The sequence below is a fragment of the Mercenaria mercenaria genome, chromosome 16 (genome assembly GCF_021730395.1).
Source record: "Mercenaria mercenaria strain notata chromosome 16, MADL_Memer_1, whole genome shotgun sequence".
NCBI classification, from domain to species: Eukaryota; Metazoa; Mollusca; class Bivalvia; order Venerida; family Veneridae; genus Mercenaria; species Mercenaria mercenaria.
In genome coordinates, this window is record NC_069376.1 from 4105319 (window position 1) to 4177407 (window position 72089).

At 34.8% G+C, this 72089-nt stretch overlaps 2 long non-coding RNA genes across 3 annotated transcripts; both read left to right on the forward strand.

Annotated features, from left to right (window-relative positions):
• Positions 1-249: 249 nt before the first annotated feature.
• Positions 250-22711, forward strand: LOC128549429 (uncharacterized). Its single transcript, XR_008367607.1, has 11 exons — positions 250-325; positions 2047-2163; positions 2594-2717; positions 4021-4166; positions 4517-4654; positions 12306-12439; positions 14676-14810; positions 15508-15622; positions 18826-18918; positions 20593-20708; positions 22603-22711. It is a non-coding gene; the product is annotated as an uncharacterized LOC128549429 (long non-coding RNA).
• A 33623-nt stretch (positions 22712-56334) lies between these two features.
• Positions 56335-58561, forward strand: LOC128549434 (uncharacterized). 2 transcript variants are annotated; one of them, XR_008367620.1, is made up of 4 exons: positions 56335-56378; positions 57085-57282; positions 57600-57687; positions 58283-58561. It is a non-coding gene; the product is annotated as an uncharacterized LOC128549434 (long non-coding RNA). The 2 variants fall into 2 exon arrangements; XR_008367619.1 differs by lacking the exon at positions 57600-57687.
• The last annotated feature ends 13528 nt before the right edge of the window (positions 58562-72089 follow it).

Genomic DNA, 72089 nt, shown 5'->3' on the forward strand with positions numbered 1-72089 from the left:
TTTAGAAACACTGTTTGCTGACGGGGCCTCATCAAGTTGTCCTTTCACGTACCCATCCGGATACTGGCCTGAACTGCGGGCTTGATGATAAGCATATTCCAGCTTTGCTTGATTATTTTTTCTGCTGGTCTTGAACTTGGCTGTTGTTTGATGATATTTATGTCTCTGTGACCTCATTCAAGATGTTTTGAGATACCTTTTTGCTCGTGGTGAAAGAGCCAGTCCAGTAATGCTTTTGACTTTTTTTCCACAGAACTGAAGCTTGCAATGAATTGTTCAGCTGAAGTGTTTTTGATGCCAGACTACCAGTAAAGTTTCTGGACAGGTTAATGTCTTTCAGCATAGTAGATAGTACTGCCCTGTTGAACATAGTAGATAGTATTGCCCTGTGAACGTTATAGGGCCATCATGGCCCTCTTGTTTATAAAATATAATCAAACAATCCTCAGCGCATACAAGGTTTCAGTACTGACCTTATGGAAAGAGACAAGTCAAAATGTAAGGAAAGGCCATAATGCAAATCAGAAATCATGTTGAAAACAATTATATGATACTTTATATATAAATGCAAATCAGAAATCATATTGAAAACAATTATATGATACTTTATATATAAATGCAAATCAGAAATCATATTGAAAACAATTATATGATACTTTATATATAAATGTTATATTAGACTGTAAGGAAAGGCCATATTGCAAATCAGAAATCATGTTGAAAACAATTATATGATACTTTATATATAAATGCAAATCAGAAATCATATTGAAAACAATTATATGATACTTTATATATAAATGCAAATCAGAAATCATGTTGAAAACAATAATATGATACTTTATATATAAATGCAAATCAGAAATCATATTGAAAACAATTATATGATACTTTATATATAAATGTTATATTAGACTGTAAGGAAAGGCCATATTGCAAATCAGAAATCATGTTGAAAACAATTATATGATACTTTATATATAAATGCAAATCAGAAATCATATTGAAAACAATTATATGATACTTTATATATAAATGCAAATCAGAAATCATGTTGAAAACAATTATATGATACTTTATATATAAATGTTATATTAGACTGTAAGGAAAGGCCATATTGCAAATCAGAAATCATGTTGAAAACAATTATATGATACTTTATATATAAATGCAAATCAGAAATCATATTGAAAACAATTATATGATACTTTATGTATAAATGCAAATCAGAAATCATGTTGAAAAAAATTATATGATACTTTATATATAAATGTTATATTAGACTGTAAGGAAAGGCCATATTGCAAATCAGAAATCATGTTGAAAACAATTATATGATACTTTATATATAAATGCAAATCAGAGATCATGTTGAAAACAATTATATGATACTTTATATATAAATGCAAATCAGAAATCATGTTGAAAACAATTATATGATACTTTATATATAAATGTTATATTAGACTGTAAGGAAAGGCCATATTGCAAATCAGAAATCATGTTGAAAACAATTATATGATACTTTATATGTAAATGTTATATTACACTGTAAGTTACATCTCTTTTCCAAAATATAGTTTGGCCCCCCCTATCCTAGCTTTGGTGGGGCTAGGCCCCCCTGCCCCTGCCCCCCCCCCCCCCTCGCCCCTTGCTCCTACGCCTATGACATATTCAAGTCCAAAAACAAAATTTCATTCCTGTAATTAAAACTAATTAAAAGTGGTGGTTGTAATCAAGAAAACGAAAGGAAAATATGATGTTAAGTAGTATGCAGTGAAATGCAAGTCATCTGGTCAGGTACCCTCATATAGCAGTATTTCAGACTGCAGAATTAACACCCTTCTTTCGTTTTAAATTAAATAACCTGAAAAAATGCAAAAAGAGACATGAAAAGTGTCTTATTTTATGAAAAATAAACAGTAAATATCATTGAGGAACTTTTTTCAACCAAATTACAGCTATTTAACCAAAATGTCCAACCTTTTTTTATTGTGGTATATGTGCATCTAATATGTCTTTGAACTTTATATTTTTTTTTTGTAGTTGGAAGTAACAGTAACACAGAATGGCTGGAGACTATTAACTTAAAAACTGAAGAGATACAGGTCTTTGTTCTATATGGTGATTGGTGGAACTACGGTGCAGTGTTGAATTTATAAGGTAGATCATTGATACTTGTTTCCATGTAACCATTAGAGGTTACTGGCAAGCAGCCCATGTGAAAAAAGCTTTGGACCAAGAGAGCTAACTTTTGCCGCACCTCTTGATATTACACATAGTTTGTTTTCAGACTCCTTTCCACATACTACAAACCTTCGTGTTCTCTGATGCATGAAGACCGTTTTAAATCTACTTGTATGATTTTACCAGTATCATACAACTTTACATTTATTGAAGGTAACTTTGAAATTCAAGTATATAATGTTAGGTATAGTGCTTATTATCTTTTACATGTGTTTGCTGATGGAATGTCTGTCAGTCTGTCCAACTGCAGTAGATGATTTTCATTAAATTTGTGCTGTTTGAATGTGCATCTTTAGAACTTTGATGGATTTACAAAACTTTTTCAAAAAATTCTACTTTTTTGTAGGTGTGAAGTTACAGAAAAGCAGAATAGCTACAGACCATTAAATTTAGAAAATGAAGAGATGCATGTCTCAGTTCAGCATCGTGTATATGGGAAACATTGTGGGTCACAGACATGAAATGATTTGGTAAGTAAACACGCCATAAATTTGTATTTAGAATTATTTTCCTGTAAATCCAACTGCACTGCTTAAGCCAGATTTTTTTTAACTTTACAGTTGAAGGGAGGTAACTCAAATTTGAAAAAAAAACACATACACACAAATGCCCTTGCTTAATTCTATTTTGGTAAATTACAGGGTTTGTTTTCACATAAATTTTTACTAAAACAGTTAAGAAACAAATCAAGGTTTTAGGTTTCTGTTCAGGTGTAATGATATACTACACCAGCAGCCTGTTTAAAATATTTGATGGCCGAGATTTGATTCATACCAGATATTTTCTGTTCTGTTCTTCCTCTTTCTATCATTGGTCCCTTAACCCTTACAATAATGGACACAATTGATTCTGCTTTTGCGACCAGTGTAGATCATGATCAGCCTACGCCATCCTTGCAGTCTGATCAAGATCTGCTCTGTTCGCCATTCAGCCAGTATCTGTTTAGTAAACACCCCTTTTGACAGTTAATGGTACAGTCCAAATTGAAAAATAGACAAGTGCATGATAAAAATTTAGCAGGGTAAAAATAATTTTAAGAGTATCCGTAAATATATTCATTTTTCCTTTCTGTTCAACAAATTTGCATTACATGCATTGATTTTGTAATTATTCAGATACGCAAAATAATGGGAAATTAATTTCAAGGAAAATCTAAAGTGACATAAATTTTGAACGGCAATTATTTTAGGTATTGTTTTTTCTTGTTTAGTCTAAACCTTTTACTTACTGACATAAATTTTGAACGGCAATTATTTTAGGTATTGTTTTCTTGTTTAGTCTAAACCTTTTACTTACTGACATAAATTCTTTTTATTTGTTTGTTTTTGTTTTTTTTGGTTGGGTTTAACGTCGCACCGACACAAGTTTAGGTCATATGGAGACATTCTAGCTTTGATGGTGGAGGAAGATCCCAAGTGCCCCTTCATGCATTATGTCATCACAAGCAGGCACCTGGGTAGAACCACCGACCTTCCGTAAGCCAGCTGGATGGCTTCCTGTCATGAAGAATTCAATGCCCCGAGTGAGGCTCGAACCCACATCAATGAGAGGCAAGTGATTTAAAGTCAGCAACCTTAACCACTCAGCCATGGAGGCCCCTTGACATAGAATCACTTACGAATATCATTTATTGCATGAAATTTCATAAAAGGAAACTTTTTATAGTTTCAAGTTACAAGTTAGGAGTTTTAGATGATTATCATTAAATTGTAAAATTGCTTCTCATAATATATTTCTTTCTAAACACTCTGAAAAGTGTCTCTTCTTTTGTAGTGTGAAGTAACAGTAAAGCAGAATGGCTACAGACAATTAGTTCAGAATAGAAGAAGAGATGCAGGTCTTTGTTCTATAAATTATGGTGTATGAGAGAACCATGGTGGAAATTTGGATTTCATGGCAGTCATAGAAATATCTAATAAGTAACCAGATAATTTTTGTTAAGAATAATTTACCACTTAAAAACTGCATTTAGAGTTACATAAGAGCTGAACAGATACCAATACTTTAAAAAGCAGCAACAATCCAATCTTCTATAAAACAGATTTTACAATTGAAGGGAGCTAACTTAATTAAAAAAATACATACTGAAATGCCCTTGCTTTCATAGAAATTTTCACTTACAGAATCTTATCAGGTTTCTAGTTTTGGATTGAGTACAACTACACTGGTATTTTAAGAATTGATGGATGCTTCCATAATTACAGTAAATGAAGCATTATATTTTCATACCAATTAAACACTTCCATACCGTATAATAGTATTTCTACAGGTCTGTTGGACAGTGATGTGTGTACCAGTCTGTCAGACTATTATGTGTCTGTCCAGTTGAAAAAATTCGCAGCGGATGCTTAGTTTCTCACATAATTTGGCAGAATTTTCACACAAGACAGATTGCAAAAGACTTTAGGTAAGTTTTAGTCGACTATACAATGTGTAGAGAGCTGTCCTACTCGACCGGCATTGGCGTCCTGTATATGCACTTAGGTTAAAGTCTTGATGCACTTTCTCTTTATCTCTATAATTACTTGATGGATTTGTTTCAATCTTTAAATGGTTATTGCTCATCACCACGCACATCACAAGTCATAACTCTCGCACCAATATTTCATGAATTATCCCCCTTTTACTTAGAACATTTTGATGAGCTTTCACTCTATCTCAGATATTACGGAATAGATTTGATTCAAATTTAAAATAGTTATTCTACCATATCACCCATATCATATGACAAAAGGTCCATAACTCTGGTACCAATATTTCCTGAATTATGCCCCCTTTTTACTTAGAATTTCAGATTAGATTTTTGATGCACTTTCACTCTGTCTCAGGTATTACTAAATGGATTTGATTCAAACTTAAAATAGTTATTCAACATCATCACTTATATCATATGACACAAGGGCCATAACTCTGGTACCAATATTTCCTGAATTATGCCCCCTTTTACTTAGAATTTCAGATTAGATTTTTGATGCACTTTCACTCTATCTCAGGTATTACTAAATGGATTTGATTCAAACTTAAAATTAGTTATTCAACATCATCACTTATATCATATGACACAAGGGCCATAACTCTGGTACCAGTATTTTCCTGAATTATGCCCCTTTTACTTAGAATTTCAGATTAGATTTTTGATGCACTTTCACTCTATCTCAGGTATTACTAAATGGATTTGATTCAAACTTAAAATAGTTATTCAACATCATCACTTATATCATATGACACAAGGTCCATAACTCTGGTACCAATATTTCCTGAATTATGCCCCCTTTTACTTAGAATTTCAGATTAGATTTTTGATGCGCTTTTACTCTATCTCAGGTATTACTAAATGGATTTGATTCAAACTTAAAATAGTTATTCAACATCATCACTCACATCATATTATGCATGGGTCATAACTCTTGCCACAGTATTTCATGAATTATCCCCCTTTTTATTTAGAATTTCAGATACAAAGTTTTGATGCTCTTTCACTCTGTCTCGGATATTACTGAATTGATTTGATTCAACCTGTATGTAGTTGTTCGACCTTACCACACACATCATTTGACATAAAGTCCAGAATTCTGGTACCAGTTTCATGAATTATCTTCCCCTTTACCTTGAATTTTAAGTTAAAGTTTTGATGCAATTTCTCCATCTCACTTATTTAGAAATGGATATGATTCAAACTTAAAGTCATTGTTCCACCTAATTGTCCTTATCACCCAATTTATATGACACAAGGTCCATGTCTCTGATACATATGTACCAATATATCATGAAATATGCCTCTTTTACCTAGAATTTCAGGTTAATTTTGATGCATTTTCACTATATCTCAGTTATTACTAAAAGGATTTGATTCAAACTTGAAGTTGTTATTCCAGTCATCTCCCACATAATATGACACAAGGTGCAGAAATCACTCTTGCACCAATATTTCATGAATTATCCCCCTTTTTGCTTAGAAGTATATGTATGTAATGTTTTGATACACTTTATCTTTACCTCTCTTATTACTTAATACTTTTGACACGTCCAATATCTTTATTATCCCCCGACGAAAGTCGGAGGGATATAGTTTTGGCGTTGTCCATCCGTCCGGAGCCATATCTAGGAAATGGTTGGGAATATTTATATAAATCTTCATATACATGTTCGCCACTATGAGTTCTTGCGGCCTGTCAAGTTTCAGTCAGATTGCCCTAAAACACCAGAGTTATGGCCCTTAGAAGTTTCTACTGTTAGCTATATAGGGTACTATAAATATGGCAATTTCTGCATCATAACTTTTGATATATTTGACCTAGAACTATGAAACTTAAACAGATTTAGATCACCATAATGTGGTTGTGTACACACAATTTTGTTCGCATTTATTTGTAAATTAAGAGTTATTGCCCTTTAATTTTATAAAAATCCACATATTTGTACATAACAGACTTACCATTTGGTAGAGTTTCATTAAATTTCTTTCATTCTTTTCCATGAGCATTTATTGTAAACATGTGAAGTTGTGTACCCACACGTGGTCAACCCCTTACCTTGATCACACCCCTCCCCCCCCCCCCCCCCCCCCCCCTCAAAAAAAAAGAAAATCATTCCTTATTTTAGATTTTTTAAAAACAAACTTCATATACATGTTTACCACTATGAGGTTATGGGGCCCATCAAGTTTCAGTCAGATTGCCCTAGTAACACCAGAGTTATGGCCCTTAGAAGTTTCTAGTGTTAACTACAGTCGACATCGTACTTGCGACCACCTCTATTAAGCGATTTTTGTATTAAACGACCGGTCAAAATCTCTCCCAAACGTTTTCAGTACATAAATTCATTCCATTAAACGACTTTTTTATTAAAGGACCAGCGACCACATTAATGTAGTCCCGACAGATAAAATATTCGACAAAAGTATCTATTAAGCGACCGGGTACCAAAATTCTACCGGGCATTTCTTCATCTGCGTAATTAGCGAGTACGTTTTGCATGTGACTGAATGCAATTAACCTTTGTATCAGTCGAACTGGCAAACAATCTAGCCATAATTTTCACGGTTTGTGGACTTGGAAAAGTGTTCACGATGTTAAAACAGATTTTCAAATCATACATGTGTATGTTCATAATAAATACAGTTACATTAACAGTTAAAATAACTTTTCTTTTCATCTGACCGAAATTCATTAAGAGACCATTCCATTAAGAGACCACTTCTTAGCAGTCCCTTGTGTGGTCTCTTAATACATATATGGTACTATAGATCTATAGATATGGCAGTTTCTGCAACATAACTTTGATATATTCGACCTTGAACTATGAAACTTATACAGAATTTTGAGCACTATAATGTGGTTGTGCCCAAACAATTTCATAGGGATTTCTTTTGTAACTTCAGAGTTATTGCCCTTTGATTGTCTAAAAATCCACATATTTGTACATAACAAACTTACCATTAGGCTGAATTTCATTAAATTTCTTTCATTCTTTTCTATGAACATTAATTGTAAACATGTGAAGTTGCGCACCCACACCTGGTAACCCACTTGCCTTGGTCACACCCCCCCCCCCCCCCCCCCCCCCCCCCCCCCCCCCCCCCCCCCCAAAAAAAAATTTTTTTTTCATTCCTTATTTTACTTTTTTTTTTAACCTTCCATGAATATTTATCAACATGATGCAAGTTGTACCATTCCCCCACCTCCACCCACCACTGATCATGCATACTCTGCCCTCTACCCCCCACCCCTTCCCCCACTTCACCCATTTTTAGCTCGACTATTCAAAGAATAGTCTAGCTATTCTACTCACCCTGACGTCGGCGTCCGCGTCACACCTTGGTTAAGTTTTCGCATGCAAGTACATACAGCCATCAGTTAAAGGCATATAGCTTTGAAACTTATTTTTTCTTTTTCTAGGTCAATTACCAACCTCTCTGGGTCAAGTCCCATAACTCTGACATGTATTTTGAGCAAATTATGCCCCCTTTTGGACTTAGAACATTTTGGTTAAAGTTTTACATGCAAGTTACTAACTCCAAAACTAATGCAGATATTGATTTGAAACTTCACATGTGTCTTCGGGGTTATAAAACTAGTTGATAGCAGCAAGTCCCATAACACTGACTTTCATTTTGGCCAAATTATGTCCCCTTTTGGACTTAGAAAATTCTGGTTAAAGTTTTGCGTGCAAGTACATACAGCTATTTCTAAAAGGCATATAGATTTAAAACTTATTTTTTCTTTTTCTAGATCAATTACCAACCTCACTGGGTCAAGACCCATAACTCTGACATGTATTTTGAGCAAATTATGCCCCCTTTTAGACTTAGAAAATTTTGGTTAAGTTTTACATGCAAGTTACTATCTCCAAAACTAATGCAGATATTGATTTGAAACTTCACATGTGTCTTCGGGGTTATAAATCTAGTTGATAGCAGCAAGTCCCATAACTCTGACCTTCATTTTGGCCAAATTATGCCCCCTTTTGGACTTAGAAAATTCTGGTTAAAGTTTTGTGTGCAAGTACATACAGCTATTTCTAAAAGGCATATAGAATTGAAACTTATTTTTTCTTTTCTAGATCAAGTACTAACCTCACTGGGTCAAGTCCCATAACTCTGACATGTTTTTTGAGCAAATTATGCCCCCTTTTAGACTTAGAAAATTTTGGTTAAAGTTTTACATGCAAGTTATTATCTCCAAAACTAATGCAGATATTGATTTGAAACTTCACATGTGTCTTCGGGGTTATAAAACTAGTTGATAGCAGCAAGTCCCATAACCCTGACCTTCATTTTGGCCAAATTATGTATCCTTTTGGACTTAGCAAATTCTCCTTTTGGACTTAGAAAATTCTGGTTAAAGTTTTGCGTAAGCCCGCCCGCTTAGCTCAGTAGGTAAGAGCGTTGGTCTACGGATCGTGGGGTCGCAAGTTCGATCCTCGGGAGCGGCATATGTTCTCCGTGACTATTTGATAAACGACATTGTGTCTGAAATCATTAGTCCTCCACCTCTGATAATTCGTGTGGGGAAGTTGGCAGTTACTTGCGGAGAACAGGTTTGTACTGGTACAGAACCCAGGAACACTGGTTAGGTTAACTGCCCGCCGTTACATGACTGAAATACTGTTGAAAAACGGCGTTAAACCCAAAACAAACAAACAAATAAAGTTTTGCGTGCAAGAACATACAGCTATTACTAAAAGGCATATAGATTTGAAACTTATCTTTTTCTTTTTCTAGATCAAGTACTAACCTCACTGGATCAAATCCCATAACTCTGACATGTATTTTGGGCAAATTATGCCCCCTTTTGGACTTTGAAAATTCTGGTTAAAGTTTTACATGCAAGTTTCTATCTCCAAAACTAATGCAGATATTGAATTGAAACTTCACATGTGCCTTCGGGGTTATAAAACTAGTTGATAGCAGCAATTCCCATAACTGATATGCATTTTGGTCAAATTATTCTCCCTTTTGAACTTAAAACTCTTTTGATATTTAACCTTTTTGGGTAATATTTTCCTGCTTCTGGGACAATATTTCGAATAGTCGAGCTTGGCTGTCTTACTGACAGCTCTTGTTTTTTATTTTTTAATTTTCATTTTTAATTTTCCATCAATATTTATAATCAACATGTGAAATTTTGTTTCCTCACCTGTTCCCCCACCCCCCCCCCCCTTAAAAAATAAATATATACATATATGTATATATATATATATATATATATATACATATATATATTTCCATTCCTTTTTTTTTTTAAATGTTCAAACCTTCAACATGTTAAGTTGTGACTGCACAAACCTTGCCCTTAGCCATGTTCAAGATATTTTACTTGATTGTGTTCTCTTAAGGACATCTGTTCTTTTAAGTTCAAATGTACATGTTAAACAGCAACATCTGGTGCCAAACCACTCAAAGACAATATTTCGTTCCAGTTAAACTTCAAGCGCACATTTCAATAACTGCATTTAATTTTAAAAGCTAAGCTTATTACAGTAAGCATATCCCATTCAAAATAAATTCTTTAGTCTGGATCAAAGTATCATACATTTAATATGTACACTTTAATTAAACATTTGTTTTCTGTTAAATTGATTTTGACTATTGAAATTATTTGCTTCTTATTAACATCATTAACTCTTTGCCGAACATATTTTTTGCCATTCCTCACCACAAACCCTTTCGGCAGGGGATACCAATTCATCGAATTTGCTTGTTCTTTTTGGAGTCATTAAACAGCTCCAGCTTCCTCAGATACGGCCAGTTTCAGTATCCAGTTTTACTATCCAGTTTCCCTATCCAGTTTTACTATCCAGTTTTACTATCCAGTTTCAGTATCCAGTTTTACTATCCAGTTTCCCTATCCAGTTTTACTATCCAGTTTCACTATCCAGTTTTACTATCCAGTTTCCCTATCCAGTTTTACTATCCAGTTTCCCTATCCAGTTTCAGTATCCAGTTTCCCTATCCAGTTTCCCTATCCAGTTTCACTATCCAGTTTCCCTATCCAGTTTTACTATCCAGTTTCCCTATCCAGTTTCACTATCCAGTTTTACTATCCAGTTTCACTATCCAGTTTCACTATCCAGTTTTACTATCCAGCATCGAAATAGTCGAGTGTGCTATGTCCTGTGACTGCTCTAGTTCTTCATTAGTTTAAAGTAGTTTTCAGTTCAACTGAGCACAAAGTGCTCATTGTGAGCTTATAGGATCATTGGTGGTCTTTCATCCATATATCAGCCAAAATTTCTCTATCTCCTTTTAACCATTATGCCTATTTCAACCAAACTTCACAGGATTGTTTCTTTGCTTTGGAGGTCTTATTTCAGATTTCAAGACTATCATTATACTGAGTAGCAGAATTCTTGTTGCAATGGCAACTAAAAGGAGAAACGTTATAATATTCTTCACAGAAAACATTTTAAAATACTATCCTAGAAATTTTCCTTGGGTGATCTATATGAAAAAAAACCAACAACAAACAAACAATCAACACATAGGTCCAGGCTAATGTTCCTAGTATAGTTATATGGAAAACTTTGGAAGATCTTTTCTGAAACTGCTTGTCCAGTTTTAAAATAATTACACAGAAGTTTTCCTTACGTTACCATTTCCCAAATTCCTTCAGATCATTATTTTGCATTAAAAAAAGGGAGTGGGAGAGGGGCAGGCTAGTGTGGAGTGGGGAAGGGTGTAGGTTAGTTTTCCCAGTATTGATGTATAGAAAACTTTGAAAATCTTCAGGTTTGAAACATCTGGCTTGACTTGAAAATAATTTCAAAGCAGTGTTCCTTGTGTAGCCATTCACCAAATACTTTCAAATAATTTTGTTTCATTAAATCTCATGACTGCCAGGAGGTGTGGCTAGTTTCTCATAAAGGCTTACTTAAAATGATTTATTAAAATTTTCTCCTTTTCTAAGTTCTTGGCTGACACTCTTCAAATTCCTGATTTTTCAAAAAGAACATGGCTACCTGGGGTCATGGCTAGTTTTCTCTGTATGGCTTTAAATAAACATAATTATCTTCTCCTAAACTCCTAGCTCGATTTCAAAATAATTTGGCTGCAAAACACCTTGTTTTTGTTAAGAATAAGAATGCCATTGATGGGGCAAGTTTTCCCTATATGGAAAATTGTAAAGCTGTGAAAAGTACTTGTTTGATTAGAAAATAATTTCACTACAATTTTCTGTGGGTGATCCTGTATCAAATTCCTTCAAGCCTCATTAATTTGTTAGTTTTCTCTATGTGACTGTGTGAAGAACTTTAATTCAAAATCTTCTCTTCTGAAATTTCTATTCTTGTTTACATTAAATTGCTCTTTTGGATACTTGAATTGACACAGTACACACAGTCTGAATAGAGAAATATGTGTAATCATAATCAGTTCAAGGACTTGAACAGATTAGGCCTGAAATTGGCATATTCTAATTGATTATGAAGGAAAACAGGCAGATTTTCACACACTAGACTTGAATATTGGTTTCTTTAAATGCTTAATTGAGCATAAATCTTCATATTTGAGGTCCTGAATTGTATGTTTACTTATTCTGTTGGATTTCTTATATTTTCAGTACCCAAAAACCTGAAATGAGAATGCTTTGACGATATAAAGTTTTTCGCATAGACGGGGATTGGCCACCTCTGTATATATAAGTCTACAACTGCTCAGATTTGACCGAAGACAATTGTTTGGTGTTGTGGATGGGTAAATAATTCCATTGTAAATACAAATGTACTTTTAATAAAAGTCAGGTACTTTTCCATGATACTGTAAAATTTAATAGACTTCGTTTAAATTGCAACGGCAATTGAAAGACAGGTAGAAATTAGAATTATAGTGGAATAACATTATTTCAGCCAGTTTTACCATAATGACTACATTCTGAAGCATGTGTGGTAGTGAGATTACATTAGTAATCTGTTACTTTGAAATTGGACAGGATTTTGTTCATAATAATTGGTACAGTCAGCTGTATTCCAAGTGAGAATTATTAGGTCAGACTGCAGTTAATTATTAGCTACGATCTGGCCTATATATTCTCACTTGGAATACAGGTTACTGTACTAATTTTTACCTGACAACAGTTAACGTTGCTTCAGATCTGGAAGTCAGGAAAGCAAATTTGTTTGTTTTGGGTTTAACGCCGTTTTTCAACAGTATTTCAGTCATGTAACAGCGGGCAGTTAACCTAACCAGTGTTCCTGGATTCAGTACCAGTACAAACCTGTTCTCCGCAAGTAACTGCCAACTTCCCCACATGAATCAGAGGTGGAGGACTAATGATTTCAGACACAATGTCGTTTATCAAATAGTCACGGAGAACATACGCCCCGCCCGAGGATCGAACTCATGACCCCGCGATCTGTAGACCAACACTCTTACCTACTGAGCTAAGCAGGAAAGCAAGGAATTTGAACAGACATTGTGATTGATAGCTTTGTTATTCAAAGTGTTTGTTATGACACATTTTACATATGTAAGACTTGATTTTTAGCTCACCTGTCACATAGTGACAAGAAGAGCTTTTGTGATCACCCTTCGTCCGTCATCCGTCCGTCAACAATTTCTTGTCTGCACGATAGTGGTTTCGTTTATGATTTAGTTTAACCAAACTTGCACACAACTTGTATCACCATAAGATCTCGGCTCCTTTCTTGAACTGGCCAGATCCCATTATGGGTTCCAGAGTTATGGCCCCTGATAGGGCCGGAATTAGCTATTTTGACCTTGTCTACACAATAGCAGCTTCATTTATGATTTAGTTTAACCAAACTTGCACACAACTTGTATCACCATAAGATCTCGGCTCCTTTCTTGAACTGGCCAGATCCCATTATGGGTTTCAGAGTTGTGGCCCCTGATAGGGCCGGAATTAGCTATTTTGACCTTGTCTGCACAATAGCAGCTTCATTTATGATTTGATTTTAACTGAACTTGCACACAACTTGTATTACCACAAGATCTTGGTTCCTTTCTTGAACTGGCCAGATTCCATCATAGGTTCCAGAGTTATGGCCCCTTAAAGGTCCAAAATTGGCTATTTTGGCCTTTGCAGCCATACAGAGACTTCATTTATGGTTTTATTTGATACAAACTTCCAAAATATCTTCAACAACAATTAATCTTGGATTCCATGACAAATCAGATCCAGTTGTAGGTTCCAGAGTAATTTTATATCTGATTACCTCCCCAGATTGTTATAAATACGGATTTATATCAGTAAATACTTACAGGACTTATTTGAAATTTCATTATTGTTATTAGTTGGACTGAGACAATCGGTAGATAACTATGTACTGATTTTATGTCAAATTACCTCCCTTTATTTCAAATTAAAATGGGTAAATCTCCATAACTAATGAAGATACTGATCTAAAATTTCATTTATGTCAACAGATTTATTTGGCAGATCCTTCTTTTGTTCACTTATAAATATTTTTTTTAATTACTTCACATTTACATTACTATAAATAGCTTATTTTTAGTAACTTTTTTATTATTGGCCGTAGAGGGAAAAACCGAGACCACTTTCCTGTGGTACAATATGGATGGTACCTCCAATTTTTAGGTATATTTTGACATAATAATCTATACCTTGTAAGATTTTTTTTTCTTTTTGGTTAAATTTCTTCCCTTTGTTGTTCCTGTCCTTTTTCTGAGGACCTTCTTGTCCTCAAGTGCAATGATAACAGGTGAGCGATATAGGGCCATCATGGCCCTCTTGTTAGGTTTTATATTACATTTTGAAAGTTTCAGTATGGGGAAAGGAGATTGTGATGTAAATGTTCATAGAAAAGTTGCCTAGAGGGACACTTTTCTACATTTCACACTTTCTTTGCAGTCATATTGTTTTGAAATATATTTTGCACATACATGCAGTCATTTAAACTGAATAAGTTTTCAATCTGAGATATTATGACTAGCTTGAGTCATATTTCAGATGTGGTGTGGCTGCAGGCTTTCCAATCACACAGAAGATACTGGTTCTATCACAAGAAGGGTCACATCAATTGATATTAGTCACTGGAAAAATTCGGAGAACCAGTTGTATATGCTCAGGTTGAAATTTATTAAGGTATTTGCAGAAATTTAGCCAGTTTGGAACATTCAGCAGGCAGTGATGGACATTAAAACCATTCTTTATATAGATCAGGGATGTTGTTTATATATAGATCAGGGCTGGGCTGTTGTTTATATATAGATCAGGGCTGTTGTTTTTTTTTTTGCCAGCAAGCTCCGCTGTGATACACAATTTAAGATTTTGTTCATTGTGAATGGACATAATGTCTGTCTAGTTTTGTGTAATTTCACCTTAACCACAGGGATTTATTTATTGCAGATCACTAAGTCTTTCATCACTTGTTTCACTTGGTCATAATGGCTGTCTGGTTTTGTGTAATTTCACCTTAACAGCAGGGATTTCTTTATTATCACTAAGTCTTTCATCACTTGTTTCACTTGGTCATAATGGCTGACTGGTTTTGTGTAATTTCACCTTAACACCAGGGAACTCTTTATTATCACTAAGTCTTTCATCACTTGTTTCACTTGGTCCAGTGCAGCTATCAGTCACAGACAGAACAAAATTGAAAACTCGGAAAGCAACTTTTTGAACATTCATTGTTTTAACACAACATCACATCACACATGGAAACAGTTGCTACAATGCACAATTCTGATATAACACTGAGATATGTCTTAATATATGCTTTGCATTAAAAAAGGAATTATCTTTTATGTACATCATGTGAGGAAATATTCTTCTTTTGTAGAGAAATATATGAGGTAGGGCTCTGCAGTTTTCCATTAACACAACAAGAAGTTTACATTTGTTGCACAGAGTTGAAGGAAATGTTATAGGAAAAGTGTACAGAATGTAAGGATATGGTATGTTCCTGCTGAAAAAAAAATATGTAAACGAATCAATATTATAGGTTTGACTGTACAAAGTATATGGAGAGTTATTCTTGTCTCTCTGGCACCGGCTTTCACGTCTTCAGTTTAAATGCTAAAAGTTTCCTGAACTTCTACTTCGTCAGTGTTATTATACCCCCACCAAACATGTTTGAGGGGGGTATATAGGAGTCAGTTTTGTCGCGTCCCGTCCCGTCCCGTCGCGTCCCGAAATCTATTATCTCAGTTATTACCAAATGGATTTGATTCAAACTTAAAATACATGTTCCACCTTATCACCCACATCATGTGACACAAGGTGCATAACTCTTGACACCAAGTTTTCATGAATTATGTCCCCTTTTACTTAGAATTTAAGGTTAATTTTGTTGTATTTTCACTATATCTCAGTTATTACTAAATGGATTTGATTCAAACTTAAAATAGATGTTCCACCTCATCTCCCACATCATGTGACATAAGGTGCATAACTCTGACACCAATTTTTTTATGAATTATGCCCCTTTTTACTTAGAATTTAAGGTTGATTTTGATGTATTTTCACTTTATCTCAGTTACTACTGAATGGATTTGATTCAAACTTATAATAGATGTTCCACCTCATCACCCACATCATGTGCCCACATCATGTGACACAAGGTGCATAACTCTGACACCAAGTTTTCATGAATTATGTCCCCTTTTACTTAGAATTTAAGGTTAATTTTGTTGTATTTTCACTATATCTCAGTTATTACTAAATGGATTTGATTCAAACTTAAAATAGTTGTTCCACCTCATCACCCAGATGATGTGACATAAGGTGCTTAACTCTGACATAAATTTTTTATGAATTATGTCCCCTTTTACTTTAAATTTAAGGTTGATTTTGATGTATTTTCACTATATCTCAATTATTACAAAATGGATTTGATTCAAACTTAAAATAGATGTTCCACCTCATCACCCACATCATGTGACACAAGGTGCATAACTCTGACACCAATTTTTCATGAATTATGCCCCTTTTTACTTAGAATTTAAGGTTAATTTTGATGTATTTTCACTATATCTCAATTACTACTGAATGGATTTGATTCAGACTTAAAACAGATGTTCCACCTCATCACCCACATCATATGACACAAGGTGCATAACTCTGACACTATTTTTCTTGAATTGTGTCCCCTTTTACCTAGAATTTAAGGTTAATTTTGATGTATTTTCACTAATCTCATTCTGATTGGCTTAGAGCCAAAGGGAAGTAACCTTTTTTAACCTTTGTACTGAGTTTCTTCCCCTTAAATTCCAGGAATAAGTCTATTTTTAGAAATCCTATTTTTAGATTTTCAATATTTTAGGTATTTTCTAACTTTTTTTATTATAAGTCCTATGTAAAAAGTAAAAACATTTTTCCGTGGTAACATGGGTCGGTAAGACACTTTTTTGTATTCACTTTTAGTGTATCTCTAATATTAGAGATTTAATATATTTACTAGTATTACTATACTAGTATTATACTAGTATTACTTATATGTGGAAGCCCAGGATGAAGTACTCCAAAGTATTTTTAAGATTCCTTATGGTTGCCATTCTTCTGTGACAAGACCGTATTGTGGGGGTATGAGTCACTCCTGTGACAGTTCTAGTTACTTGATGGCTTTATTCACTGAAAATAGTTATTCCTTATAACACTTGCATCATATGAAACTAAGACCATAAATTTCGTATAAGTCTTTCCTCAGTCATGCCCTCAATTAAATAAATTTTCAGGTTGAAGTTTTGATAAATTTTTTTTCACATGAATAATGCTTTGAAGTGCCGTGTGATTGATCCTGTTTTATGAATTATATGGATAACCAAACACCAACATGTACATGTAGCTTTTAAGATTAAGAAGAGGCAAAAAGTAAATAGTGTCTGATTCATGTCCATAACTGCCATTCTTCAAGGGATTTTTAAATTGATTGGCATAAATTTTCACTGTAATGGGGCAATGAGTCATGTGCAAGACTCAGACCTCAAGCACCAAGGACAAGGTCACACTTAGAGGTTCAGTGTTCCCATTGCATGTTTCTAGTCCAGTCATCCATATTCAAATTACCTGGCACAAATGTTCCCTTTAATAAGTTGATGTGTCACTCTGTAGACCAACATCCCTAGCTCAAAGGTTAACTTGGTCCTTTTCATGTCCAGTCCATAGCTCTGCCACAAATTTTTCCCTATCATGTCGTTGATAGCATATGCAAGATCCAGACCTCTAGCTCCAAGGTCAAGTTCACACATAGAGGTCAAAGGTTAACATGGTCTTGCTTCTTGTCCTGTCCATTGCTCTGCCATTTGTCAAGGAATTTTAAAATCACTTAGCACAAATATTCTTCATTAAGAGGCAATGTGTCATGTGCAAGACCAGGCCCCTGTTTCAACGATCAAGGTCACAGTTAGATGTTAACTTGACTTAAATAATCACAAAAACAAATTATTTTGGTGCATGTAAGACTCAGACATCTAATGCAAGGTCGGTGTCACCTATTGGGATTTTTGGTAATTTTTGTCTGCTCTGTAACTTTTTGATGCAGTGGTGTTGGTATAAATATTCACCATTACAAGACATGGTGTCATATACAAATTCGCAGTCACTGTGAGGCACCCCAGTAAATTTCTTTTTTTCTGTGTGTACATGAAATTACTTCCCTTTTTTTATGATAAAGTACAATACATTGGATTTATATCAGTTTTCCCAGTAATTTAAAAATGAAAGTAAGATAATTTGTATTATAGACTGTTTAGTACCATATAAACATCGTGTATTTCACTTGTTTATTAAATACCTCCCTTTAATATGACAAAATATTTCATTTTATTTTAATTAATTTCCTTTCTTATTTAAAGATAAAAAAAACAGTAAACCATTATAATGCATATATTAGCATTTGAAAGCATTCACAAATTATAGATTTCCAGACATTTTCAAACTACATAACGTCTGTGTGAATTTTCTGATATGTAGTTTTGATTTATGTACATCTATAGTATAGAAGAAGACATTGACAATGTGTTCTCATGCAATATGTTTTGTGAAAAATGTCCCTTAGCCAGGTACCTTTGCTACAAATTTTTGTTGTTTTCTACAAGTAACTGATAACTTCTTCACATGATCTAGGGAGTAAACTTAGCCTTGATGTTTTGCCTTACAGATAGCCAAACACCTTCCCCAGGATTCCATGCAGCAACCTTCTGATAGAAAGATGTACCTGTTGTGCAGAGGGGATAAGCTGGCTTGGTGACAGGTATATTAGTTCATATAAAACAATGATAAAATTACACATAAACCTTATATGCATGTATAATTCTTTTTAATCTGTGTTGGTATTTTACTCTTTATTTCGAATTTTCGGACACTTGTCCTTTTTCAAGAATATGGAAATATTTTTCTGACTAAGTAATATCCATGTAACATTTATATCACAGGAAATTCGTAGAGAACCACAAGGCACTGCTACATACAAAATATCAAAGGCATGGCTCTTATGGTTTTAAACAAGAAGAATTGACTGTGAATCTCTAACAAGTTTGTTCAAATTATGGGTGAAAAGAGGCTCTACTCTGGGGGGTCACTTTTTAAAATTATGAGTTATATAGGAAAAAAAGTTAAAAAAGTCAAAGAAAAGCATTGTGTATGAGACAAAGAATGTATTTTTCAATTGATCTTCATGAATTTTGGTCAGAATGATAACCCTGATGAAATCTAGGCTAAGTTTGATAATGAGTCATTTTGGGTCAAAAACTAGGTCACTAAGTCAAATCAAAGAAAAACCTTGTGAAAGCGATAAAGGCTGTATTTTTCAACAGATCTTCATGAAATTCTGTCAGTATGAATGCCTTCTGCCACAGGTTTAAATAGACTTACAGTATACTGTATATAGGAAAATACTTTAAAATTCTTCTTGTTTAAAACCATAAGAGCCATGCCTTTGATATTTTGTATGTAGCAGTGCCTTGTGGTTCTCTACCAAAACTGTTCAAATTATGCCACTGGAATGAAAAAGAGGCCATACCCCGGGGCTTTCAGGTTTTACATAGACATATATATATAGGAAAAAAAAAATCTTCTTGCCTGAAAACGCAAGGCCTAGACTTTTAGTATTGGGTGTGTTGCCTTTCCTAGTATTTCTTTACCAGATTTGTTCAAGTTATGTCCGTAGGGTGAACAGAGGCCCTGGCCTGGGGGTACCATGTTTAACATAGACTTATACATGTATATGAAAAAAATAAAGATCTTCTTGTCTGAAAGTTCAAGGCCTAGGCCTTTGATATTTGGTATGTAGCATTGCCTGGTGAATCTCTAACAAGTTTGTTCAAATTATGGGTGAAAAGAGGCTCTACTCTGGGGGGTCACTTTTTAAAATTATGAGTTATATAGGAAAAAATGATTAAAAAATTATCAGATCATATTTCCTAGGTTGTTTATTGATAATTACCTGATGACACCAAGCAATTACGGATCACTTGACTGTGATCTTAACCTTCTGACCTACTTTCTTGTTTTTAAAGATACAGCCTTGAAATTTGGATGCCATGTGCAGTTTTACACCTCGATCTTATAACTGACTTTCAGTCACCATGAATGTGACCTACTGATCTACCTTCTTAATATTTTAGCATCAGTTTGCCATTTGAAACATGTAGCTCATATTACTCAGGTGAGCGATTCAGGGTCAAATCAGATGAGCGTCTGCAACCGCATGGCAGTGCTCTTGTATTACTATTGTCTAGAAATTATATCAGTTTGCCAATGTGGAAAAAAAAGCACATATAAATCACAAACTTGGCTTCATACATTATTGCAAATAGCTTCAACATTTCGAAGATGTCACATTTAATAAAGGGTGATAAATGTATATTGGATGTTATTCTGGCAGTTAAACTCTTTCTTGGTGATATCTTTTAAGATTGTCTTACAGGAAAAAGAAAAGGAAAATGGCCCCAGGAAAGACAAGCTACAGTAGATACAAGTTGCTAAGGACAAGAATGTCTGTTATTCATGGAAACATCAGAGTTCAGCAGGTTCTTGAAACAGGTAATTTGATAATCTGTCAATTAACAACATCATGGTATATGTTGGATGCATTAATTTTATCAGTAAGTGTGATAACAAATATAAGGCAGTGAATCAACTTTTATTTCATCTATATAAACTGTTAATATGTTCATACTGCAATATAACATAGTGTCCAGGGTACAAAATTATAAAGCTGAATTTCAGCTCAACTTAAATAAGAATAAGAAAGTTTAGTGTCTATATCTGTACTGGTTATATTGTCATTAAGTCAATATATCTTCTGTTGAATTGAAACATCTCAAATCATTTGCCCCTCTTGGATGTGGGTTCGAGCCTCACTGGGGACGCTGAATTCTTCATATGCATGAGGAAGTCATCCAGTCGGCTTATGGTAGGTCAATGATTCTACCCATGTACCTGTTGGTGATGAAATAATCCACAGGGGGGCACCTGTGTTCTTCATCAAAGCTGGAAAGTCGCCCTATAACATATGGTTGTGTGGGTGCGACATTAAACACAACAAAATAAATCAATCAATCAATTGAAGCATGTTATACTTGCTAATTAGTGTGACAAATTGTTTAACTCTAAGTGCAGTATTTCCTGAGATACATGCCCCGTTTTAACTTAGAAAAGTTCTATAACTCTTAAATAAATTTTAACAAAAGTTTTCCCCTTTAAGGTTGAAGGTTTGCGTATACATTGCTCTCTCAAAGACAATGCAAATATTGAACTGAAACATAACACAAGCTATTATGAGTCCCCTGTTTATGAATGGTGGGGGCATATATAGATTTGGTCTTGTCCGTGTTTCCGTCCGTCCGAAGTTCGTGACACACCTAGCTCAAAAAGTATTTGATATAAATTGATGAAACCTTGCATGAGTCTTTTATCATGATAGAAACTTGCCCAGTGACTTTCTTTCTGCCATCATTACCTATTTACACTGGTATGAAGCACAATGACTTTCTTGCTACCAGCTCTACCTGTTTACATTGTCGTGAAGCTCAGTGACTTTCTTGCTACAAGCTCTACCTGTGTACATTGTCCTGAAGCTCAGTGACTTTCTTGCTACAAGCTCTACCTGTGTACACTGTCGTGAAGCTCAGTGAGTCTTGCTTCCAGCTATACCTGTGTACACTGTCATGAAGCTCAGTGACTTTCTTGCTGTCAGCTCCACCCGTGTACACTGTCATGAAGCCGAGTGACTTTCTTGATTCCACTTGGCGATATATGACCATTTTGTGTTGATTCGCCGTAAAACCCAACATACTCACTTCTTGATTCCATCTCTACCTGTGTACACTGTCATGAACTTCAGTGACTTCCTTGACTTCCAGCTGTACCTGTGTACTCTGTCATGAAGCCGAGTGACTTTCTTGCTACCAGCTCTACTTGTGTACACTGTCATGAAGCCGAGTGATTTTCTTGCTACCAGCTGTACCTGTGTACAACGTCATGAAGCCTAGTGACTTTCTTGATTCCAGCTCTTCCTGTGTACATTGTCATGACGTGGAGTGACTTCCTTGCTGCCAGCTTTATCTGTGTACTTTGTCATGAAGCCCAGTGACTTTCTTGTGGCCAGCTTTACCTGTGCACTATGTAATGAAGCCCAGTGGCTTACTTGCTACCAGCTTTACCTGTGCACTATGTAATGAAGCCCAGTGGCTTACTTGCTACCAGCTCTACCTGTGCACAATGTCATGAAGCCCAGTGACTTTCTTGAGGCCAGCTCTACCTGTGTACACTGCCATATAATTAATAATTAATAATACTGATACTGATTATTGAGTTTTAAAGTTAAAGTCCATAACATCTACATAAAAAATCAAGCTTTTTGCTGTTTCTCCCACTTTCAGTAATAGGGTTCCACATATATAACATGTATATTACAATATTACAACATTTTCAGGCCATTTGAAATCAGAGACTATCAGTACATTTTTGGTGATCATTTGATGAGGCCAGTTGTAGTGTTTTAACATGAGACAGGAAAAGTGAGTTTACATTTTGCTAGAACATTGTTACAGATATTTCTCTATTACAAAAGGAACTGAAGGCATGAAGGACTGTTTATGCCTATATATAATCACTCTGCTTTATGTAGTTAGTTAATTCATCCTTGATAAACACTTGGTGTCTTGAGTTATCACTTTTAAACAGTTCAAGGGATTCCAATGAAACCTTACACAGATTTAAATCATGTTGAGAAATTATGTGCTATGTACATGAATCAGATTTTTACATCAAAAGTCAAGGTCACAGCCAAGGGCACTGCAATTTTTGGGTTTTCATTTTTAGATCGACTATTCGAAGAATAGTCTAGCTATTCTACTCACACTGGCGTCGGCGTCGGCGTCGGCGTCGGCGTCACACCTTGGTTAAGTTTTTGCATGCAAGTACATACAGCTATCATTTAAAGGCATATAGCTTTGAAACTTATTTATTCTTTTTCTAGGTCAATTACCTACCTCTCTGGGTCAAGTCCCATAACTCTGACATGTATTTTGAGCAAATTATGCCCCCTTTTGGACTTAGAAAATTTTGGTTAAAGTTTTACATGCAAGTTACTATCTCCAAAACTAATGCAGATATTGAATTGAAACTTCACATGTGTCTTCGGGGTTATAAAACTAGTTGATAGCACCAAGTCCCATAACTCTGACCTTCATTTTGGCCAAATTATGCCCCCTTTTGGACTTAGAAAATTCTGGTTAAAGTTTTGCGTGCAAGTACATACAGCTATTACTAAAAGGCATATAGATTTGAAACTTATTTTTTCTTTTTCTAGATCAATTACCTACCTCACTGGGTCAAGTCCCATAACTCTGACATGTATTTTGAGCAAATTATGCCCCCTTTTGGACTTAAAAATTCTGGTTAAAGTTTTACATGCAAGTTACTATCTCCAAAACTAATGCAGATATTGAATTGAAACTTCACATGTGTCTTCGGGGTTATAAAACTAGTTGATAGCACCAAGTCCCATAACTCTGACCTTCATTTTGGCCAAATTATGCCCCCTTTTGGACTTAGAAAATTCTGGTTAAAGTTTTGCGTGCAAGTACATACAGCTATTACTAAAAGGCATATAGATTTGAAACTTATTTTTTCTTTTTCTATATCAATTACCTACCTCACTGGGTCAAGCCCCATAACTCTGACATGTATTTTGGCCAAATTATGCCCCCTTTTGGACTTAGAAAATTCTGGTTAAAGTTTTGCATGCAAGTACATACAGCTATTACTAAAAGGCATATAGATTTGAAACTTATTTTTTCTTTTTCTAGGTCAATTACCTACCTCACTGGGTCAAGTCCCATAACTCTGACACGTATTTTGGGCAAATTATACCCCCTTTTGGACTTACAAAATTCTGGTTAAAGTTTTACATGCAAGTAACTATCTCCAAAACTACTACAGATATTAAATTGAAACTTCACATGTGTCTTCGGGGTTATAAAACTAGTTGATAGCACCAAGTCCCATAACTCTGACATGTATTTTGGGCAAATTATGCCCCCTTTTGGACTTAGAAAATCCTGGTTAAAGTTTTGCGTGCAAGTACATACAGCTATTACCAAAAGGCATATAGCTTTGAAACTTATTTATTTTTTTTCAAGGTCAATTACCAACCTCACTGGGTCAAGTTCCATAACTCTTAACATGTATTTTGAGCAAATTATGCCCCCTTTTGGACTTAGAAAATTCTGGTTAAAGTTTAACATGCAAGTTACTATCCCCAAAACTAATGCAGATATTGAATTGAAACTTAAAATGTTTCTTCGGGGTTATAAAACTAGTTGATAACATCAAGTCCCATAACTCTGATATGTATTTTGGTCAAATTATGTCCCCTTTCGAACTTAAAACTCTTTTGATATTTAACATTTTGGGTAATAATTTCCTGCTTCTGTGACAATATTTCGAATAGTCGAGCTTGGCTGTCTTACGGACAGCTCTTGTTAGATCGACTATTCAAAGAATAGGGGAGCTATCTTAATCGCCCCGGCGTCAGCGTGAGCGTCACACAAATGTTAAAGTTTGCGTACCACCCCAAATATTTTCAAAGTCCATTGAGATATTGCTTTCATATTTTGCATACTTGTTTACCATCATGACCCCAGTCTGTAAAAAGGAGGAGGCAACTCTATCAAGCATTTTGACTGAATTATGGCCCCTTTTCGACTTAGAATAAATGTTAAAGTTTGCGTACCACCCCAAATATTTTCAATGTCCATTGAGATATTGCTTTCATATTTTGCATCCTTGTTTACCATCATGACCCCAGTATGTTAAAAGGAGGAGGCAACTCTATCAAGCATTTTGACTGAATTATGGCCTCTTTTCGACTTAGAATAAATGTTAAAGTTTGCGTACCACCCCAAATATTTTCAAAGTCCATTGAGATATTTTTTTCATATTTTGCATACTTTTTTTTACCATAAAGACCCCAATCTGTAAAAAGAGGGGGCAACTCAAACAAGCTTTTTGGACTAAATTTAAAGGGCCCCTTTTTCCTACTAAGAAAAAAAATGAAAAATTTTTGGAAAAACCCACCCCAAAAAATTTTCAAAAGTCCATTGAGAAAATTGCTTTCAATTTTGAAATACTTTTTTCCCAAATCATACCCCCCGGGTTTGAAAAAAGGAGGGGGCAACTCAAACAAGCATTTTGACTAAATTTAATGGCCCCTTTTCGACTTAAAAAAGTTTAAAGGGGTAATGTTAAATTTTTACTCTTTGTTTAAATTTTAATACAAAAAGCACTGAAAAAATTATCGGCGCACTGTCCACGACACTCTTTTATTTTCCCCTTTTTTCCCTTTTTAAATTGTGATAGAATCTTCAAGCTTTTTTAAAAACCACACTTTTTGGTCCACAGTATTAAATTCATAGAAAGGGGAAATGGGGGCTTAAAACCCCATCTGGTCTGAAACCCATGACCCTGGGTTCATCAACCGACCCCTTTAAACCCTTTTTATACTACCATCCGCCCCCCCACCACACCTTTTTTTTTTAATAACCCATTTGCTCGGTGAAAAAGCCCAAATTTTGTGTTGATTCCCGAAAAAAAAAACCCCCAACTCCCCCTCACTGACTTTTTAAAAATCTACAAAATTACGTAAAATTAAACGATATTCATTCGGTGCCGGGCCTTTTCCACCGTAGATGTCGGTGACCCACAAAAAAGGGTTTTAAAAAAAATAATGTAAAAAAAACTTTTAAAAGTTTTTTTTTTTTTGGCAGATTCTGGTATTTAAACCCAAATTTGTAGTTAATTTATTTAAATTTTCCTTTTTCCTTTCTATTTCTTTTTTTGAAAGAAACAAATTAATATATTAATAGATATTTCCCTTGGAAGCCCCTTTTTTGTTTTTAAAAAAAAATTAGATTCAAAAATCTGCTAAAACGGTCAAGAAACAAAAAATTTGTATAGTAAACAATATTTTAAGATTCTGTTGAAATTTCAAAAACATACCAAAAAATTATTGCATTTTCAGGACAGTATATACCGCACCATGTTACAGATTTGAGAAAAACCCCAGCATCCACAGCCATTCTAAATTTTAGGACCAACACAATCAGACAAAAAGGCAAGATGTTCAAGATGGAAACATGCCCCCAAAGATTCTAGTCGGAGATACCTTTTAAATAAATTTTAAAAAGTTTTTTTTTAAGATTTAAGAAAAATGTGACATTGCCCTTAAGACTACTTTTTTTTTAACTTTTTTTCACCCAAAAGGGTTTTTCTCGGGTTTTTTTTTTTTTGGGTTTTTTTTTTTGTTTTTTTGTTGTTTTTTTTTAAAACATTAAAAAAACTTTAAAAAAATATCCCCCCAAGGGGCACCTGCGCTTTGGGTGGAAAATGAGGTTTGCCGAATTACCGCTCATGCGCAGGGGGCCCGGGGGGGACAGATAAATCCATCCGATTTGTAAAGACATGATGTTTTTTTTTCTTGAAATATCGAATACTCCCTACCTTTTTTCATGGGAAAAATTTTCCCTTGCATTTCATATACATGCTCCCAAATTTTCCCATGGGCAAAAATTTCTTGAAAAATCATATACATCCCTACCTTTTTTAATTTTCGGAAAGAATTTCTTGCATTTCATATACATGCCCCATTTTAATCGCAAAAATTTCTTGCATTTCATATCATCCCTAACCATTTTCTTTCGGCAGAATTTCTTGGGCAAATTTTTTTTACAGATAAACTAAAAAATTTTTCTTTATAGCACCTTTTTTAAACAGTACAAAAGAAAAAAAGCGCGGAAATTTTTAACGCCCGTAAGCATAATTGAGGGCGTGAGTTTGCTTTCCCAAAACAAAAAAAAATTTTCCATTTTTAGTTTAATTGTTTGGGGGCGTAATGTATTTTCTTCAGAAACAAAATGTTTTTTTAAATTCGAAAAAAATATACTAAAGGAACGAGAGATATTTTCGAGGTAATTTTCCCCTTTTTCGTTTTTTTAAAAATATAAAAATCAAGTGCTTGAACCACTACACTATTTGGGTTTTAAACGTTTTTAAATTTTTCCAAAAATTTGATACACAAACATGAGTACTATTGCAAATTAACAAATTTTTAAATAAAAAGCCCTATATAAATTTAAAAAAAGTCCAAAAAAATTTTTAAAAAAAAATGGATTGGAAAACAAGCTATTTTCATTCGTTTAAAAAATTTTCTTTTTTTTGTTTGTACTTTTTTTGATACTCCCAAAAGTTTCTTTAAACAGCACGAAGTCACTGGCATGGGGGAGGGGCCAGATGAGTTTTTCCGGGCCCAGGGAAAAAACCCCGGGAAACGCCATTTCCAAAGTGCAAAAAATTTATCGGGAAAATAATTTAATTGAGACAATTTGAATGTCAAAAAAAAAAAATAAAAAAAATTTTATGTTATAAAAAATTTTTTTTCCCTAACTTATAAAGGGGTGATTTTTAATAAAGTCTCAAAATACGCAAGTTTAAACAGTGATTTTTTTTAGCTAAACAAGCCCCAAAGTGGCCAAGGTGGGGCAAAATTGGGCTGTTATTGTCCTTTTTAAAAACACTCCGGGGGCCCAAATTTGTCCCCCAAAGAGCTCCGGAAAAGTTTTTCGGGGGAAATTTGGGGAAATTCCCCAATCATTTTTTTTTGCCTAAAATTAAGTTTTTGGAAATTTTGAATTTGGTAAAAAAAAATCATTCCCCTAGCATTTTAGAATGACGGGTTTTTTGCAAAAACAAATTTGGGGTATTTCACCCAATCTCACATCCCAACATCCGAGTATTATTTGCTTACAAAACAGGGAAAAAATTTACTGACCCAAACCTTTTTTTATACTGCCCTTTTTTAAAAAATATTTTTAGTAAAAATCCTTTTATGAAGGAAAATATGACTTTGTGAAACCCCCAAAAATAGTGTTTAAAGATTTTTTTTTTCTCCAATAAATTTAATGTATTTTGAGATAAAAGTATTTTTTGTTCTATACTTTTTTTTTTTTTTTTCACTTTTTTGCAGTTTGAATAATTTATAAAAATTTTCCCTTTTAAATGGAACCCCTTTTTTGGGGGGGGGAAAACCCTGCGACCTTTTTTGTGGAAAACGAATAACCAGTCATTTGTCTAGCTTTAGAAATTTTTAAAAAAACACACTCAATAGTTGTTTTTTCTTTATTTTTGTATAAAAATTAAAATTTTTTTCCCAAGACAGTTTTGCACACGTCAGACCCTTTTTAAAATGTCGTAATTTACATTGCCCTTGGGAGAATATTGTCAGTGCAAATAAAAATCAGTAAAAAAAGGGGGGGTCATGTTTGATGCAAAAAAAAAAATTTTCAGTCAAATAAAACAAACTCAAAATCAGCAAAAAAAATGAGCCCCCAAAATTTATACGGGTGGTGTATGATTTAATTTTCCCCTTTAAAAAATTTTTGCCAATAAATTTATTTAAATTAAGAAAATGCTACCCTAAAATGCAAAAAAAGACTGACAGGGAAATTTTGGGGAAAAAATAAAAGGAAAATAGCTGGGGCCTATTTTTTCCGCCTTTAAATTGCGACTACCATTTTTAAACCAAATTTTTTTTGCGCAAATTAAACAATTTATTGTCTTTATCCCAAAAATTTCGTAGGGGTTTTTGGGAAATTAGGAAAATGCAATACGCAAAGGCAATTTTTTTAATAAATTTGGGGTGTTGGGAAATTTTTATTGCGTTTTAGTACGCACCCGTATAAATTAAATTGGGGTTTTTCCCTAAAATTTTTTAAATGCGAAAATACACACACTTTTTCTGGAGTTTCTAGTGACCCAATCTTTATGAAATTTGGGTCTTGATTTTAATCTTAAATGATTTTCTACCCCAATGTGAAAGGGGGGCCCTGTCAAATAAAAAACTGGGTTTCAGAAAGGCTAAAAAAAGGAAAACTTTTAAACACCTAGACCCACATTTGTGCCCCCAAAATTTCTGATTCTTAAGCAAATTTTCTCTTGATGTTTTTAGGTCGGGTTTGGAATCGGGGTTTTTTCTTTTGGGGTTTAAAAAAACTGGGTCGCTGGGTCAAACTGAAGGAAAAGCTTTTTGAACATTTTTGCCCCTTGAGGGATCCAAGGTCAATTTTAAAATCTGGGTCATGGGGGGTTCAAAAACTGGGCCCAGAAAGGGAAAGAATGGACTATTTACTTGTTTCCCAAAAAAATTCTTTTAAATTCGGGGAAAGGGTTCAATTTTATTTTATTTAAAGGGGTTTTTTTCCCCCCCTTTTTTAAAAAAGGGAAATTTCTGTAGTTTAAATTTTGTAGAACCTCTTTTGTTAAATTTCCCAAACCATCAAATAAAAACTTTTATAAGATGTAAAAATTTTTTTTGATACATTTTGTCTATTAACAAAAACCTTTCAAAAGCTTAAGCAGGTTTACTTTATTGCTGATTAATTTTAAGTCCCTTTTACTAGGTTTGCCCCTGAAATTTTAAATGAACAAAAATAAATGGGCCAAATCTTAAAAAATTTTTAAAAGGGTGTAGTTTGTCAACTTTTTTTGGACCCCATGGGGGCCCCTTTTGGGGATACAGGATAAACGCTGTCTCGAAACTATATCGGGCCGAGCAAATGCCCGTTCTGATAGGGAAAATTTTCTGAACACCCGAAACCCACAAACCTGTAACTAAAAAAAACATGTTTAAAATTTCCAAAAATTTGGGTTGTGATAAAACGTATTTCTAAATGTCTAAACATTTCAGGGGTTAGAAATTTTTAAAAGCCCCAAAAATGTTGAAAATTTTTGAAATAAATTTTGAAAAAATCTCATGCCTTTTTCTTTTCTGTACAATTATTTTCAAAGCTCATACAGAAAAAAATGTTTAAAAATTTTAAAACCACAAAATTACAAATTTTTTAAAACTGCTACATGTACCAAAAGAGGTTTAAATTTTTTTTGAAAAACATTTTTTGGGCAAAAAAAGATTGTTTTAAAAGATAAATTTAAATTGAATAAGTAATTTTTTGGTTACTTTTTATTGGGATTTTTTTCCCTTTTGATTGACCAACCATGAAATTTAAAAAAAATTTTTTTAAATGCAGAACAAACAAAAATTTCACTTTTCTTTTGTTTTAGGTATAAATAAATTTCCAAAAATTTTTCGGGTTTTTCCCCTTTGTTTTTTTAAGCAGTGTTCATTAAAAAAAAGAAAAAAACAAACAAAGAAAAAATCAGCATTGCTTATAGCTTGAAATTAGCAGAATCGGGGTTTCCTTTTTTCAAAAGATTTTTTTTTTGTTTAATAATGCACGTATGCGGAATTGTTGTAAAAATTTTTTTTTTGCTTAAAATGTTTCTTGAAAGCCCAGGGATTTTCTCAAAAAACAGCCCATTATAAAAAAAAAATTTTGAAGATAAAAAAAATTTATACAAAAACCCTTTTTTTTGGCCAAGGGAAAAAATTATATATCCAAATGCATGACAGACATTTTCGCTTTTGGTGAGAGAAAAACACTTGTATAACATAAAATTTTAAAATTCATTTACAATTTTCCCCAGTTCGTCATTTTTCTTAAAGCCCCGGCCCGCTTAGTTTTGTAGGTAGTTTTGGTCTACAGATCGCGGGGTCGTGAGTTCAAAATCCCCGGGCGGGGGGGAATTTTTCTCCGTACCTTTTGAAAACGACATTGTGCTAAAAACTTTAGTCCTCCCCCTTTGTTTCCATGTGGGAATTGGCTTTTATTTGGGGAGAACAGGGTTTGTACGGTACAGAATCCAGGAACACCGGTTGGGTTAACTCCCGCCGTTACTTTAACTGGAAAAACTGTTAAAAAAATGGCGTTTAAAAACCCAAAAAAACAAAAAAACAAAGTTTAAATCTTTCAAGGGGCCCCTTTACAAAATTTGGGATATTTCCAATTTGGGAAAAATTTTTGTTTGTTCCTCTTATTTTTAGCTCACCTTTCACATAGTGAAAAGGGTGAGCTTTTGGGGAACACGCAGCGCCCCGTCTTTCCGTGCGTGCGTAAATTTTTGCAAGGGGACCACCAAAAGGTCACTTTTTTTCGTGGATCTTTATGAAATTTGGGTGAGAAAGTTCATTTTGGGATAATATCAACCGCCCCTTTTTAAAAACCGGGGTCCACATGCAGTTAAAAACTATCATTAGGCCCAAAAAATAAAAAATTTCCTTGTACCTCTTTAGGGGGCCATTTTTTTCAATGGATCTTCTTTAAAAATTGGTCAAATGTTTATTTGGGGGTTTTAAAAATGTCTAGGTAAATTTTTTAAAAACGGGGTTAAACGTGGGGCCCAAAAACGGGTCAGAAAGGCCCAAAAAAAAAAAAAATCCTTGTGCCCCAATTTCTAAGGCCATTTTTTTTTAAAGGATTTTCATGAAAAAGAGGGAAAATTTGTTCACCTTAAATGATATCGGGTCGGGTTTGCAACTGGGTCACGGCGTTCAAAACTGGGTCAGTACCCCAAAAAATAAAAATTCCTTGTGACCCTCTATGGGCCCCAATTTTCAGGGGTATGTATGCAATTTGGGTTTCAGTATTTTCATCTTATGTTTATCTGGGTCATGTTCGAAACGGGGGTCAAATGGGGCCCAAAACTGGGTCATTAGGTCAAAAAATAAAAAAACCCCTTTTTACCTCTCTAGGGGCCAAATCCCTTTTCATGAGTTTCTTAAATAAAAAAAGGTAAATTTGTTCCCCTTGATGAAAACTATTTTCGGGTTGAAACGGGGGAAAGGGTGCGGTAAAATTTTCAAATTAATTACATGGGGTTTAAAAAAACGGGGTTCATGGGTCTTAAAATAAAAATTCCTTGTGACCTCCCAAAGGGGCCAAAATTTTTTCATAGTCTTCAAAAAAATTTGGGTTGAGAATTTTCCCCCTTTGATTTTAAAACTATTTTTAAGTTCGAAATTTGGGTTTTTTTGGGGCCCTTTTAAAAAAGAAAGGGGCCCTTTAAAGGTCTTTTTAAAAAAAAAAAAAAAACCCTTTTTGACCTCTATGGGGGCCATTTTTTTAAGGATTTTTCCAAAAAATTTTTGGTCAAAATTTTTATTTTGATGAATCTAGTCAAGCTAAAAAACGGGGTTCCAATGACCCTCAAAAACTAGGTCACTATGTAAATAATAAAAAAAATACGCATACTCAGTTCAAAACTTGGTCTTTGGGGGGGACGGGGTGGGGCGATTCAGGACAACCATGGGCCTCTTGTTTCAAAAACAGATGGGGAAACTTTATTGAATTTCCCAAATATTTTGAATTTTTAAATAAAGTTTTTCTTTTTCCGAAACTGTTTCTGTGTTCCCCTGAAAACCCCCTGGGCCCAATTTTTATGCAAATTTTGTTTTCCGCAGAGTCTTGGATATCCATAATTTATGTTGTTTTTGGTTTATTTAAACCTTTTTGATCTTAAAGACCTTTGACTGGAAAACTTTATTTTTTTTTCCCTTTTTTTAAGGGTCCCCGCCAAACGGGGGGGGGGTAAAAAAAAAATGGCCCTCCATCCTTTCGTCCTTTTGCCCCCTTCCTGGAAAAACCGATACGGGGCCGGGAAAACCCGGGAAATTTATTTTATTTTAAATGCTGTCGTCCAATCGAACCCGAAAAGCCGTATTTTTTTTCCCGGCTATTACTAAAACATTTAACCCTTACAGTTTAACTCGCCCCTTTCAGGGGAAAAACGGGGAAAAAAGGGCATTTGTTGAATTTTTTGTTAAAACCCAAAGTTCGCCAAAAAAATTTTTTGCCTGAAATCTGTTTTTTAAAAAAGGAAAAAAACTACTTTAAAGTTATTTTTTTCCCCCCGTGAAAATGGCTAAAATTCTAGATTTGGGCCCCTTACCCGGGAGAGAAAAAATGTCGTTTTTAAACATGAAAATTGCCTTTTTGATTCAGAGTATTTAGAAAAAAAAAATTAGGACTTTTTTTTAAATGAAATAGCAAGTGAAAATTTAAAACTTTTGCCTAAAAATTTTTGTTTATGAAGGGGGCCCTTTTTTTTAAACCTTTTAAAAAATGTTGTTAAACCTAGATGTTTTCGGGCATTTTTAAAACTAAAAGTTCGGAATAAAAATTTGTAACTCTTTTGGGGGGCCTTTTTTAAACAAAAAAAATTGTTTTTTTAAAATTTAAAAATACATTTTTTTTTTTAACCCCAAATTTTTTAAAAAATTAAAATTTTTAATTAAACAAATTTTTTGGAGTTTAAAAAAACAATTTCGTTTGAAACTTTCCCAACGTTCCAAAAGAATGTTTTTTTTTCTGTTGAAAGAAATCTGCCATTATAAACAAAAATTTTAAATTTGGCCTAAAAAAAAATTAAAAAAAAGGTTCCAGTTTTCGGGTTTTTTTTCCTTTTTTTTAAACAAATCCAACAAAAATTGGCCCTTTGATAAAGGTTTTTTGAATTACGTGGAAAAAAATTTCTTCGGGGAATTGACCCGGGTTAAATTCTTTAAATAATTAAGCTATCCCCCAACATAAAATGGGCATGTTTGTTTTTGCTTCAAAACCCCCTTTAGATCAATCTTTTATCATCAAATTATCGCCATTTAACATGTGACGGGAAAAACCCTTGAACAAAAAGTGTTAAAATCCATGAAAAACCATGAGGTAATATGCAAGGGTTCTTTACACGGACCCCCAAATCGAAGGGGGCGAAAACAAAATATCAAACGCAAAACGACTGTCATTTTACAAAGGGAAACCGACAGCATAATACAGAAAAATTTTGATTTAAAAGGGGATTTCAACCCCCCCGAAATTAAGACCCCCTGCCCTTCCGCTGCCCTGTAACACTTAGTGTCCGCTCTAGATTTTCAAAAAAAACCCCTTAAAGGATTTTTATGAAACTTAAAATGACCCAATCTCAAAAGGGGATGTGCAGAACTAATTATCAGCCATGCCCCCACTCAAGGTCAAGGTCACAAAGTTTGACCTTCCAATTTTTTGGCCCCCCCGTATCCCTTAACCCCTTAAAGGGTTTTCTTGAAAATTTTTGTCAAAAGATCAGCTCATCAAGACGATGTGAAGGAAATTGTGAGTCGGGCCCGTTTCCCTCAAGGCAATGGGACAAAATCAGGGGCCCAAAAGGTTTTAGCCTTTTCCCTGTTTTGTCTGCTTTTGATCTCCTAATTCCTTGAAAGGGTTCAAATGTAAACCCGGGGCCCAAAAGTCAGCTTTATCAAGACAATGTGCAAAACTCTTTTGTCACCAAAGCCAGCTCAGGGTTTAAGGGCAAAAGGGGTTTTTTCTTTTCCCTTTTGTTCCCAAACCCCGTTTTCCTAAAACCCCCTTTAAGGTTTTTCCCTTTCCTTGGGGGAAAAAGATCACCTCATCAATGGGTCAAAGCAGAACGCATGATAGTCAAGTAATTTTAAGGGCAAGGGCACAGCTAAAGGTCAAAGGTTTTCCCTTTTTAAAAATTTCCAAAAAATTTGGGGGGGAATTTAGCTGTCTTTCAGACGCCCTTTTTCCCAAAAATTATAGTATTTCACGGGGGGGAAACCCCAAAAATGCCCAAAGCAACCAAAAACCCCCGCAAAAAAGCGACCCCACACAAATTTACGCCCCATTTTTGGTCAAAAATGTTTTTGTAATTTTTTATTACTGCTGCTTTCGACTCGAGATAAAGAGCACCGTCCCCCCCCTGGAGTATACTAATTTTGCGGAAAATTTCCAAAAAGTATGTATAGCTTGGTTTTTTTTTTGAAAAAAGCGAACAGTTAGCAAAAAGGGGATGACTAAAAACCCCACTTTTTTCTAAGAAAAGGGGAAATTTTGGAAAACCCTATTTTTTGTTTAAAAGAGGACAGATTTGACCCCTTTAATTAATAAAAAAATGACTAGCATAAAAAAATCAATTTTTGTTTTTTTTGCTATTTTTAAGGATATCTACGATTTTTAAAAAATTTTGTTAAAAAAAAAACAAAAAAATTTTAAAATAGAACATCCACACTGACGACTTTTTTGGGGAACATCCCCACTATTATCATCACTTTTAGAAAAAAATTTTTAAAAACAAAAACCCTTTCGTGTTTTAAAAATTGACTGTTAAAAAGTTAAAATAAAAGTTATAAGTTTTTACTGCATTCAATCTGCGCGTCATTTGTTATTTTGTTTCGGATAACAGTATTTATTTCTTTTTAATCATAAATTTAATAATGTCAATTTGAAAATATTGTTTTCAATCCAAATAGGGCTTTTATCTTATAAATATTCAGTAAGGGGAAAATTTTACATGGGAAAAAAACCGTGTTATATTAAAAAAAATATAAAAATAAAAATGGAAAAAAAAACTAAATCTTTTCCACCATTTTTAAAACGCCCGTTTGGAAAACGGGGCGTATTAAAAAGGGAAAGCCCCGGCGGGGAGATGGGCCCCACGGGCGGCGTCCACAGACTTTTTCCCAAAACCCAACTTCTACAGCATGGAGGGGTTTTTTGATGAAACTTGGCACAGTTTGGGTTTACCACCATGAGGGCGGGGGTTTAAGCGCAAGAACCAGGGCCCCCAGGCTAAGGGCAAGGCACACTTTTAAGGTCAAGGTCAAATTAAGAATGACTTTTTTCCGGAGCATAACTTTTTTCATGCATGGGGAAAATTTTGATGAAAAATTGGCACAATTTTTCATCTCAAAAAGACGGAAATGCATATCAAGAACCAGGTCCTTAAAGGGCTAAGGGCAAGGGCACACTTAAAAGGTCAAAGGGAAAAAAGAAAGAAAACTTTTTCCGGACATAACTTCTTCATGCATGGAGGGGTTTTTGGGTATAACTTGGCACAAAAGTTTACCACCACAAAACGGGGGTCCAAACGCAAGAACCTGTACCCCAGGTCTAAAAGGGGAAGGGCACACTTCGAGGGCAAGGAAACAAGAATGAAAACCTGTCCGGAGCATTTCTTCTTTATGCATAAGGGGTTTTATATAATGGGACAAAAAGTTTACCACCACGAGACGGATGTCCCTTCGCAAGAACCAGGTCCCTTTTGGGCCCAAGGTCAAGGGCACACTTAAAAGGCCAAAAGGGCAATTTCAAGAATGATTTGTCCGGAGAATTTCTTCTTCAACATTGGGGGGATTTTGTTGTTTTTTGCAAATTAACACCCCTCATGGGGACGAAAAGTCATAATTTTTCCTTCTTTAGAATTAAATTTCCCTTTTTTTAAAATAAAATAGCCTTTTTAAAAAAAAATTTAACTTTTTTATTACAAATCGTAGGGAAAAAAACGAGACCACTTTTTTGTTACAACAAGCACCTACATTCCCCAAATTTTGGGGGTGTAATTTTGAAACCCAAACCTACCTGAAAAAATTTTTTTTTTGGAAATTTTTAATTTTTTTTTTTTTTTTTGGGGGGGGGGGGGGGAATTTTTTAAAAATTAACTTTTCCCCAAATTGTTTACAAAAATAACTTAAAATTTTTAACTTTTTTTTAACTGACCGAAAAAAAGATAAAACCCCCCCTTTTCTTTGGTACAACATAGATGTTAAAATTTCCCAAATTTTTGGTTTTTTTAAAACATCTAACTGGGAAGGAGTTTTTTTTTGTGGGCTAAAAACAAAAGACTTAAAAATGGGTTTCTAAACAACCACAAAATTTAAAATTTCCCTTTTGCAAATACAGGGCAGATAAAGGGAAATTTTCTGTGACGGGCTAATTGACATTTTGGCCTTTTTGTTAAATTTTTGGAATTATTTTCTCCCAAATGTCATTGCAGTATTTTTTGGGAAATTTTGGGGAAAAATTTAAATTTTTGGGAAATCAACATTACTTCCCAAATCGTTTTTAACCCTTTAATCCCCATACTGTACGCGGAGCTTAAATATTTAAACAAAAAAAAATTTTTAACACTGAACAGGTTTGGCCCAAAAAAAAGAAAAAAAAAATTCTCCTCCCAAATTTTAAAATTTTTTTTGGCCCCAATTACATAAGCGAGATAACAAAGTTAAAAGTAAATTTCTTTTGCCAAACCACAACCTAAACTTAAACACCCCTTTCAATATTCCGGGGGAACTACTATTAACGAACAAAAACGGGACAAACTCTATAAAAAAGTTTGAAATTTTTAAGATCTGTTAAAGTGAATAGGGGTCCGCAATAGTAAATTTATTAATCAGTTTGAAAAAGTATTTAGTGTTTGAAATTATTTTTTTTTCCCCCAAAAGCATTTCAGACATTTTAAATTATGGGAAAATTTTTTTTAATAAAACAGCATTTGATTGAAGGGGGGGCGATATTAGAGGCTAAGCTTTAGCCGGAAAACCTCTTTTGGGCGGAACACTTTGACAGCACAGCGGAGGGAAAAACCAAGGATGTTAGGAGTGTGAAAGGGTTTTAAAAACTGACGAAAATTTTTAAACGTCACAAAAAAATCTTTCCCGTATGATGCTTATGGTAGTTTTTACAAGTTCGGGTCCTTTTTTTTTTTTCACTGGGTTTTAAATTGGATTAAAAAACCCCAATTATAGAAAAAACTTGCAACTTTGGCAAAAAGTAAATCGATTGTTTTCATGTGCTTTTTTTGCCCCTTTTGGGATACGCGGCCAAGATCCCCCCCAACGACATCGCGCCCCCGAAGCGGACCCCCCTCCAAAAACTAGCTATAGACTTGCCTTAATTTTTAAAAGATCACCCATTTCAAACTGATTTTTAAAAACAAAAGTTTTTGAACTATTTAATGTTTAACAATTTTTAAAAAAGCATGTTTTAAAAATTTTTGAAAAAATAATGTTTTTTGTCAAGGGATTGCCATTCAATAAAAAAAATTTCGGGGGGTTTCCCTTGCAAAAAACCCAGGCTTTTAGTCCCACTTTAAGAAAATACATTTTTAAACCTTTCGCCGGGTTTTTCAAATGTTCAAAAATCACCTTAATGATAAAAACCCCTTTTATGTATAAAAGGGGGGGTTTTTTGATTAAATTTTAAGGGGAAAATTTCCCTTTGCTGAAATAAGATTTAAAAAATCTTTTAAAAGTTTTAATATTTTGGTTTAAAATACAAAATATCCGGTTTTTTTTTCACTTTGGATGGATATAGTTTTTAAAAAAAAAATAACAATAAAAATAATTTTTTTCCAATCCTTTTTGTTGCTTTTAAACTTTGTGTGCAGGGCCCTTTTTTGCGAATTTGCTTGTTAAACTTAAAATTTTGTTTTTTCCCCCAAGTGCAATTTAATCTGAAAACATTTTCCTTTTGCCACACTAAAAAACCAAAAAATTTAAAGTTTCCCAAAAATGAGTCAGCCATTGCTTAAAAATGATTTGGTAAACTATTTTAAAAATGGTCAAAAGCCCGCGGGAAATGGTTTGAACTGCTGATTGGAGTAAAAGCACATTTGGTTTAACAACGTCCCTTGGGCTGCCAAAAAACAGCAATTTTGGAACCTTTTTTTTGGGAAAACAAGAAGACCAAAAAAAAAATTTTAAAAAAAAACACTTGAAAGAAAGAATTTAAAATTTTATTTTACTTCAATAACTTAATAAAGTTGTGAGAAGATTATAAAAAATAAGAAAAGTCCCCTTTTTAAAAAACCATGTAAAACAAAAAATCGTCATTTCCCAAAAGAAGCTTTTGGGACTCGAGATCAAAATTAGTTACTTATTTCAAACGCATAGGGGAAACAAAAAAATCATAAAATTTTTTTAATTAAAAAAAAATATTGGGAAAAAAAGTGCAAATATTGCAGAATTTCTTCAATTTAAATTAAAAAAATAATTTTCAGATGATGCTTTGAAGTCATTTGAATTTTGTTAAATTTTTCCCCCCCTATGTTTCAATAAGGGGAAAAAAAAACCGGAAAAAGAATTTGAAACACCCGATAACCCCTTTTTCCAAAGGGGGAAAAATTTCCCCAATAAGCCAGCCCAAAATTTGGGTAAATTTTGGGTAAGGCAATTTAAAAGCAAAAAAATAAAATTTAAAGTGTGGAAAGTTTTCCATTTTAAAAAAAGTTTTTTTGTTTTGCAAAAAATACGCAGATATCCTTTTAAATTTCAAAATAAAGCAATGGTTTTCTAAATGCTAGCACGAAATAAAAAGCGTCAAAATTCCCCCCTTTAAATTTTATTTTACGAAAAAAAACGGGCCAAAAATCACTTTTCTTAACAAAAGTGTTTAAAACACCATCCCCCCTTTGCAACGTTTGCGTTTTCGAGGGGAAAAAACAAACTATACATAAAAAATTGGGGAAAACCCAACCCCAAATAGTATACTCCAGGCCGGGTCCGGGGGGCTTTTCACGAGTCGAAAAACTGCAGAAAAAAAAAAAGTTACAAAGACTTTTTTTTTCCTGAATCGACTAAATTTTTGGGGTGGTCACTCAAAGCGCCGCTTTTTTTTGACTTTTCTTTTTTGGTTTTCCCCCCCGTGTATTTTCCTTTTGAAAAGTAAGAAAAATATGATTGGTCCTTTAAAAAAATGACCAAATTTGGATTTTTTAAACATGGCTTTAAAAACAACCCTTTTATAGTCATCGCTGGCAACACAGTGTTGGTTGCTCTTTTACTTTTAACTGCTGACACGATTGATTAAAAAGCTCGGGCATCTGATCAAAATCTGCACCCTTTCTTTTTCAATTGGTAAAACCCTTTTGGAAGCACCCCATTTAAAAAGTTAATGGTAACTAATCAAATTGAAAGAAGGATAGAAAGGAGCAGGAAAAGGGTTAAAAATTTATATAAAATCAAGCACATAAATGAATATGACCGAGGATCACTGTTTTTGTTCGGTTTCCCTTTTCCCGGTTAGGGAACTCTCTAGGCAGTGAACAAATTAAAGGGTATATGACTGAGGGTCACTTTTTTTTTGTATTCGGTTTTTCCTTTTTAGGTTTGGCAACTCCCCTACCAGGTAAAACAAAAAGGGTGAAGGGCCGAGGATCAAATGTTTTTTGTATTCCTTTTCCTTTTTAGGTTATGCAACTCCTTTTGGGAGTGTACACTTAAAGAAGGGGATGACCGAGGGTCACTGTTGTTTTTATTCATTGTTCCTTTTCCCGGTTTGGGAAATCTCTAGGGGTGTACACTTAAAGGATGTAAGAAACCCAGGGTCACTGTTGTTTGTATTCATTTTCCTTTCAGGTTAGGCAACCTCTAGGCAGGGGAAAACTTGGGAAGGGTGTATGACCGAGGGTCACTGTTGTATTTTTCCTTGTTCCTTTCCAGGTTTGGGAAATCCTAGGCAGTGTACACTTAAAGGGTGTAAGACCGAGGGCACTGTTGTTTTTTATTCATTGTTCCCTTTTTAGGTTTGGGGGAAATCCTAGGCATTTTACAAACCCATATGGAAACATCCATTGACGATACTTGGGAATTTTGGGTTTTTACACCGAAAGGAAATCCCTCCATTTTACTGATACTGGGAAATTTTGGCTTGTACAACCCAAAGGGGGTCATCCATTACGATACTGGAAATTTTTGGTGTTGGTTTCCCCGTGTCCAAAATTCCCCCGGTTTAAAGTGAAATTTATTTTTAAAAAAGCCATTTTAAATAAAATTTTTTTTATTTTTAATATTGTTTTTTGCAGGTAATAATTTTAAATTTTCCCAGAACACACATTTTTCAGACAACACTATGACTTCGACCCAAAAAACTTTTCCAACGCCCAGTGGGGGGATGGTCAGAAAAGGGTTAAAAACCGTACAAAATTTATTTAAATTTTTTAAGTTTTTGGTGTTCACGTTTTAATGATAAGGTAATTTTTGCAGTTCCAGAAATTTTTAAAAGTCCCGAAACCAATATAAAAAAAAATATGAATAGTTTAAAACCAAAAACCATTTTAACTATTTTTAATTACAAAAAAAGAATTAAAAGGGAACAAGAAAGGGTTTTAAAGTATTTAATATATAAAAATTTGGGAATTGCAATAGGTTTCATTCTACCAATTCAAATTTCCTTTTTTAAATTAAAATTAATAACAAAACATTTAGACCCTTTTTTAAAACACTTTAGACAAACAATGATATGAAAACCATATAGGTTTATTTAAATATAACATGTCCTTTTTATCAAAAAAAGAAAAATATTTTACCCTGTTTGTTGTAAAAAAAAAAATCGTTCTGGGGAAAAAATCACCCTCAAAAAAGCCCCCCTGAAAGCAGCCGTTTAAACATTTCCCCGTAGATAGACAAATTTTTCGCAAAGAAAAAAACTTATTTTCCCAAAAAATTTAAAAATTTAAAAAGGTCTAAAATCTATTCCAATACTAAACAATAAAAATAACCAAAAAATTTACGTCCCACCCCTCTTCATCATTAAACCAGATTTCAACCATAGCAAGGAACTACATTTTGGGCTACTTCCCCATGGAACCACTAAGTAGTCACTTTTCCCGGGTTTTTTGTAATCCTCCCATTCTAAGTTACAGATCTCCAAAAAAACAAGGGGTTTAAATTTCCCCTTTAAAAAAGTTGTATGTTACATAATTTTTTTTTCAAAAATATTGGAGTAAATAAAATACCACAGGCCACCTTTACAAACAAAAACATGAGAGAACAAATTTTCGCCAAACAATACATAAAAAAGTCCAAAAAACCCGCAAAAAAGTTTTTTAATGACGTCATTACGAGAACAAAATACCAAACCGGGATCAATCGGGTTTTCCCCAGAAAGATACGAGCAAGGGGACATTGTGCAGGGGGCACTATGAAAATTCCAAAAATTAAAAGTGGAAAATTGCAGTTGTTGAGGAACTTAAATTCCCCGGCGGGGAAAGGCGTTTGCGAAAAACGCGAAGGGGGCCGTACCATTTATGGGGCCACTACCAACTAATGGAAAAATTGAAAAAATCCGAGATTAAAGAAGACAACATAGACACCCCCATTTGCCCTTCGAACATATTTAAAAACGTGGGTATTTTCACAATGAATAAATTTTGGGAAAACAAGACTGTTTTTTGTGACGGGTTTTTCGAAAATTTTTTTGATTTTTTATTACGATAGTTTAAAGGGGCGAAATAAGTAGATTTTCATAACAATAATTTTTGGACGCCCCCAAGGGGCGAAAATGTTAAAGACGCCGGTTCCTTCCCGCCGCCCACCGCCCTTAGCAGTTTCCTGTCCGCTCTGTAACTTTAACCCCCTTTAAAGGGTTTCAAAGAAAAAAACTTGGAAAAAATTTTCCACCCAAAAATTTAAAAAGACGGCATTTAACAAAGGCTTGCAACAAGGGCAAGGTCACACTTTGGGCAAAGGTTTTTACTTTGTGCTTGTCCGTTTTCTGAAAATGAAAAACGAATTTAAAGGGGTTTAAAAGATTGTTTTTAAATTAATGGGAAAGACTAGAACTGAACAAAATGTTTGTGACGGACATATTGGGCTTTCCCGGGGCCCAACCCTTTTGGGGTTTTAAACTAAACATGAAAAATAAAATAAAACCGTTAAGACACTAATCGATGAAAACGAAAAAAGAATTTTACCCCGGCCCCATTTTTAAAAAACCGTTTTTACGACGAATTCTGCGCCCCCGCAGCATTGAACCACCGCGAAAGGTCTTGGCCAATTTTTCAAATTAAAGCGCCGTTTCCAGTTTCGGAGGCCTCCCTTTGACTAAGGAAATTTTGTTTAAATAGAAACAAAATTTTTTTATTTTTAAAATTTTTTGGTTTTTCCCACCCCACCGACACAAAAAAAAAGTCATATAGCGACTTTATAGAAAAAAATCTACTGGGGAAAAAAAAATACGAAGGGTTTTTAGTCAGCAAAATATTCAGGCCATAAAAAATTTTTAAAATTTTTGGTTGTTTTTTTTTCCCTGTTTTTTTTTTTTTTAAAATGATTATTTTGAAAAGTGGCTGGCGTTCCGTGAAACTGTAGACAAGTTAACCCGAATATTTTTTGAAAATTTTAAATTTTAACACGAACTGCAGCAGTTGGTATATAAACATTTAGCAAAATCGCCCAAAACATTAAACTACGATAAAAAATGGTTGGCTGTTTCATTTCACCCCCTAAGAAAGTAAAAAAAGAGATTCTTTTACAGTTCCATTACATACAAATTAATTTTAACCCAACGGTTTGGGAAAACCCAAAATCCCCAAAAACGTAAAAAAAGATCAAAATTTATATTTGGGCTTATTTTGTAGGGCCTAAAACACGATATGAAATCAAAAGCAATTCAATTAGCTTTAAATTTAAATTCAGGTGACGTCATAAATGTATGACATAAAATAAAGAAACCCTATTTATGTACGTCATAAAAGTCAAGCCGTAAATGGAAAAACCCGGTCAACCGCTTTTTTTTTGACGATTCCTTCCAGTGTGTCCCAAACCCCCCGGGTTTTGACGTCATTTTCGGTATTACGGGAAGAAAATTTTTTAAAAAAATCCGTTTGATTCAGAACTTAAAAACCCCCGTAAGTTTTTCATTTTTTTACCGATTTGGGGAAAAATTCTTTTTCCCAGGGCCCAAACCAAGAAAGGGGGCTTTTAAACATAAACAAAGTTTTTCCTGGGAAAAACAAACATTTTTTCAAAGGCGGTTTCCAAAACCCCGAAATTCCGGGGAAATTCTTGGAAGGGGAAATACGGGGAAGAAAAAAACCCCTATTTTTCAAAAAAATGCAGGATTGCTTTTCTTTACATTGGTGTGCCTTACACCGCTGTTTATTTCGGTTCCAAGAAGGCCTGCGGACCACTTTACTTGACATAAAATGGTAGGTTTCTCTGTGAAAACCTATGTCTTCGGAAAATGCTAATACGGCAAGAATGATATGACGGCAAGCAGATTCATGAATATGCCTTACGAACAGTTTCGCGAATTACTGAGTTTGAGACTCGTTTCCTCATGTATAATACCTGTTTGCAGATTTCTTTAGCTTCTATTCAGCTAAATTTCGGTATGATGTGATACGAAAGAACGGCTTCTTAAAGATCGTTTAGTAGATCTATTTTTTTCTGTTTCATTACTTGTTATCTAATTAGAGCTTTCAAGAGAAGTTTCCTAATTTCTACTTTATTTATAGTCTCAAGAGGTATTTTATAAATGAGTCCCTGTGTCTATACTGTTGCATCCGCGAATGCTAACAACCATCTTTAAAGAGTCAAACTGCTAAAAAGTCTACAAAAAGTGTTTAAAATTGAAAATATATCCTACATATTCACAGTATGTGTTTACTTATCAATCATTAGTGATAGCTGGGCCTCTGAACAATGCCTATCTATAATAGTAATTGATAATGTATCGAAACTGCATTTCGAAATAAGTCTTTGAGATTTCGAGATTATGGTTACACACAGAAATTGAAATTTTCAATAAAGTTACTTATTTTAATAAAATTAACACATTACACATTAAATCATGACAGTATAAGCAGATAGTTACACATTTTAGAAATTTATGAAACGTTTTGAAATGTAAAACATAACAGTAAAATTTAAGTAAAATTAAACAATTCATTTTATCAGACCCAAGAAAGCAATGGTAACACAACAAATGCAAAAACTACAAAAGGTCACCAAGCCAGCTTTGCAGTTTCCATATACGTAAGTAACGCAACGACATAATATACACATTGAAACTTAGTAATCAACGTTAATAAATGAATACTGTGCAGCATCCTTTTGTGATAAATTTGTATTTCAAAATTATCTTTTATTCAAACAAAAATTTCACTGACGTTGGGCAAACTAGCACATAATTATGATATAAAACTATTCTAAGTGCAAAGGATTTCCATCTCGACTCTGCATTTGTCGTATCGTCCATTAATCACAGTTTAATCAATGTAAACCATATAATTATTAATAACAAAAATATGCATGTGTACTTCTAGTATGTCATACTAGAGTGTAAAATGCAAATGCACCTTTAAAAAATAAAAACAATATACAAAACTTAATGTGTTAAAACATTTTCTTAAATATTTGGACACTTTCAACGCGTAAACCAACGATTCTTTGTATCTCATAAAGACCACACCGAACGTGAGAGAAAAAAATATTGCATGACCTTTGAAATAAGCGTTAGTAATGAGCCAAAGAGCACATATCAGTGGCGATATTGATCTGCTCCTGAGGCATACCAATCTGTTGGAAAATAAAACATAGTTGTCACAGACGGAATCAAGGGTCGGTGTAACATCTTAATACAGGTCATGTCATGAAACAGTTGTTTACTAAGTTATGATCCTAGTTATTGTAAGGATCGCAGAACCATTACTGAAGACAACTTGGGCTTAACATAAAACTTAAGAATTATATATCCAATCATATAATGATTAATCCAAAACTTTATGTCCTAAAAAGGGGGCATAAAAGTAAAAGTATGAAAAGAAAAGAAGGTTTAATCAGTTCGGTAAACGTAACATTATAAATTTGAATTTTCCTAAGATTTTGCATAATCTAATATCAAAATTGTACAGTATTACATGCATTCTTCAGACCACTATACGTAAGTTGTCATAGTATCAAATTATTTTTGACAAACGATAAATATCTTTTAGAACAAAATTACAATCGTTCAAAATATCGATTCAGAATCATGTTCGTAAAATTGAATGTAAAACTATGCCTGTGCAATCACTTTACTTGCCAAAAATATTAGTAAAACGTATTTTCAAGTTGCGTTAAACAGACAGACTTTAAAAAATAATCTTGAGACGGCCACGACAGTCCTTTATCGCTCTCATAGTACAACTGCTTGTACAGCAAAGCCCCCATTTTTCCTATGGACTGTAAGTGCATGAAAACGTAACAATAATTTTGAAAACAGACCACTGAATTATTCTTTTAAATAAATCTCAGGCATACGGAAAACTTCAAAAATGAAATAGGGCTTTACTGTTTATAAACGGCTCCCTCTAGTTTAGCATACCATGCACTATGTAGGTATGCCCTATCTACTAACCTGCTGACAGAAATAAGTAAGTCTCAACTGCTGTTAGGGACAATAGGAGTATTCATGAATCTGCTTGCCGTCATATCATTCTTGCCGTATTAGCATTTTCCGAAGACATAGGTTTTCACAGAGAAACCTACCATTTTATTTTCAGTCAAGTGATTCGCTGGCCTTCTTGGAACCGAAATAAACAGCGGTGAATGGCACAACAATGTAAAGGAAAGCAATCCTGCATTATTTTGTAAATCACGGGTTTTTCTTGCCGTATTACCCTCCAAGAATTTGCCGAATTTCAGGGTTGGAACCGACCTTTGCAAAAACTGCTTATAATTTCAGGAAACCTTTGTCTTACGTTTATAGCCCACTATCTTGGCTTGAGCCTCGTAAAAGAATTATTCAAATCGGTGAAAAAATGAAGTACTTACGGTGTTTTTAAGTTCTGAATCGACGGATTTGTTTATAAATTTTCTTGCCGTAATACCCTAAAATGACGTCACAAACCACGTGGTATGTACACACTGTCTTCATAATTAGTTTGCGTGCTGTTAGATTACTAAATTATAAATACTTCTCAAAATTCTGATAAAAAGAAACAAATATCTATACGTTACATTGGCTATGCAACTTTTTCTAACCATAGGGGGTAAATTGTAATAGCATATGACCCGAATGACGTATTACGCTGAAAATGTAGTACTGTAAAATGCGAATTATTTGCGTTGTTAGAATCGAAATAATAAATATGTTCCAATAATTTTATCAATTAATAAAACATGGGCAGTCATTGGATGCGGATAATTAAATCACGAGTGATTTAATTATTACGCATCCAAACTCCTGCCCATATTTTATTAACTGATAAAATATAGGAGCAGATTTATTATTTCTTAATTAAACTTCATTTGACATCTATACATCTAGACTAAGTTAGCCGGGCATTCTCTGTCTCTTTCCCGGAGAATTCCTCTCGCTCCATCCCTCCAGTCAGATTTCAATGTGACTACTGTTTGAGGATGAGTTTGGTGAGTGCCTCTGAATTTAAAACGTTTTTGAACGTATCAAGATTCTGTTGGAAACCCAGAACACAACCAATATTAAAACATTTAGTAGCAGATTCGGTTTGACTAAAAGGCAATGAAATATACAACACACTTCTTGTCCGACCCTAGTACCAACACAGATTGATTGGAACTTGATCGCATTTCGGTATTTCTTGTGTTTCCATAAACTATTTTCAGATGGATAAAGCGCCAAATTTTTCTCAAAGAACAAGCTCAAGTCATAATATCTACCGTCCTTTTGATTAATGTTGACGCCTCTTACATGTGTTGTGGATATGGTGGGGGGGGGGGGGGGGTACCAGACAGTGTAGGTTGACTGTGTACTGCTTACTGGTTTGCATTTCTACCTTACTGGTAGAGCAAGAAATTGAAGGTTACACTTAAGATCATAAAGTCGGACGACGTATGACATGTTAGTTTATACTAATTTGTTTTAGCTCGATTGTGATGAAAGCTTTAAGCTTATTGTAACCACTCGCGTGAATCCGCTTCCTGGAAAAACCCGTACTGGTGTCATATGAGAAGTCATGGACATGACCCCAGTGGGGCTCGAACCCACGACCCCTGATTGAGCGGCCAGCACCTTATCCACTAGACCACCGCTCCCCTTGTGACATGTTGGTGATAAAAACAGGATAAATACTCGTTTGGTGCCTCCTCCTAAAAGTCTGCGAGTGTTGCTAAAATGTTGCAGACAACTGGAAATGAAAATGAACCTGCGGGCAGTAAGGATGTCTATGACAACATTAACGCGTTTGGCATCGACTCCTAGAAGTCTGCGAATGTTCCTGAAAATGTTGCAGACCAGTGTAAATGAGTACGAACCTGTTAACTTTGTGACATGTCTATTGGTAGGTCTGCGAGTCTTCCTCTATGTATCACAAACAAGTGCAAATAAACAGGAGCCTACATGAGATGTAAACAGGAGAGAGAAGTGGTTTGAAAACACCTGAAAGTCTGCGAGTGTTTCTGCAAGCGTTGCAATCATCCTATGAAGTTAGACGACTGTAGGTCAAAGCGTTCTTTTGTAAGTTAGCGGAAATCGTTTTCATTCCGAAGTTTTCTGTGAGGTCTGACTCATTGACCCCGAAAACAAAAAGGTCATCTACTGACGACAGGCATGATACTTGCATAACATTCAATCCATAGCGATTGTAAGACGTATGAAAGCACATATATCACAAACATTATCAAGTACATTATTTATATTATTTTTGTCTCAGCAGCTTATGTATTTCCATGTACATGAATGTGTACCAAGACACACAATAACTCCTAATACTGGAAGCCATGCTTTCTCTCATTGTTCATTTTTGTATGCGCATGTCAGAAAGGAGGGCGTTAACACGACAACGATAGTTCACGATGGTGATGACACGACAGTACAACAACATGATGATGATGGAGCGAAGGCACGAAGACGAAGACGCGAAGTAATAGCGAATGTTTGTCATCGTGCTGTCGTAGCATCACAACATCACAACCGTGTGATCGTAGCATCGTGTCTTCGTGATCGTACCTTCGTGTCTTCGTGATCGTACCTTCGCGTCTTCGTCATCGTACCTTCGCGTCTTCGTCATCGTGATTTCTCTCCATCACCATCGTACTATTACAATGGCCCTAATGGGACACCGTACAAACCTGTACATCTTCGTAGTGTACTATGGGATATGATTATACATATATTTTGTGATAGAGTTCAAGCGTGTGGTGCACTAGAAAAAATTGTGCTACCTTTAAGTATTTGTCTCGCCATTTCTGTAACATTTCTATCGACGTATTCATTAAAATGTCACTGAAGTCATCATAAAATTATAAAATTAAGAAATATTATAACACGACCAGACTTGTTTTCCCAAGACACGAAGATGGCGGAAATTGTGACGTTCTTATAATACAGGACAGAACAGAACAGAACAGAACACGAAACTTGTACTGTTGTTTGAGTAATACAATGCAAGAGATACATTCAATTCAACATGACATGGTGATATAAGCATGTACGAAGTCTAATAACATGTATAGTATTATCATGGTTGCTGTTTTGCATATCATTCCAAAAGGTGATTAGATTACAGATTATACATAAAAAGAAAAAAAGTGACAAGAAAAAAAAGAAAAAAGACTGGGGAAATGTTACTACAATTATCCCGCAATCACACTATGTCAGTCCATAACGGATACCTCGTAGCGCAATTTACCGTGCCCAATACCTCGAAGCGTAGGCAACGGAGCCTCGCAGCTAAAAACAAGCCAGTTTCAAGAACTGCAGAGGTAGTAAGTAAAAGTACGCTGTTGTTTCAGAATAAATGTCCGGGAGTCTGCCTTCACGGAACTTGCTATATAAATGTTCGGGAGTCTGCCTTCACAGAACTTGCTATATGAATGTTCGGGAGTCTGCCTTCACGGAACTTGCTATATGAATGTTCGGGAGTCTGCCTTCACGGAACTTGCTATATGAATGTTCGGGAGTCTGCCTTCACGGAACTTGCTATATAAATGTCCGGGAGTCTGCCTTCACGGAACTTGCTATATAAATGTTCGGGAGTCTGCCTTCACGGAACTTTCTATATAAATGTTCGGGAGTCTGGCTTCACGGAACTTGCTATATAAATGTCCGAGAGTCTGCCTTCACGGAACTTGCTATATAAATGTTCGGGTGTCTGCCTACACGGAACTTGCTATATCAATGTTCGGGAGTCTGCCTTCACGGAACTTGCTATATGAATGTTCGGGAGTCTCATTTCACGGAACTTGCTATATAAATGTTCGGGAGTCTGCCTTCACGGAACTTGCTATATATATTTCTTATGAATGCATGGCTAAAAATTAAAATTTAACCAAGCAATTTCACAAAATAGTGTAAGCAGTTGACAGGTGTAAGCTTGAGTGGTCGTTATGACCATTTGGTGCTATAAGTACTTTTCCAATATCATCTTTAAACGGAACATTTTTTAATCATAAGGTTTGAAAAACAAGTTTTTCAGGAACGTAAGAACTTAAACTAATCTTTATTTGCTACTTTTTTTCAGACAATGACGAAAGCAGATATTTTAAAGACATAATGCAGTCAGATTACTACGCTAACTTAATGTGATAAGGCATATTGAATAATTTACAAAGTATGGTGCTGCCGTACTACTTTTGTTAATGATAACGTTCACACTAGTAGGGTAGCTTGTGTGTTTGATGCCATTGCATTCTGGGAGTGACCGCACTTGGACAAAAGCCATAGGTAAGTAATTATCATGTACTCATTAAACCATTCGCTCGGCCTATAACATCTTCGTCGTATTAAAGTCATTTACTTTCATCAACATGGAGAATAAATCATGCGGAACCCGTTATAATTATCGGGCAATATTTTGTAACTTTGAATGCACTCTTCGGTTATTACGGAAAGTCATGTTCAGCTACATGCACGACCGGAGAATGCCGAAATTGCGTCACGACATTATACGTAATTGGACGGAAATAGCCGAGTGTCATTACGTCACCATTACCTTAACTTCAAAGGAATCTCACATCTTTTCAGTATTTTGAATACACTGAAATAGAAATTATGAAACCTCATTGGACAACTTACTATAGAATACGTTTGTTCCTCTGTCGAAGAGGACGGACTAATTTGATCTTTTTTCTTTTACTCTTCAGGCGTAATCGCTTTCTAAAATTCATTATTTATATGATATGAATTGTAATTTGGATATCGCTTTTTGTAAAGTAAAAATATTGTTTGGTATCTGTTAGCTAATACATACTCTATTATGTATCTTTAACAGTTTTATTCTGTGCAAACTTGATCTGAATATTGGCATATGCTTTGTTTTTCGAAAGAAAGGCGCTGTTGAAGGCGCTAAGTCTGTTTAACGTGATTGCGACGTCTGCTTCATACCTATTTAAGTTGTATGGAAATGTTTTATCGTTTTTCTGATATTCTAGGACGGTTAGTGTCGCCACAAGTACCAATGAAGCTTACGTTGTCAACGTCACAAATAGTGAACCCAGCATAGAGACGTATTACATCACAGCATTTTACGTTTACGTTGCTGACGTCAACAGGATTAGGAAACGTGTCACCAAATACTAACGCCGAGAAAATATTCTCAACATTTGCTGTTCTGCTTGGTTGTAAGTAGCATTTGATTTATATTAGATCAACGAACAAATCCGAGAATATACAAATGTAACTGCAACTATTGAGTAAAACATGTAAATATAGATTAATCGTTGGATAAAACCAAGAATTGAGAAAAATTATTGCGTTAAACTAGGAATGTAGCCAAAAAGATCATAGTCCTTTGAATTCTTTGAACGGTGTTCTTAAAAATTCTAGAGCAGCCTACATATTTATCCATTGTGAAAATGAAACAAGACCTGTCTTCAGTTGTCGTAAAAATTTATCACGTGACAATGCTATCCAAAACGGTTAATTAATATGAAAAAGGCAAAGCCTCTGAGCGAGCGTAGCTTAAACGGCAAAGAAACTATTCACTGCTTAAAACAATTCCGAGAACCTATTCACTTGAAAAGAAACAAAAATTTAGTGTCATTATACCTGTAACAGCGAATATCATACGTTGCAAAATTTATGGAAAGCCGGTGTCACGGTGACGTCATTACCTGTTTGTGGCGTTCTTATTGCTTTATGCTTTTTTATGATATTCTATCCCATTTTCTGGCCAATGCTTGATCTTTTAAAAGAAAATCATATTTTTTTCTACCAACTGGAAATCTTTCTTGCATTATTTTTGAGTGATGGATAATATTCAGCAATCAAATGAAGTTCTGTATTCACTGCCAACAAAGCATTTCCTGTGAGCACCTGTCGTCTAGGGACACGCACTTTGTAAAATAAAAGCAAAATTGAAATTATTTCCATAACATAACTTTTTTAAAAATAAAGACACCTAATGAACATAGAGATTGTAACTCAAATATAAAATTTAAAAAAAAACAAACAATTTTCCCGACTTTGACGGAAGTAGAACAAAATGGCGGCACCCAAAATGGCGGCGCCCAGACGAGAGGAAAATTTTTCAGCTACATCACTTTGCCCCATTCGGCACACCTTTGTTATATTCGCCTACACATTGCCGTAAGGCGAGCTACGCTCGCTATTATTATTCATATGAAAGGGTCACTGGTGTCTGCTGACCAAGAATTTGTGAATAAGATGACCATAGATAATATGCAAGAATCATGGAAATCAGGGTTTTGATGGCGATATGATAAGTTTTACACTGTAATAACTACATTTCTGTAAAAAAATTCTGTAACAAAATTCTGTTATGTAATTTATATTATCTTTTTCAGTAAACAATACACTTTCAGATGAAACCAAAATTATATGAGCTTACCAGGTATCGGCATTTGATATATTTTGATAGTACTGTCATATAGAACTTGTTTATTTGTTAAACGGATACTATAATATTGGCGTACGCTGAGTGACTGGGCGTTGTGAGATGTGGGTTGGGACCGTTTCATTCTATTGGAAGAAATAGAATGTGAACGTTTTGCCTAAATTCTTAGTGTATACCTACTATGTTTTATTTTACGTAAAGATGATATATTTGGCGGTGATCTCAGTGATCTTGAATGCACGGGAAAATCGTTCTACCTTATACTTGCACTTAGACCACGATAATCCGTAAATAGCCAATCGCAAATCAGACTTGTACCCGTCTATATTTCATATACAACAGTAGCGTTGTATATATATCGGGGGAAACTTGGGCAAAAAAACGCGTGAATTTCGTGTCAATTTACCATCTAACAATACAGGCTAATTCCGGAGTTAAATGACCTTGCAATATTCTCACCAGTTATCACTGGGATAAAAAATAAGAATGACTTTGAGGTAAATTCAGTTGACAACGTCTAAATGTTAATATCGTAAAAATGACCCCATCTTATTAGATATCAATACAATTGAATTACAATAAATTACATATTTGTAGTGTAGAACCAACTGGGTAAAAATGTAATTTATACATTCACTGAAACATTTCCAACAGTTGTAACTTTTTATGTTCACTTTTTATAAAAAAAGACATGTCAGCACGATCCTTACATTTGCAAACAACTGGATCCAGTTGTTCGAAACTTTAACAGGCGATTGAGTTAACGGTCGATTAACTTTATCAGTAGATTTCGACAGTTTAGAAAACTTCGAAAATCAAATGTACTTGTTAAGGATTTTAAACACTAAATCATCTTTACAGTAAACTTAAAACATCATACTAGTATTTCCCACCCACCAAGACTAGTATCTTGAATAGAAATTTAACAGGCGGTTAGTTTATCAGCTTAATGCAGTAGTCGTGGGTTCGAGCATCATTGGGGACACGACCATGACTTCTCATATAACCCCAGTACTAGTTTTCATAGGAAACGGACTCGAGAGTGGTTACAATAAGCTTAAACAGTTAAAGCTTTCATCACAATCGAGCTAAAACAAATTAGTATAAACTAAACTAACCTAAACTAAATTACAACCCGTTAAAGTTTCGAACAACTTGGCCCAGTTAGAAAGTAAAACAACTACATCATTCTTACAAGAAGGGCACGATATAGTAAAAGGTATTCGTAGTCCTACGAGCATCTACGCTCTAACTATATCCTGATAGACAAAGTAAACAAATAAAAACAATAACTAACTAACTAACTAACTAACTAAATAAATAAATAACCTGGCTATCTTCTTGAATCAACGAATCAACGTATCTGTCATCGTGTTTCGCCAACATGCAAACTTCTCACAAAAACTAATTGTTCAGCATGCAGTCCAGTTTTGAGTATTTTTGAGAAATCCATATTTAACTGTTTAGCATTAATTTTGTGATTGCAAATGACTCAAAGTGTTAATGAACGTTAAATCTTAGTAAATCCGGTATTTGAGTAAAACTGAATTTATACAAGTAACCTGCATTATTTCATATGCCCTACTGACAATTAAGCGCTAACGGTACAAAGATGATATTACTCTTATAAAAACACGTTCATCCTAATTTCTATAGAAAGCGTGGGAGAGTTTTCAATAATTGCAGTTTTTATGTCACGTGGTCTAAGTCGGATAGACAACTCGTGCCGTTGTCTACGGGATATATACAACTCGCTTTGCTCGTTGTATATATCCCGTAGACAACGGCACTCGTTGTCTATCCTATACTTAGATCATACTGTGATATAAACAAGACAGAGTTACATATGCTGAAAGAAACTCTGAATACATAACCAGAAATTTCGGAAAATAAAATCAAAGATGAAATACATGGTAAATCTTAAGCGGTTAAGTATGATATTTTTACAATCAAATCCATCCGCCGAGAAGAGTATGGTCATTTATTGCTATCATAGATATTTTCTTCAAAAAGCATTTTTGGAACTGTTTAGTTACGTTGTATTTGATCTTTTCTAGACATATTTTCTAGCCATTGTTTGACACAGTCAGGACTTTTACATCTTTAACTAACCGCTTTTGCATTAAAGAGAATATTAAAATGAACAAATCAAATTTGATAATTATCACAGCGAAAGCCTATACGAAACTTGTGCGATAATAAAATATAGTGCTTTCCATGATTCGAGGAATACGTTAAAATTTCTGATCCGAATTATTTTATCAGACGCAGTGAATTATATTTTATTTAATTATTCCTTCTCTTGAGAAGGAACTTTTGGTATGCTTTAACTTGTTAAAACAAGATGTTGAATTGTGTTCTCTATTGACAACAGCTCGACGAAGTGAGCGATCTAACTGGCGCAGAAGAACGACTAGAGCGGTACCGCAGATTGGAGATGAGCCGTTATTTAGCCTATAGGAATAAGGTCAGTAATTCGGTCGAAAATGTGCTTCCGTGGTGTAGTCGAAAGAAGTCCATAATAAATAGATCCTAATTTTCCCATTTTCTGCGTAAATTCGTGTAGAACGAGTGCTTTCATCACACTTTTTCGCTACTAGAATACATTCTGCATGAAATGGGACGGTTTTCATGTTCATACAACCCACATGGCAAGTTTTGCAGATCGAAACCGGAAGTAGGTGTTTATTGCGCGGAGGAGAGCAAATATGCGCCATTTTTAGGGTAGCAGACCACAACTGACTGGCATTTCACTAGGAACTATTCAACCCCCTATTTTCTTTTCATTTTTTCGTTAGTTTGTGATAGAACTTTCATGAAAAATTGGTGTAGGAAAAAGTGATGTTCTCTAAAGATACGTAAAGACGACATGAAGTTGTCGTTTTTTATATGAAACAAAGAAGGATTTGAATTACTGACCTTTAACCTATAAGAGCTGAAATAAGACTATTCTCGAGACACAACGCAATTAGTCTTTATAGCCATAAATCGGTTGTATATGATATAAAAGAGTGTTTCCAGTGCAAAATAATAATGAAATTCGACATTTTTTGAATTTTGACCTTATTTTATGTATATGCGCCTATTTCAGCAGCGATTTCTGGGATTAAAAGGCCAATACTTTGTCTCCAGAATGTCAGAAAATGCACAAAATGCATCCTTCTGGGTCTTATTCATGACGGAATGAATGATATTTCAAAATCCCAGTGAAAAATGATGCAAAAGAGTGGAACTTTTACCAAAATATACAATAAAAGGTCCATAAGTCCAAAATTTAGCCCTTTAAATGGGTAGGGGGTGGCTTCTATTAAATGTCTATATTTCTCTAAAATCTCGAAATTTCACAATGAAACTTGGCAATATGTTTGGTATTACATCTTTCTTGGAAATAGAGATGAAAATGGTGTGAAATTTGATAAGAAACATTTCTTATAGGAATAAGGTCAGTAATTCGGTCGAAAATGTGCTTCCGTGGTGTAGTCGAAAGAAGTCCATAATAAATAGATCCTAATTTTCCCATTTTCTGCGTAAATTCGTGTAGAACGAGTGCTTTCATCACACTTTTTCGCTACTAGAATACATTCTGCATGAAATGGGACGGTTTTCATGTTCATACAACCCACATGGCAAGTTTTGCAGATCGAAACCGGAAGTAGGTGTTTATTGCGCGGAGGAGAGCAAATATGCGCCATTTTTAGGGTAGCAGACCACAACTGACTGGCATTTCACTAGGAACTATTCAACCCCCTATTTTCTTTTCATTTTTTCGTTAGTTTGTGATAGAACTTTCATGAAAAATTGGTGTAGGAAAAAGTGATGTTCTCTAAAGATACGTAAAGACGACATGAAGTTGTCGTTTTTTATATGAAACAAAGAAGGATTTGAATTACTGACCTTTAACCTATAGTGACAAAAATACAGCGTTCAAAGACAAATCAGTGAAAAGTAAAGACTTTATTTACAAACATTATACACATTTCAAAGCCATTTCTGATTTCATAATTTCAAATTGGATAATGTATTTAAACGTGCATGGTATCCTGGTAGAGCGCCCGGCTCGAGTGCGGGAGGTCGTGGGTTCGATCTCTGGCTGCGTCATGATGGTACTAGTAGCTTCCTTGCTTGGCGCTTGCACTTAGAGGATAGGGCTAGAATTTTGTCAGCCCGTTGTCAGTATAATCTGACTTAGTTGGATATCATGTTACGTGTTTACGGCGTAATATTCCAGTGAGGTAGCATTATAAAGCTGGGCATTTTGCTAGTACAAGTAAGTGATGTCGTCTGCTTAATGAAAACAACGACAAACACATTATAGTCAAACTTTCGTTAAATATTTGTAGATAGCGGTTTATTTAATACAGGTATAGAATTGAGACAAATAGTATTTTTATTCTCTTATCCTATACTATTGTTTTCTAGTCTGTGTTCAGACCCTATGTTTTTTACAGGATATAAGCGATAAGGCAGTTCAGATTTTTTTATAATAATGCCCCCATTCTTCTCAAAACAAGAGAAAGATCAAAGAGGAATTCTGATGATAGAGAAAGTAAAAATTTAGAAAGTGTTCCTATGAAAACAATATTATCTAGCCAGACTAATGGTTGATGAACAGTTCCAATTTTGAAACTCAATGTTTGAATTTCTCCATCAGTTTTCAGCTATTACAACAATGTCACAGTTCGTTTCCGGCGGAAATAACATATCATTCTGGGAAACATTACACGGTGGAGCGCCCTCTACTAATCGTCCACATTCCTTGGAAGCTGATGATACAGTGCCACCTGTAAAAGTGAAACAAACGTCACAGTCAAACCTCGTAAAATCGGCTGCAAACTAAACCATCAGCAAGGTATACAAATATAACTTGTATTTTAAAGATCTATGAGTTCCTTTCGCTTTGTATCGATGAAGAGATTTATATAACATGTTGCTATGAGTAGAGTGCATACGTATATCCATGGTTCTATTGGTTGTTTTTGTTTTAAATTACGGAAGCAGTTTTGTCTTACTGGTACTGAAGATGTAAATGACACCCGGCAAGCAGACATTTTTCGGGTGAAAATGTAGCTTAACACGCACGTGGTTTTCCGTAAGTCCGAAGAATGCCGAAATTACAAACGGAGAATATATAATTTGTCGATCTTAATACGGGTCTTTTATCCTCAGATATCACGTGAGCTGTGAGATCGTGGTTTAGTTAACACCACGTGACATTTGGTGCGCACTGCGCAAAGTTACATGCGCATTGTGTAAGGTCAGTTCCAGAATTTGTTTTACCTCTAACTTTCCCATGGCGATGTTGCATTTAGCTTCTTTGTATATTTGTTTTGTCTTTGTAATTTATGGTTTTACTTTGCCTTTGTACATCGTGTTGATGTCCAAATTACGCAAAAATAGGATGAAGTATCCCGAAGGCAGGGGTGTGGGAACATTGTTTCTTTACTTCTAATGGTCCAGGATATCTTTTCACTTAATGATTTTATGAAATGTTGTATTATATTTATATTTTTGACATAGAGGATATTACATGAGTGTCCTTTCATACTGAATTTATTAAACGAGTTGAATAAAATAATAAAATGCGAGACTGTGCCGAGTCAATTCAGTGTGTAAAGTCGCAGATGTAATATTCTTTTTATCACATATTAGCTTTTCCAGTCGAAGCATAAAAAATTCTACTTACTTTCATTATATAAACAAGTCAATTTGACCAACGTCTCCTACATATAAAACGACGTCCACGTTAAAGCTGTATTACATTATCCTTTTTATGTAATGTCTTTATTACACTCCCGCGACGTCAAACATAGGATAAAATAATAAATTACATCTATATTGATTTTATTTAGGTGAAAGTGCTCAATAGCAAACTCACAACACACAGATCGAGCATTTGCCCGGACACAGTCGCACAACGTCAGCCGATACTAGTAAGTGATGTCGTCTGCTTACAGAACACAACGCCAGCCGATACAAGTAAGTGATGTCGTCTGCTTATAGAACTCAACGTCAGCCGATACTAGTAAGTGATGTCGTCTGCTTACAGAACACAACGCCAGCCGATACAAGTAAGTGATGTCGTCTGCTTATAGAACACAACGTCAGCCGATACTAGTAAGTGATGTCGTCTGCTTACAGAACACAGCGCCAGCCGATACAAGTAAGTGATGTCGTCTGCTTATAGAACACAACGTCAGCCGATACTAGTAAGTGATGTCGTCTACTTATAGAACAAAACGTCAGTCGATACAAGTAAGTGATGTTGTCTGCTTATAGAACACAACGTCAGTCGATACAAGTAAGTGATGTCGTCTGCTTATAGAACACAACGTAAGCCGATACAAGTAAGTGATGTCGTCTGCTTAAATTATAGAACACAACGTCAGCCGTTACAAGTAAGTGATGTCGTCTGCTTATAGAACAAAACGTTAGCCGTTACAAGTAAGTGATGTCGTCTGTTCATAGAACACAACGTCAGCCGATGCTTATAGAACACAACGTCAGCCGATACTAGTAAGTGATATTGTCTGCATGTAGAACACAGCGTCAGCCGATACAAGTAAGTGATGTCGTCTGCTTATGGAACACAACGTCAGCTGTTACAAGTAAGTGATGTCGTCTGTTTATAGAACACAACGTCAGCCGACGCCAGTTAACAAGGAACAACGGTAACGATGCAAATCAACGTTTATTGGCAGAGAAACGTAAATCAACTCTCTATGATTAGAAATGGAGGAGATAAGCCAAAAGGGCGACAACCCTTGCAACATAAAGCTAACAACTGTATGCCGTACTAATACCGTACAACTGTGTATACAGTGGCGCAACCTCTTCTTCTATCTTTAAAGAAAGACTATTCTCAATTATTAAAATAGTTAAGCATTCCAATTATTAAAATAGTTTAGTATCCAACTTAAAAGTACAAGTACGGTAGTTCAGAACATGAATTTATATCTCAAGCTGATAAAGGAAAAATACGTAGTTCATGTGCTGCATAAAAATTAACCATAAGTAACTGCTAAACAAAAAGTATGCCAGTATTCAAATATGTAGGTTATTTAACACTTGTTTAGTAAATATACCTATTTTATACTTAATGAGATTTCCTAATCATATAAAACATAAAACAGAAAAGCATAGTACATTATCTAGATAAGTTTTCGCGATACTTTCAAGAATTATCGTGATATTTCGAACTTTTCTGAAAGGTTTATGTTAATCGCCTAAAGTTTCCCGGAAATAGAAAACATATCGAGAAAAAAATAATTTATTGTGATAATGTTTTCAGAAAAATGCACAACTTTGCTGGAAAGTTTAAAATATTATCGAGATAGTTACCGAGCATCTCGTGGCAGTTCCAAGCATTAACGCGAAATTTTGCGCTAAAACATTTGCAGAAAATTAGTCCTGGCTTCCAAAACTCTAAATGCCGCTTATATATATTTTTTTATAGTTGCGGCTTTAGAGTTTTGGACCAGGCCTACTATGAAACCATACCAAAATAAAAAGTTGTCCAACTTTTCGTCGCAAACGTAGTCAACTGAAATTTTGAACGAAGACGTATGGGTATCTTGATAAAGTAATCACTTCTACATCAGTTAACACCATTTATCAAATTCTGCAAGCAAATCTTACAATAAAATCGCCGATTTTTACAAGTCACTGTTAGATCAGCATCATTTCGACGGCCATTGTTGAATAGCTACGAGGTTCTCGCATGACGTAACCGCGCGAGCCGCTAAAATATACATGTACAGCACCTTGTAAACAAAAGAAATGATTTGTACATACAAGTTTTCTTAAGGATTTATCTATGAAAGTAATAACTCAAATCAATTTCAATAAAAAATAACCATGTTCCCAAGTGTTTTTTTTGCCACCGGGATGCTGATGCAACTTCAAACGCGAAGCGGCACATGTAAGTGCTCCCTTAGCGGTTCGCGCGGGTCAGTCTCGTATTTCAATGGAGCAAGATGGCGGCGTAGAGTAAACGTTTCAGACCAGTTCGAAATTGGCAGGTAGTTCTACCATCATCTATGGGTTTTAATGCGTAAAATTTGGCACAATGGTAGATTTAACTATATATTAACTGATCAGAAAGTGCTGCTGCCGATTTCTTTTAAAATCGCGAGCGTGTCAGATTTCTGGCACGATTATTGGTATGATTTCCCTACGGAGTACACTTCAGCGCTCCCGTCCAAATCCAGTATATAAACCGAGAGCGCTGAAGATCTTAAGCTAGCAGAAAATAGAAAATATTATGTATTGCTGAAATGTGTTCACAAAAAAAGCAGACATTTCCTGGAAAGTTTACAAATTATCGTGATAGCTACCTAGCTATCTCGTGGCAGAAATATGCCACCATAGATACGAGCTCATTGAACAATGCTGTCAACATTTCATTGAGTTTTACCATGTGGTCATTACAGTCTTAAAGGCCACACTATGACATATTTTGATGCAAGAATATTCATGAATATTAATTCTTGTCTTCCTGCCTTCTTGTCTTCTTGCCTTTTTGTCTTATTGCCTTCTTGCCTTCCTGCCTTCTTGTCTTCTTGCATTCTTGTCTTCTTGCCTTCTTGTCTTCTTGTCCTCTTGCCTTCTTGTCTTCTTGCCTTCTTGTTTTCTTGTCTTCTTGTCTTCTTGCCTTCTTGCCTTCCTGCCTCCTTGCCTTCTTGTCTTCTTGTCTTCCTGCCTTCTTGTCTTCTTGCCTTCTTGTCTTTTTGTCTTCTTGCCTTTTTACTTTCTTACATTCTTGTCTTCTTGCCTTCTAGCCTTCTTGTCCTCTTGCCTTCTTGCCATCTTGTCTTCTTGCCTTCTTGCCTTCCTGCCTTCTTGTCGTCTTGCCTTCCTGCCTTCTTGTCTTCTTGCCTTCCTGCCTTCTTGTCTTCTTGCCTTCTTGTCTTCTTGCCTTCTTGTCTTCTTGCCTTCTTGTCTTCTTGTCTTGTCTTCTTGCCTTCTTACCTTCTTACCTTCTTGTCTTCTTGCCTTCCTGCCTTCTTGTCTTCTTGTCTTCTTGCCTTCCTGCCTTCTTGCCTTCTTGCCTTCCTGTCTTCCAGCCTTCTTGCCTTCTTGCCTCCTTGTCTTCTTGTCCTCTTGCCTTCCTGCCTTCTTGTGTTCTTGCCTTCTAATCTTCTTGTCTTCTTGCCTTCTTGTCTTCTTGCCTTCTTGTCTTCTTGCCTTCCTTCCTTTTTGTCTTCTTGCCTTCCTGCCTTCTTGCTTTCTTGGCAACAGAACGATACTCATAATCCACATTGTCAGAATGATTAAGGATTAACATTTGTTTGATGTCATATTTACAATATCTTTTCTGCTAGAATCATTAGAGGCAAGATCCACAACTTTGTCAGTTTAAAGGGCAAAACATACAAAAAATGATTAAAACATTGCATGTTCGGGAATGACTTTCCACCACCTTAACTTTGCATGTTCGCGTGGAGCTAGGGATGGAGTAAACTATATTTAACAACCTGCGAATGGAAGATTGAAACTTACAAGCAATAAACGAATTCCCATTTACGTTGTATCATTATTAGATGAGATCATTATATATATGCTGATTTTAAAATGCATAATTGCCATTCTTATGTAGAGAAGATTTTGCTTCTATGAATAACTGGCTTGCAAGAAGATGTAATCTGCACCAAAAGGGATTTATCTTTTATGGCTAGATTATTGTTCTAGTTACACATTGATCTTATACAATGTTATTGCTTCAATTCATACTGGTAGAACACTATATTTCTAAATAATTAAAAGTAACATTCATTAAATAAGTTAGAGGTACAACTCATTAACATACATATTAGAAATTGACAATATTATCAATAAAAAATGTTATATACTCCACTGTGAGATTATCAGACGTATTCTTCTCTTCTGTGGCAAGAATTCTGTCAAAAAAAATGAAAATGAAATGTGTTTTGGTCATGATACTGGAAAAACTCGAGACCACGTGCAAATTACTGATTGCGCATGCGCCATTCGTTTCTATAAGTACTTTTAAGAGCATTTTTTTTCTTTTGTAATCGTAAGGTTTTAAAAATAAGTTTTTCGGAAACGTAATAACTAAAACTAATAATCATTTGCTACTTTTCTTTCAGACAATGACGAAAGCAGATATTCTAAAGACAGCTCCGTGTGATGATGCGCATTCAATAATTTACATAGTGTTGTGCAGCCGTACTACTTTTGTTAATTGTTCAGTTCTTTCTGGTAGAACATTAGCTACTGTGTATTATGCCATCGCATACTGGGAGCAACCACACTTGGACAAAAGCCACAGGTGAGTAATTATCATATATTACTAAATCACTCGCGCGGACTATAGCATCTTTGTCGTGGTAAAAATATGATAAAACATGGTTCAGCTATATGTTATTCCTCAAATATTATCTGATTCCATCCAAAATTAATATGCCTTTAAAAGCTTTAATGAGCATTGTATGTCATATTCTTAAAGTCATTCACTTTTTGGTAGTCTTCGTCGCCAAATTGGAGAATAATACATTTACTATATAATATATATAATAATAGGGTTTTGGTTGCAGAACCCGTTAGCATAATCGGGCAATATTTTATATCTTTGTATGCGATTTCGGATTTCCTCTGTTATTACTGAAAGTCATATACACGATTTCGGCACTCATCGGTTATTACGGAAAGTCACGTTCAGTTATATACATGTAAGGCTGGAGAATGCCGAATTACGTCACGCCAGTACGTAATTAGACGGAAATTACCGAGTGTCATTACGTCACCATTACCTTAACTTTAAAGGCATCTAACATTTTTTCAGTAAGTATTTTGAATACACTGTAATAGAAATTATGAAACCTCATAAAATGTAAACGCCAGTATTGTTGCAAAAATATAGTTGCTAGACAAATTATTGGTTGAAATGAAGTACGTTTATACCCACTTTACCTTACTTTTCCCCCTTTTTGTTAATAACGGCACACCTAAAAAATTGTAGGTCATACAACAACTTATTATAGACCACGTCTGTTGCTCAGTTGAAGAGGACGGACTGATATTTGATTTTTCTTTTAACTTTTAATGCGTGATTGCGTCCTAAAATTCATTATTAATACTAGATGAATTGTAATTGGGATATCTCGCATTTTGAAATGTAATAAATATTGGTTGGCATCTGTTAGTTAATACATAGTTTATTATGTATCTTTAACATTTTTCTTCTGTGTAAAACTTGATATGAATATTGGCAAATGCTTTTCAATATAAACATTGCTACAAAAAAGCACTGTTGAAGGTACTTAATCCTTTATTTTAAACGTAATCGCGACGTCTGCTTTGTGGAAATATTTTATCATTTTTTCTGGTATTCTAGGATGGTAAAGTAGTGTCGCCACAAGTATCAAATGAAACTCACGTTACCAACGTCACAAAAACACTTATTCTGTGCAAACTTGATCTGAATATTGGCATAATTATGTTGTTGTTCTTTTTTCAACAACGAGGCACTTTTGAAGGCGCTAAGTCTACTTCATACGTATTTAAGTTGTATGGAAATGTTTTATCCTTTTACTTGTATTCTAGGATAGTTAGATAGTGCAGCCACAAGTATCAATGAAGCTAACGTTGCCAACGTCACAAATAGTGATCCCAGCATAAAGACGTATTGCATCACAGCATTTTACGTTTACGTTGCTGACGTCAACATGATTAGGAAACGTGTCACCAAATACTAACGCCGAGAAAATTTTCTCAATATTTTGCTGTTCTGCTTGGTTGTAAGTAGCATCCGATGTATCTTTAATAGATTTACCTAGATAAACGAGCAAATCCGGAAATATACAGATCTAGCTACAACTATTGAACAGTATCCGTAAATGTAGATTAATCTTTGAATAGCACCAAAAATTGAAAAAAAAATATGAAAAAAAACTTGGAACGTAGCCGTACTGTTGAATAAGACTAGGAAGGTAGCCAATAAGGCCATAGTTCTTTGACTTTTCTGAACCATTTTCTTAAAAATTCTAGAGTTACACTGGTATGAGTCCATTTTTTCGGGCTTATATCCGTTTTCGTAAATATTTACATTGGGTAGTCCACACACGTTCTAATCATTTTGGAACACTACTTTTTCACTGCAATTAGAGTTGGTGCAGATTGTGCCGTAGACGAAGGAATATGCGGTATGTTTTATAAGATGATTTGAATTATTTTCTACAGTTCTCATTATCTCAGTTTAAACTGTAAGATGTCATATTAAAATGAATAGATAGCATCATGATCGTTTTCTAATTGGCGGAGTAAAAACTAAAATTATTTGGAAAGAGTTGATATGTTTGTCTAAATATATTTTATAGGGCTGCGGAGTACTGCAATCTTCGATGGTAACGTCTCTTTTAAAATGATGCGGGTGTATCAGCGGACAGATGACTACCAAGAAAAAAATTTATAAACTTTCATCATCTTCCGAAGAATCCTGCACACTGATTGCAAGAGACCTTCCAACACATCTGGGTGTACACTAATGGAACATGGTATAGTACATAGTATACACAGTTTCTATGAGCCGAGTTTGTTTAGTTTTACAATCGGCAATTTCCGTGTGTTTCCGTAATTCTCCGTGTGTGATTTCGGCATCCTTCTGTCATGATGGGAAGTCCCTTTATAACGCTGCAATTGATCAATGAATGTCATTTTCTGTCATTCATCAAGTACATGTAGTTTTCTTTTAAGAAATTTAATTGCGTTTAAAACTACGTATTTGGTTTAAACATATTTTATTTCAAACAAATTGATATGATTACAACAGAGATATTAACATTAACAACGATACAATCAATTTGAAAAGGGATACGACCGAAAGCCTAGCTTATAGAGGTCTTCTCCCGATTGAAGTGTAATTACTTATACATCTGACGGTCAAGAATATAATGTTTGAAATATGATTTTAACAATAACAAAGACATTTTCATAAGAAGTATGAAAGGAATGACGATGAGAATTGATTTGGATTAACGAATGCTGGAAGCAGATCCTATATGTTGTGTTATGGAAAGCGTCTACTGTCCCTTATGAAATCTTGAACAGCGATGAATATTTCAGTGTTAGTATTTTCACTAAGATTTGGATCACCGTGCAACAACGTATAGAGCGTGACTGTACATAGGTTAGAGATTTTTTGGAAAAACAAAGCTCTGATATTTGTGTAAAGTGGACATTCAAAAAAGAAATGATGGTTACTTTCTATAAGGCCACAATGACAGAGAGGTGAGGGAGAAATATTTTTGCTATGTAAGTGTTGGTTTAGGGAACTGCACTCGTTGCGTAACCGAGCATGATAAATTTGCCATTTCCTCGTTCCTATATAGAAATGTGCAGGTGTTTTGCGAATGTTACCACGGATTCTGTGTTTGAACGAAGATAAAGAAGGGGAATTTTGCAACTGAGGAGATAAATCATTCCATTCTCTTAAAGCCGATGGAAGAAAAGAATTATAGTAAAGTGCCGTACGAGTACGTAGTTCCTGAATGTCGGCGGCATTTCTCAAGTTGTATGTAGCTGTTTCTCCCACAGTTTGCGGAACAAGCGAAGACAAATATTCAGGTGTGAGACCATTTTTCATTTTATACAAAAGAATCAATTTGTGATGCAATCTACGTGTTTCAAGTGATTCCCAGGGAACTTCTTTATGAAGATTATGAAATGAAACAAGCTGTGTCGTTCCAGACACAATTCTAGATGCTTCGTTCTGTATTTTGTCAAGCTCCTGTTTTTCATATTGAGTGCAATTGCAATAAACAACGTCGGCATATTCGAGAATGGGTCTTATAAAGGAAAAATAAATGATTTCGAGAGATTTTCTGTCAAGTTGAAATTTAAGTTTGCGCATCAGATGGATCCTCTTCCAGGCCCGTTCTGTTATGTGTGTTATGTGATTATGCCAGGAACCATCCTCAGAAAGATAAACTCCAAGGTGTTTATGAGATGTTACAGTTGATATTTGTTGATTATTCATGAGAAGTGGAGGATGAAGTGGTTTATTTGCTTTGCGTGAGATAAGCATAGTTTCTGACTTTGATGGGTTAAATTTTACGAGCCATGTATCTGCCCAAGTAGAGATTTTGTTGATGTCAGTTTGCAAAACTTGAGCGGAGATTACAGGATGGTCAACTACAATATGAAGGCTAGTATCGTCAGCAAACATGTTAATTCTAGCACCAATATCTTCAACGATATCGTTTATATAAACTAAAAAAAGGAGAGGTCCTAGGATTGAACCCTGAGGAACCCCAGCCTGGAGAGAACACCAGTTAGATTTAGCACCAGGTAGAATAACAGATTGACGTCTATTTGTGAGATAGTTAGAGAACCAAGACAAGAGAGGACCATCAACACCAGCTTTACGAAGTTTCAGAAGAAGACCATCATGCCAGACTTTGTCAAATGCTTTGCTGATGTCAAAAAAGACTGTTCGGATTTCAAGACCATCGTCCAAAGCTTTGCAGAAAGTGTTATATAGGTACGTTAATTGGTTGACAGTGGAATCGCCTGGTTCAAACCCAGATTGCAGATGTGAAATAAAGTTGTTTGCATTTAAGAAGTTGAACAGATACTTGAATATTATTTTCTCAAAGACCTTTTCAACACAACAAAGAAGAGATATAGGGCGATAATTGTTTGGCAAAGCTGGGTCACCTTTTTTGAAAATTGCGCAAACATGAGCGTCTTTCCAAAGTTGGGGTACAATACAACGTTGCAAAGAATGATTAAACAAGAACACAATGGATATTTAATGGCCGAAGCAGTCTCTTTAAGTATTCGATTATTAATGTCATCGGGTCCAGTTGCTTTGTTTGTCTTCAGTGTTATGAGAGCATCTTCAACATCTTGCGGGGAAATTGATATTGTTAAGAGTTTGTTTGTTGGCTCCTTATAGTAATTATGAGGTAGTTCTTTGTTGGCTATATCCAGAGAAGATTGGCCGCAGAAGAATTCATTTATAATAGGTTAGATTTTGATTGGGGATCGAAGACTAGTTCATTTGTTTGTTCATGTTTAAGTGCTGGGATTGTTTGTTTTTCATTAGGTGATAACAGTCCTTTGATTAATTTCCACCAGTTTGTTTGTGAGTTTGTATCTGATTTTAGCGAATCTGATATTTTATTGAAATGATCTTGTTTAGCACTGCGAATGAGTGATACTATTTCATTTCGAATTTGTCTAAACTTACGCCAGTGTAGAGGTTGTTGTGAGTGTTTAGCTTTTCGGTACAGTTTTTTCCTTTTGCGAATTTTTTGTTTTATTTGTGTTGTTATCCATGGCGAGTCATTTGATTTTACAGTTATAAATTTGGTTGGAATGCATTGTTTCGATAAATCTAAAAGTGTTTGTGTTACTGATGCTGCATATGCTTCAATATTGTCATCTTTAAGAATCTCCCAATTAGTGTTGCATATGTTTCTACGCAAGGAGTCGTAATCACCACGATCATATTGCCAAACAAGACGCTTAAATGATTTCAACTTAGGTTTTGAGAAAGCAAAAAGAGCAAAGATGGGACAGTGAAAACGTACATTTTGGTCCAGAACCGGCTCTCCCACGCCCGAGGCAATTACACGGTGACTGCATGATACAAGAAATAGATCAAGGATGGAAGAAGATGTCTCAGTAAAATGGGTTGGTTCAGAAATAAGCTGGTTAAGATTAAAATATTGGCAGATGGAAGTAAGTTTACGATATGAATTAGGATTAGACAGGTTAAAGTTGAAATCACCAGTTACAACTATGTCTGAAATGTTAGTGTCAAGAACTAAACTGAGAGAATCTTCTATCAAAGACGTATATATGGCATTTGAATTTGGGGGTCTGTAAAAGGTACCAATTAAAACTCGTTTCGAGTGGGTGAAGGATACTTCAACCCAAATACACTCGAGGTCTGTTGGTTCGAGATCTGGTCGTCGAATATAATGTAGGCTATCCTTAACATAAACAATAACTCCGCCATGACTATCTCCTTTTCTGTCCCTTCTTTCTGGCGCATGAAAACCTCTAAATCGTATATCGTCACTTAAGTCACTAGAGCTGAGCCATGTTTCAGAAAAAGAAAGGACATCAAAAGAGCTAAACTCGGCTTCCAGAACATCAACCTTGTTAAAAAGACTTTGTACATTGTAATGCAGCACAGAGAGACAACCAGTTCCCGACATAAGATCTGACAATGACTGTGATATGGTAGAAGTAGATGAGCACGTTGAGCTAACAGAGTGAGTTGATGATGGACCAGGATTCGGATGAACGTCGCCAGCAAGAACCAGCAGGCAAACCAGCCATGTAATAAAGGTCATAATGAAAAGTGTGCTAATAGATTTATTTACGAAAGAAGTATTTCGTAAATAGTTAATTCCAGTAAGGGATTGTCTATATGGGTGACTGATATTGTGTTTTATTTGAATCTTTACCTGCGTGTAAGCACTGTACGTGTATATGTTATTTGAATAGATGGACACAATTGTAGTTATATGCAGAAATATAGACAGTTTCCACGGACTTGTGTATGACTGCATGATCAGCGAAAGGCGATTATTACACACTATGTGATTGATGCAACCAACAACAAGAAAGATATTGTTTGGAGCATACAATCATACACAAAAAAATGTGCAGATCGCAGTCCAACATTCAAAGAAATCCAAATCAAATAATGGCTGCAAATATAAAACAGAGATGAAAAATCTTTTATGAAACACTGATGAAAATAAATGAAAAGAAAGAAATTCATAATTGTTTGATATGTATGGGATGAAAAAAAAATAAATATGATGAAAAATATCAGATTTCATTTACAGCGAAAGTTTTACACGTTAACTAGAAAGATATTTGAAATATATATATGATACGATATATCGTGATTGTAACAGAAAACTGTGGTCTAATTTGATATTCATATTGCTTATACAAATTTCCTAGAAATTAATATTAAATGAAGACAGCCTTGTCAGATGAAAGTTTACACAACTACGTATTTGACTTCATATAAATCGAATTTTGGTTTCTTATTTCATTGATCGAAGTTCTTATCGATATGTTTTCAAATTGGTAATACAAGAAAAAAATTTAAAAAATGCTAGCCCTACCTTTATTCATCTGAACCTCCACTAGGCTCGTTTTTATAGCATGGGAAAATTTGTAAAATAATATTGGATTTCTCATTTTCGAAGTTATTATTACATTTTTGATGGGATTCAGATTCTTGTTTACTTACTCTAAAACGCTGAAAAATCGCTCTCCGTTGACCCGAAAAATAATTTATACCCACTCTAACACCTACTCCCATTTGGACACCCCCGCCCTGGAAAAATGACCTGGGCTCGCCTCTGTCACCAATCTTCCGATAGCCAGTTGGATGGCTTCCTTGCACGAAGGTCTGCATTGGTGAGGGGTTAATGATTCGAAGTCAAATACCTTAATTATAACGACTTGGCTAAGGAGGCCAGTCCGGATAGTGGCTGTTCTCAAAAATACTAGCTAATGAAAAACTGAATACTGTATGTCCATACTATTTTGTGTAGTTAATGCGAAAGCATTTCCTTTCATCTCTTTGAAATTTTATTTAAGGTAGTGTTTACTTCTATGTCCAGCAGTATTATTTCATTGTGACGAAGATTTATGTGTTATGTGTGTGAATGCGTGTAACTAATATGATACAAACTGATGTAGGTTTTAAAGAGTTTCCCGGAGTGCCTTCAAGCAAATATATAACTTCATTTGAACAGAAACTTGCTGAATAAGTGCCCAGCATTCCAGAAGGCATTTACAGGTATATCAGTATATTTTAGCAGAGACTGCAATATGTGTAAAGAAAAAGACAAGAATGCTTCATCTTAATGAAAGAAATTTTCCTCAGCTGGATGGTACTTTTATAAACAATAGCGTTATTTCTTTGTGTTAGCTGTAACATCACACCGTCATTTTGGGTCATATGGCGACTTTCCGGCTCTAAGGAAGATCCCAGCTACCCACTCCAAGCATTATTTTGTGCATGAGTGGACAACGTGATAGAACCTCGCACATCCACAAAGTCCACTTAATGTTTTTCTCACATGAAAGAGTTCTATTCCACACCGAGATTTAGAACCATCTTACGGAAACTGAACAAAAAAAGAAACTTTCTTTGCCATTTTCTGTTTGTAAAGAAAAAGCAATATTTGATTTGCTATAAATTGCTATTAATGAAGTCTTTTCCTCTATAACATATGAACAGCTTAGCTTTTATATTTTTTAACTTTTAAATATGAAATGAATGCCACTTAGAACCTTTTTTTCAGGATATCTTCGTGTCTTAACTACGCAGTGCGCTCCCTGGTGACACATTTATACATCCGGGTGATATACTAGCTGACGGCTTTCTATTTAATTGCATGCGGTTCATTAGAGATTGTGACATAAAAGAAAATGTTACAGTGATATGTGGTAAGTTTTAATGCTTATATAAATTGGATTCAAATAATCATATATTTCATATAATGTTCAAATATTGATTTACTGTGAAACTTATATAATAAATTGTTGTAAAAAATGGGCAGTTATAATCCCACAATAAAAACGTAAAAATGAATGTTTAATTAGATAACGTTAGTATTTACGGTCCATCTTCTTAAACATAATAATTTTTTATTACTTCAAGATGCTGAAGTGTTTCTTCGTTTGACACCATCTCGACAGAGTGGGCGATCTACCTGCTAGCACGGGACCGCAGATAGGAGAAGATTCTAAATTGCTCTGCAGCAAGCCCCTGGTGACATATACAGCGTCCAAAGACAGATGAGTGAAAAGTAATAATTCAAAGTCATTTCGTCATTGTTTGATAATATATCTAAGAGTTAATTGTAACAAAATGTTTATATTTTGTATGATTTTTAAAAGTAGTCAGTGTGAACAGTATGTTATTATCACAGCCTAACTGTAGAAACATTTTTCCTCGGTTCTTTATAAGACAGGGTCCAAGTATTTTTGAAAAAGGAGAAAGCAGAAATCACAGCTGAGAATACATAATTTTCTGATGTACATGACGGGTTAGATATTCTGTGAGCTGTGAGAAGGTGGTTTAGGTCGCACTACATAAGATTTGGTGCAAACTGTGCGAGGTTATGTGCGCACTGTATATATGGTCTTCGGCGAACTATGCGAGATTTAGTGCGAACTATGCGAGATTTAGTGCGAACTATGCGAGATTTATCGTGAATTATGCGAGATTTAGTGCGCACTCTGCGAGGTTCAGTGCGCACTGCGAGATTTAGCGCGAACTATGCGAGATCTAGTGCGAAGTATGCGAGATTTATTGCGCACTCTGCGAGATTTAGTGCGCACTATGCGAGATTTAGTGGAACTATGCGAGATTTAGTGCGCACTCTGCGAGATAAAATGCGTACTGTGTAAGGTCTGGCGCGCACTACGTGATTTTTTTTTTAATTTAAAAATAACATCTTGTCGCTAGTCCGCCTAGTAGCTTACGAACAAATGATTTTGAAGACCTAATTATATTACTCTCATCAGATATTATTTGAGAAATGCTTTTATTCATGGATACAACTTTTTCTTTTTGTTTTCGCTTTTTGTTGATAACGTCACAACGGCATAATTATAGGTCATGCGGCAACTTATTAAAGAAGAAGTCTGTTG